Here is a 60,222-nt window from a genome sequence, read left to right as displayed (position 1 = left end):
ATAAAAAGAAACATGAATTCAATAAGATTTATTGAAAAAAAAGAAAAATCAGATGAAAACGATATATGGTGAACAATTTAGTTGAGAGAAACTATTAAATTTGATAGGTGACCAATCCAAAAGGTGTCAAGTCTATCCAAAGGTTAGACTACCAAATTTAAATTCATATGGTTGAAAAGCTTAATGGAAAAAAAATATTTAAAAAAATTTATGTGGTAAAGTGATTTAAATCCTTCCCCCTTATAGAATTGAATAACAAATTAAAAACATTTCAAATAGGATATAGTTTGTTTACCCAAAAAAAAAAAAAAGATATAGTTTCTATTCACCCATGATGAGGAGAGAATCTCCTCATCTATTGTAGAGGGTTGAAAATGCCCTTTTCCATGCTAATCAAAAGGTTTATATCTTCATGGCGAGGAGATTCTTTCTTCTCCACATGTGAAAGAAAACTTAATTCTTCCAAATTTCCATAGATTTTTCTAAGACAAAGTTTTCTTCCACCATCTGATAAACGTCCAATCGTCATCCTAGGGTTTAGAAACCCCTATAAGATTTTAGTATATTTCCCAATATACCTTCCCAATACTTTCATGCATTTGAACCCACCTTGGTGAATGGGTCACCGTCTTTGTTTTGTTTTTATGAACAATAACCAAATTAAAATTACTTGAAAGAGGAAAGAACATCCATAGTGTTCACATTTCTCGGAATCTTATCCTATCCAATTCCTAAAGCTCGGTAGTGCAACAGTACTAGGTGGAGATGCTGACACATGGCAGCTCGAAAATCCAATGGTCCAAATTCAAAATAGTCAATGAATTTGGACAATTGAATGTTGACATCTTCACCTAACACTGTCGCACTACCAAGCTTTAGGGAATTAGAGAGGATAATTTTTTCACGTTTCTCTCCCCCACTATCTATAATCATGCTTGCACACATGTATAACACTATATTTATGCGTGGCACACTTGTAAGTTGTAAGGGTTAGTCCTATGCACTACCATTATAGGCTAAGGGTTCAAATAACCCCTCCATCTGGGTTTTATATAAGTTAATTTGAATTGAAGGTAATGCCGAGTTGTTTTTATAAATGGTTTTGAATAGAATTGATTTGTGAAATAGGATTCATGTACTTAAAATCCCATGTAGTTTAAATAAGACACCTTTTGTGACTTGGAACATTATCAGAGGATGAACATTTAAGGTATGTTAGATGGTTAGAAAGAGAACAAAAAATTACATAAACTCATCATTAATGTCATCATTACTTCTATAAATTTATTATTAATATTATCATTACTTTTATCTTATTACCTTTTTCTTTTCTTTTCTTTTCTATCCATTTCTTGTTGGCCAAACCTACCCTAATGAATAGAACTGCATTGAGCCTTGAGGGTTGGGTTACGTTTCGACTAGAGTTGTCCCAATCAAGTTCAAGGTTTTGAGCTAGGCTAGGCTACTAGGGATAAATAAACACCAGGCTCATGGTTGTCAGGTATTGGTGTTGCCTAATTTATATCAGTATCAACCATGACCTAATACCGATACCTGACTGATACCAGAATAAAGGAAAGTACAATAGTAAAATTTAAAAAAAAAAAAAAAAAAAAAAAAAAAAAAACCTAAGGTTACCAGCCTGATAAAATTGATCCATATCGGTATCACTTGAGATTGATACGAGTACCGATATCATGAACTAAATCCCTGATTAGACCGCTTACATGAGTTACCACGACCCATCAGACTCGGGTTACCAAGGATAGAATTAGGATCCGACCCAGAGTCGGTGAACAAGGTCAACATGGTCTTCTATTTACCATTGCTTATGAGATTAGTTATTTCCTGGTCATAACCTAAAAAGAGAGCTATAGGATTATTAACTTTTTTAGATGTTTTAGACTCTTTTTCCTCCTTTTCCTCCTTTTGGTAAAGGTTCTTATAGACTCTCATTTCTACCAAAAAACATTAAAATAAAAAGACTCTCATTTCCTCATACCTGGTTTCTATCAGGTCTATCCAGGGGAATTTACCTATATATGTGGATCTAAAGATGTTAAGATACCCCTTGAACCACTCCCACCAAAACCAGAAACAAATTAACCCACAAGTCTCTCTCCCTCTTTCTCTCTTTCTCTATCTCTGTGGATCTGTGTTGGTGAATACGTGGCAATGGGTATTTGTGTATCCACTCAACCTGCAAAAGGGAGAGGAGAACTAATCAAGGGATCGGAAGCCATGGTAATCCATGTAGATGGCAAGCTTCAAGAGTTCAAGGAACCAACGAAAGTTGGAGATCTGATCTCTCAAAATCCCAATTACTTCCTCTGCAACGCCGAGTCCATCTACGTCGATTCTTGCATTCCTCCATTACCAGATGAAGAAGAGCTGCAATTAGGGCAAATCTACTTCCTCTTGCCACTCAAAAAACAAGACATACCTGCTTCGCTCACCGATTTGTGCATTCTCGCCATCAGAGCTGCAACCGCTCTTCGTAAACAAAATTTGCAAATGCGATCATCTCCATTTTCCGGTAGACGTGCCTTGAGTTTTCCGTCTCGGTCTCGTAAGGATCGAAAGAGTTCGGTAGATTCCGACATTAATCGACATCGCCGGTATGGGATTTCAGGTCGAACTTTATCCTTGTGATCCACAGGAAATGAAAAGTGTCTATCAATTGAATCTATTCTTTAATTTACTGGGTTCTATTCTGTTATGTGTATAGCTATGTTTGTGGAATCCCTCAGATCAAATCAATCTGGTCAAAAGAAAAAGAGAAAACTGTCTTTGAAAATGAAAATTTACCCTCTCTTTTTTTTTTTTTTTTCTCCATTTGGGTCGGGGGATGTTCTTATCTGATCAGGGGTTTCAGATTTTCATACGCTCAAAAGTAATGATGTAAATGGATAACAGAAATCCGAATCCGAATCTGTATCCATATCCGTTTAGGGACATCCGTATCAGTTTAGGAACATCCCTACTCAAAAGGGAAGGGGAGAGAAAGGAATCGTTATTGTCTACGTTTCCAGACTGGCGCGGTTCTTTAGTTCCTCTCACAAGAGGGGGATGGGATCCACCCGGAGCCAAACAGTCTGCCCAGGTGGGGTCCACCCTCTTCTTGTGAGAGGAACTAGGGAACCGCACCGGTTAGGGAATCGTACACAAAAAAAATTCGGAGAGGACCTTTATTGCATTAAGTTCTCTGCGTGGTACAGTTCTTACAATTCTTTAACAAGGGGGGGGCGAAATGACCATTCCACCCCCTGACCGAACACTCTACCTGGGTGGGGTCCACCCCCGCTTGTTAGAGGACTGTAACGATAAAAACTCGAGAAAAATAGAGCAATAATGTGGTATGGATAGGACATCAGCAAAGACTTGCATAGAAGACTCCACACACAAGCCATAGATAGACTTTGTTGCATAAAAGTGATCAGTTCAACCTAAAAGGTCCAATACCGTGCCGTTTAACACTGAGCATGAAGATGACAGCAAAAATAGACGAACACACTTATGATATAATTACAAATACTAATTGGTTAGTAAATTGAACAATGAGGGAAAATAAAGTCTCAAGCTCATCGTTGATTTTCCTTTTTTTATGTTTTGGAGTTGGGTGGTTGTGTTTGGATTATTTTAACCCTAATTAAAACTAGGGGTGTCAAAGCTTAACTGAACCGGTCAAATCGGTCGAGCCTGATTGGAAAACCCAAACCAAACAGGTTCCCTATTAGGCCAGCTTCGGTTTGAGGTATTATATAACCGGTTGAAAACTGGATCGCCCTAGACCAATCGAAAGCCATATGAACTGTCAATATAACAAATAACTGCCTGATAAGATAAAATTGAAATAAATCAAACCCAAATTGGACCGAAATTGAATCTTCCTTTATCGGGTCGACTTCAATTTCTCATATTCTTAACCCGAAATATGTTTAACCCAACTGAAACTTACTCCACTTAAAGTTTGTTCTAGTTAGAACAAGCGACTGTTTACAATTCAAAATGTGAGTGTTTAACTGTTTATATGCGTGGATCCATCCTTGATTTATATATCAGGCCATCAAACAGTTAAAATGTGAGAATTAGCCTTCTCCACCTGAAAAAGTAATTCAATAATAGAACCTTGACAAGGTCTATTTTTTGGACCATGGACCTTGACGAGGTCTATGGGTCCTTTTTGGGTGGGAGGGGAGGAGAGAAAATATGAGGGGGATGTGCCAGATACATAATCGTGCGAAATTACCATGTAGCCTCAGTAAACTTAAAAATCTCATTCAATCAAATGTTTCTGCACATGTTTTTATTGGTCTCTGATGGTAGCTACACGATCAAACAACGATCTCTTGCCACAAAAGATGAGAGGGTGGAGAAGACACTGTCACATGGGCTACAGCTATAAGGGGAGGATCCATCCTGGCAAAAACAACCTACTCTTCACATCAAATGCCGTCCTTGCAATGTAAAACACATCACGTTCGCTAGTATAGGGATCTACCCTACACCGCAGCTGCATAGAAGCCTGATCCAAGCAAGGGACTATTGGTTTGATAAAGTTTATGTTTCATCGGCGAAAAGGCCATTTGAATTTTGGGTCGACTGGAAAAAGCATAGGTTTGCTCCTTGTGGATACCGGGCACTCATTTACTATTTAGATGAAGTTGTAATCTTTACAGCATACACTGTGATTGGTTGAATTGTTATGGAATCGGTCGGGAGTCGGGACCCAACTGAGTAGACTCGCTGAGTTTCAACTCAAAACTTGATTAAAACTCTAACTTTGACCACTTTGGGATAATTGGTCTACCCATTGATAGTAGTACAAGGAAGAAAATCCTAAAATGATTTGCCAGAGGTGGTATTTGGAATTTGAGTCTGTGACTAATCTAAGAGATCAAGACTATGTTTGGAAGCTAAGAAAAGAAGAAAAAATTAAAAAAAAAAAAAAAAAAAAAGAAGAATTTGAAGAGAGAGATAGACATATAAATCAATCATTGATATCATCATGATTTTTATCTTTTTTATGTTTTTTTTTTCTTTGCTTTTCTTGGCTTCCAAACAGCCCAAGGTTCAAGGAAGCGGAATTGTCCTCCAACGGTTCTGATTCTGATTCAGCCGGAATCAGCCAAAAGTGATCCGACTCGATCGGAATCAACCATCCGATTCCTATTCATCAAACCATAAAGGGGACAGCTTTCCATCCAATAATGGAGGAGGGCTCCACCACATTGGTCAGAAAAGTTGGACAACAGGATGTCAAAATGCACCTATTTCCTCATTTCTATGAATCACTTTTCTATTGCCCAGAGAACTGGAGGAGCCCAACTGTCTTACCAGGCCCATATTTTGGGCTAGCGTGGGCTTGTAATTCCAAGTGAAGTTGGACAATTCCAAAGGGGTAAACCACACACACAGCCCATTTTGGTCCTACTTGGGCCAGTCCCTTGGAATCTTGGAGATACTGGATTGCTCTTGGGTTGGGTGGCAATTTGTCGAGCTGAATGGGCTTCAACACACCATTTTGGATACTTTGGGCAGGTCCAGACCCAGCCTAGCCTGAAATTCTGGTTGAAAATACGTTTCTTGGCTGGTCTTGCTTATAAGATGGGCCTGACAAGTGATAACTGGGCTTATCTGGGATTATATGAACTAGTTATTATTCCTAAAAAAGAACCCCAAGTTATGTAGTTATGTGGCCAAATATATGTGCAGTATTCAAGGATAATTAATAGAATAAATTGGATTGGATGGTTACGTAAAAAACAATTTGGGTCTTCTTTTCTTTTGGTCCATGTCCAGCCAACAGCCTTTATTTATTTATTTTTGGTGGAAAGCCAACAGCCTTTATAGCAAACGATGCGAAGTAATTTTACATTTAGTTAAGCTTGAGCTAAAGCCCATTTAAGAAATGGCCCGGAGAGAGAAGCTTTGCAGGCTCTAAAGACGAAAGTTGGACCTAATATTATTACCTGATTTCCCAATTGGGCAATCATGTGATTCATAAAAATAAGGGCAAGAGATCGCTGTGCATAATGCAGGGGGCCAATAAGAGCACATATAGGGGCATCAACATTGATGCGATTTTTTATTTCATGGGGGGCAGGGTGGTACTTTTGCATGCTCCAGTGTTTGGGCATAGGAGCCAAGGGACCAGGTATCAATCTTTTTCCCTAAAAATAATCACACAGGACCCTCATTCATGGATTTACAAGTCTAATAGAAACGGGTAGAGTCGAACCCTGATTTGGACTAAAATCGATTTTCAAAACCCATCTAGGAATTGGCCATGAAACGATCAATGAGCCTTTCTTCGTGTAATTAGATCTAGGACCAAGTTCCCTTCAGCCACGATTAATGGAATCCATTCACCAAGATGGGTTCAGATGCGTACAGAGAATTTCGGATAATATTTTGAGAAAAATATTAAAACCTATGAGGGGTTTGCTAATCTTAGAATGGTAGGAATCCATTCACTGGGTGATGGAGAGAAACTAAATCCTTAGATCTATGAGATTTTTGAAACAAAAATAACTCCAAAAAACCAAAGATCCGTGGAAGTATGTACTTTTTTTTATGTTGATTTCATTTTATAGGGTTTAGCTGATTTTGATCAACTCTTGAGCAATTCCAAGTTCAGTCCAGATTTGATTCAGAATCCATGAACCAATCCAATATTCGAATCTATGTTTTTCTTGTTTAAAATCCTAGACTATCTTATTTTATGGGAAGAAGAGATGTGAACCAGGAGGCTTAACCCAAAACCTTCTACACACGCCAGAGTCACATAGTATTGACGAACCCAAGTTTACACGTAACATTCAAGATGCGTTGACCAATTTTTATGCAATTAATGGTCAACTATAAGTCAGGATTCCAACAACGATGAGGGATTCTCATTAAATGGCCAAGGGAAGTTTAATACACTTCACGTGCGGTCACATTCTTTTGTTAAACCCCAAAAAAATGATGACAAAGTCAACAGAGACATGTGACCTGTCACCTTGGGCCCTTCTCTATCAGATCTTCTTCATCCAAGAATTAATGGACTCATCAAGCTGCACCGACTAATCGGAACCAAATCACATTTTTCAAGAACCCAACTGTAATTAAACCCAGATAATTAAGTTCCAAGGCCACTTCACTTCTATATATGACCACCATTCCATTCCATTCATCATCTGTTCCTCTCTGTATGAAGATTGAAGAATAACAAAACAATCAAATTCAATTCTAGATTCCAGAGCTTCCAAGTTTAATCATCCATAAATCACTGTAGTGGCTTTAAAGATGCAGTCATGCCCACTTTCCCTTCTTTTTTTGCTCACAGTAGCAGCATTAATGGAGGTTATACCCATCCATGTTGGTGCTGGTGCTGTGCCTCTACCTTACAAGGTGAATGTGAGTGAAGAGTTTCTGGAAGAGCAAAATCAAGCTAGAGCAGCGGTGGGAGTCCCACCACTGAAGTGGAGCCCAAGCCTTGCGACGGTGACGAGCAGGTTAGTGAGGTACCAAAGGAACAAGAAAAATTGTGGATTTGCGGTGTTGAGCAACAGGGGAAAGTACGGAGCGAACCAGCTTTGGGCGAGTGGGTTAGTTGTGACACCCCGTGCAGCGGTCCAGGCTTGGGTGAAGGAGAAAGACTATTATAACTACACCGACAACTCGTGCGCAGCACACCACAGGTGTGGTGTCTACAAGCAAGTGGTTTGGAGGAATTCCTTAGAGGTTGGATGTGCACAAGCTATGTGTGGAGGCCATGTCACCCTCACTATTTGTCTCTATTCCCCTCCTGGGAATGTAGTTGGACAAAGCCCATACTAGGATCTTCTTCTTCTTCTTCTTCGTTGTAACCCTTTTTCTTCACTTATGTGATTAACTCTCTAGTTTAAGCTCATTTAGTTTGGATTTGTTTCGTTTCATCTGATTGACTACTCAGGAAGTTTTTTTTACTCTTGCCTTAATAGAACTTACAATAACTTAGTTTATAGCTATATTCATCATCAGTTCATCATGAAGGATCAACCAAGTTACATTGATAATCAAAATCTTGACTATTCCATGTATTTGTCTTTCCCAAGCGTATTTGATTAGAGGGTGTATATCGATGGAGACTGTAATTCAGAAATCAACTAATCCTCCTTTATGGTAGGAGGGTTTCATTTCTTTCTATATGGTAGCTAGCCATTCATCATCATAGGCGTCTCCTCATCTTCATCTCTTGTAAGCTAGTGCAATATCTACTAAAGGAACGTACAAAGCTGTTTCATCTTTAATGTTATACCATAACGGATTTACAGCCTTGAGAAAAGTGACCAGTGGCACTATTCAGCCCCGCCATAATTTCCTAACAATATTGAAGTTTCAAGTTCCCCGACCCGTTGTAATTCAGGGAGCTTTCATTTTGGAATCAAACATTATCTGAGCTCTGTAGGACCTATTTGGGTTCTTGAAGCAGTCGAGCTTCTGCTACTTTATGCTGTTTTGCTGAGTATATTCCTCCTCTTCTCTCTCTCCAACCTTTGAGCATTCTGGATGCTTTCTGTAATTCTTAGCGATACAACTTTTTCTTTCTTGTATCTTCCCTCTCTGAAAGCATGATTTGGAAACTTTAAGCCTGTTATTGGATTTAATTTCACAATTTTTGGGGGTGGAAATAACTCATTTTATTAAAAATGAAGCTATAGTACAAAGCAGGAAGCATTAAAAAGATTCACTTGAACAATAAACACCAAACCAACTACGAAGATTGCAATTCGGCACTGCAATCTTTTTTTCCTGGAATTTTAGGTTTCCAAATGTACTCTGGAAACATGCAAGGAGTCAACTGACTCGAATCTGACAAGATTTATAATGAACATTATAGGGCCACATCGCTTTTAAGAAATTATTTTCTGTTAACTATATGAGCAAAATCGAAATCATCACAGATCGAGCAACTACCATTGGTTCTAGGATCAGATGGTTGACTACCTCCCTGGATTTGCCACATCTTTAATGCTTACATCCACCAGAAGTTCAAAAAAAAATTACAGGAAAAAACTGCAGAGATGCTCTGTACTTGAGTTCGAACAACAGACGGCTGAACAAAATATTTACAAGAGGGGATGAAACAAATGTGCCTTCTCATCCACAACCATAATTTACATTTGGTGTAATGACAACAGGCTCAAATGGAATTTCAATTCTCTCTTTCACAAGGCAACGAGGTTCCCCATCTTCCATAACTAGAACTTTCCCAGGTGGGCATTGAATCTCATCTCTCTTGTCCTCTGGTGCTGGCCTTGGGAACAGATCCAGAACCTTTAATTGAATGCTCCTTCTCGTAAGCCTTGGTTCAAAACCAGCTAACTTTAGAACGGATATTACGCTAACAATGGTAAGGACAGTTTTGGCTGCCACATCAAGAACACGTTTCAACCCTGTTGGAGAGCTTCTCGGAGGTTTTTGACTGTGACTTCCATCTAACTCACTCTTACCCTTCTTGGCTTCAGGGATGAGATCACCTGTGATGACCCTGTTGCTAGCAAATTTCCTTGCGGAAGTGAAGTGCGATAGATCACCATTGTTGAAGACCAAGGGTTCTAGAGATTGGCTTGGATAGGGAGGAAGAAGGAGATCATCATTCTGCTCAACTGCCTCACTAGCAAAGGCAGTGGCCTCATGAATCACTTCTAGCTCTTCGCCTTTATACTCCTTGAGCTTATTTAGTAAAACCTCACGAGTGTGATCAATCTCTGCCAGTGTTGCTTCCCTTTCATATCGCTGCTGTTGTTGCAAAGCCTGAACATTAAAAGGGAAATTATCAGGAACAGTCAACAACAATGGAAGAATCCTCGTGCTTTTTCAAGTCACTTCTTAACATCACTTGATCACTCGAAGAAAACACCAAGGCATACAGATGCAGAAATTTCTACGTACTAAGTGAGTGCATTAAAAAAAGACTGAATAGCATGAGAAGAAGCAATTGATATAATAATCCGAACCCTGTCACTAAGTTAAACATATTTGACAAAACAATGATCACAATGGCTAAGTGAAGCTGAGTGACAGATTTTGGTACTCCCTTCAAACTCAGAAGTGATAAGAATAGAACTAGAATATTTTTTCTTTCTCTTCCCTTTTTTTTTTTTTTTTTTGGGGGGGGGGGGGGGTGCGGTGAGGTAAAAGGTAGGTGTCTGTATTTAGCCCAAATATAAGGGCAATTGGCATTTCATCTACCAAGGTGCCTCAGGAAAATAAGAAATACACCACACAAATCTCTTTACAGCTAAAGCTGAACCTCAAGAGAGAGAGAGAGAGAGAGAGATCCAATTATTCCTATTCAACAATGGGCTCCCATTACTGGATAACTGGAACCCTTGCATCACAAAAATAGACAGGGCCAGATGCTGATTCTACCAATACATGTGTCAGTAACTGCTTTCACTCACTATACCACCTTCTCTAAAGAGACAAATATCATGACCCACTCATCCAAACAATCCGGTATAGCATTGGGGGGGGGGGGGGGATGGTTAAAATAAATCCAACATTCACGAAGAAAGTATCAAAAGACAAACCTAGTAATATTCATAGGTTACAAGGAATAACCCACTTCCCCAGGTTCGAAGTTTTGGTTTCGAGTCAGGTTTCAATCTGGCTGGAATCAAAATATTTCGAGTTTCTGTCAAAACCTAGCTGAAAGCTGGTAAGTTTTGCTTGCAAGTTTCGACTGCTGGTTTCGAGGCCCAAATAGACAAATTAGGTTCCGAAACTTCAAAGAAACCCTTTTTAGGCCCTCTAAACATCGTGGAACCCTTACATTATTTAAAAAAAATGGTATTTTGGCTTCAGACCCTAGATTGGTAGAGTACGCTACTGCATACTTTCTCTAATATAACCTATTCTACACAAAATTTAGAATTAGAACACACATTGAAGGCCAGCCACTAAGTATTTACCCTTGTTTTTTTTTGCCGCAAAAATTATTTTTTGGGAAAAATGATATACCTTCAACTTTGAATCTTGCAAAAATCTGTGTAACAAAAGATGTGTTCCAATACTGCCCAACACCTTGTTCCACAAAGATATGGGAGTGATTTGGCAAAAAATCACAAAACCTGAGGTTTTCTACGAAGTATCCGTCTTTAAAGTTGAGACTAGCGAAATAGGTCGAAATTTCGACTCATTTCGATTGAATCATGCATTTCATTTGTATCCCAGCACCGTCACATCACCTGTGAACATTGTGCTACATATACATATGTCAAATCATGATCCTAGTATTGTGTGAGTACATCCATCATGCCAGCCTGCCAAGGATCCAAAAATCTGCGAACTCATCTAGAATGCTGCCTGAACTGTTCTGACCACTGTAACTGCCTTGGACTGCCACTGTACACAGCTACTATCACTGTACTGCACCAAGATGCACTGTGTTCAAAGCAACAACACACATGCACTGTGTTGTTAACAATGACAACCAACACACAGTCACTGCCATCTGCACTGTGTGTTGAACATGAAGTTCAGGTGTCCTAGGTTTGTCTTTCCTATTACAATCTTCGTCTTCTCTTTCCCATCACCTTCTCTTTCAAAGTCTTCCTTAGAACTTAACCTTCTTTCAAAACCATCTAAATTGTCCTATACCACCTCTTTTTTCCTTTTACCCAATTAGCAGCTCTCTCCCCTATTTCTACTGAGGATTTAAGATCAGTGTTGTAGCACTGAACCATCCCAGGAGAAACTGATCCGGACTGTCTGGAGACGATCTGAACAGTCGACAACTCCATAAGGAAAGACCTAATAAACAAAGAGGCTCAGCCAATCCATTGTCAACAATAGATTGGGAAGACTCCCTGATACAGAAACAGATCAGATGATCAAACCGATCTGATATTCTATATAAACCCATGATTCTACAAATCTTTAAGAGTCCTAAAATCAGGTTTGATCTGCTCCATAAAACCACACAAGACCCTAGAGTTGGATCCCTATCAATTCAATATGACTTCCAATGAGGTTTCTCACATTTTCGAAAAAACTATTTTTTAGGTTTCTAAAACCATCTTCCTGAAGTCTTAAATACAAATTCAGAACCACATTGTTGATCTGTATACATTTCTAAGTACCAAAGGGAATTTACTTCATTCCGTCACATAGTAAAGATTATATTGCTTCCAGTTTAGTCGTAGGCCAACTAAAAGGGAATTGTTTCCCCTTTTTATTCTCATGAATACAGAGGGCAAACAATATCTATCGAACTTGTCAAACCAACATTCACCCAGGAAACAACAATTTTCAAGTCTCATCACAACCATAATATTCCTCCTGAAAGATATTTTGAAAAGGCGCATCTTTCTTACCACGGAATATGCATTTCTCTAAAACCTGCAAAACCAGGCCTGAAGCTCATATTGGGTTGCACGAAGATGGATTGCTTTAGTCTAATATCAACAATGCAGTGACAACATCTTCTACCTCGAAACTAATGATCATAATAATATATTTCAGGTCATGCCCAAATGAGGGAAGAAATAAAATTTCTTGCCAAGAAACTAATTAGTGAAGTAGAAACCTCTCTTCTTTACACTATCAACTGTCAGCATTTAACACTTCTAGAACAAGAATCCACACAAACACCTCCACCAATCAGCAGAACTGGCCTTCCCCATACCTTCCAAATTATGCAAAGATCCTTTCTATCTAAGTGACTGCATCGGACAGCAGGTTTGCACAATAGCTACAAATGCCAATTCTCAAACAAGGAAACTCTTGAGAGAATTTTGCGGTTTAAGATCAGGTTTAACAATAAGAAAAGCTTGACACGAGAGAAAAGGAACAGAGAAGGAAATTTTCCAAGAAAGAAGGGAAAAGGGCAGAGAAAAAATTGCAGCGTCACTGAGATACATGAATTCCTATAAAGTCTCATGTCATAGCACTAAATGTTGTAAAGAGAAAACATTAATTTGTTGAAATCTTTAAGTAGAAGGAATGGCTTTACATAACCTACATTATCCATCTTGCTGAATCCTTCAAAGCCCAGTTTGATTTTCTATTTCCAGATCCTCATCCTCATCCTCGTCACTGATGAAGATGGTATTGATTAGGAGAAGGACAACGATAGAAGGATCAATTAATGCTTTGTCCTCTTCCATCATATTAATTGTTGGAGGTGGGGGAAGAGGATTAATAATGACGTTCGCCGGACGATTATGGCGTGCTTCAAACTTTTTCTGATCTAACAGGTCTTGGATGGCATGCGTTAGCGCAAAACAACTATCCGTGGCATGACCTTTCTACGTATGATACACACAGAATAGATCAGGATTGTACCATTTTGGCAGAGGATCGGAGATAGGTCGGGGATCAAAACTTTGGTGATCAACCCTTCCTTGAGGAGTTTAGATAGTACAATACTTAAGGGCAAAGCAATCTTTTAACTATAGATATTCTTCCAACAACAAGACCTCGGAAATCAGTTTCGTTTTTAAGTCTGAACACCCACTGATATTCAATTATTCATTTTGTTTGCCTCCTAGTATATCAACTAGATCTAAGGCACTGTTTCACTTTCTCAATTGAGTAATTGGAAAAATCCAAATCATTTTCCTTTCCGAAATTGCTATCTACATGGAAGTTTGACCACAAATCACAGAGAAATGGATGCCACAGACCTGACCTCAGACCAGTTTTATTTAACTAGCCGATTAACAACAAAACGAAGATGAATAAAAAGAATAAGAAAGATTGTCTCAATTCAACCTTATGGAAGGGTAAGGAGAATTATGCAATACACTTAAGGAGATAGGTTATGTGAATTCATTGATTGTGTGTGCATCAGTTTGCACATCCAACTCTTTCTCATTTACAGACCACTAAACTGCTTGAAATGAGTAGAAACAAGCATAGAAACTCAACAATTAAAGGAAAAACCAAGTTCAACAACAATGTTATCAGGTTTGGATTCCTAATGGGGTTATCTCTGAAGTCAAAGAAGTTCCATAACTCATTCTCAATGTATTACCATCTGGAGAATGTCATGAAACTTTGTCCACATTCTTCAAGGTATATTCCTTTCAGTCTGCTAACTGCAAACCCGACATGCATCCTCATTAATCCAATTTTATCTAAAATAAAAACCAGATTCACAATGATCATGTTACAAGGTTATAGTGAATAAGCCAAATTAAGAAACTCCCAAAGCATTTAACAATTCCATTAATGGGTCCAGGTTGCATTAGATAAGGTAAAACGTATTTCCAGTTAATAACTTAAGTTGAACAATCTCCAGGCGAAGCAAGAGTAAATTGAGAAAGAACAGATAAAATAATGGTCAAATTGGCAGCAAACTCAATTGCTTAACCAAAGGAACCGGGGGTTGGAATTAGGATTTAGGGTTGTACCAAAAATCTAATTCAGATCGAGTAAAATCCTTAAAACTCACAGAAATACATCAGAAGACAAAATGTAAATCATGAACTAAACTTACCAAAAACAGTAGAATTTTAAAAATAATAAATAAAAAAGGGACAGAAAATTAAAAGACGCGAAGACGGAAGAGGTAAAATGACCTGCAAGGAAAAAAGCTGCTCCTCGAGAGATTCGAAAGCATAGCGAATGATGGAAAGGCTATCGGCTTCATCTTCAGTTTCTCCGTCTTTTTCCGGGGAACGAAAGTGATCATCTTCAGCTTCACCGGCAATGTTGCGGGTCCTCGCTTTATCAATACAATTGTTGATCTTCAACCGAAGCTCAGAAGCTCGAGAGAGAACCATGCCTATCTGTTCTCCCTCCATCTTTCCTCTCTCTCTTCGATTTCAGTTCTTCAGAGCACTCGGGATCTATTGAAACCGCCGAAATCCGTGGCCATGAAGAAGAGTGAAGAACTCGGGATCTTTTGGAACCGTTTAAATTCGTGGCAATGGAAGTGAGTCAGTCACTGGTTCTTCTCTCTCATCCTACGTGCCTACGTGTATATATGACGTTTGGCCGGAGGATTCCAGCGCCACACGCGCGTCAAGGTTACGTGACAATCAATCGTTCTCGTGACGGTGACGTACGTTTCTAATGTTGCAAACGTCAGCATTCAATGTTAACAATGGCCCACACTGCATCGTCGTTGATCTGTTGATTGACCAATTAGAACTCACCAATCGGAAATCAATGGTCATCAGATCAAGCGATCATGCCAGAGCAACCTGAGGCGATAATAGTTTACTAGCATAGAGTTGATACTTGATAGCACGTCGTTATCGTGAGGGGAGTGTTTGGATACAGCTTTAAGCCTAGCTCAAGATCAGTTTATGTCCATCCCTAAACTAGCCTGGCCTGACCTCTGATTGGGTAAATCTCAAACCTAGCACAGCTTGTTGGGCTCAATCCAACCAGGCCCGCCTGAATAGGGTAGCTAAAAACGGATTCATTAGAAAGGTATGCAAATGGGATGAACTTTGTAGTCGTGAGGAATGAGGATGGGAGTCCACAAAGCTTATCACACCTCAGTCCTAATCCAGCCTGACCCGAATTTTTAAAACCCAACCTGGCCCACAAGATGGAATCCCACCCAAGCCCAGAAAAGTCGGTGAGTTCAGGTTTTTGGTCCCCAAAGCAGCCAAAATGCAATGCAAGAGTGAGAGACGGTGTCAGGGACAATGAAGGCCTTCATTATATGGGAAAAATAATGATGACCTTAGATTTGTGAATGAACCCTAGGGTCGAGGAAAACTTTCCCTCTAATGGATTTGAAGTTCCATCATTTAGTTGAGGGAAAAGGGAAGTACCTCCATCGTTTAGCCCAATGTGGATTCTAGGCGCAGAGTTGTCAAACTAAACAAAATATGAGTTTATATCAAAATACTGCTACGGAGAGGGTGGTTTTTTCTTTTAGAGTGTGCACTACTGCACTTGAGAATTTGAATTCAAGGATTTTACGTGTTCTCACTCTCAATGCGTGAATTCGAGGATTGAGAGCGAGAGAGCCACCCAAATAAGAAGGATTATGTCACTAATAACTTGCTGTTGGGTTCCACATGAGAATAGGAGGTTTGTAGGTACTTGGGCACCCTATCTTTAATAGTTAACTTTTGAAAATGAGTTGTACCCAAGTCCTTAACAAGTTATATCAAAACCAAAGTTGTGACAGGTTGCAAGTTGGTTGACTGGTCATGCGAGAGGGTCTGTTAAAATAATTTGTGATGGTTCTCTAGGCAAGAAGGGGTTCACCCGGTCATGCGCTGCCCCTACGTCTGGGCACAGGGACAGCGCACCCATTCTTTCTCTCATATCTTATATTCTTTGACTGATAGAATCTCTTTATTATTGCGGGGGACTACTTTACTGCCTCTCTTCTCATAGTACCTAGGGTTTTTTTTTTTTTAATTTATAAAGTACCAACTAGTTAGTGTTAACCATATTACATACAAGAAGTCCATTAACCTTATTTCAGCAGCCAGTGTACAGCTAAGAACTTGAGATCAATTAATTTCACAGAATTACAAAACAACCATGCTTCTCATTACATAATACAGAACAACATGGATTACAATATACAAAATGAAGGCAGCCATTCTATCCTACAATATCTTGCTTCATTTTTCTCTTTCCTTTGTACAAAATGGATAAAGTTAAAGTGGGAAGGGGAATCAAAACCTGACTTTCCAGAAAACCAGCCCTCTTGAGCTTTATGATCTTTATATTTTCCTTGACATGGAGATCATTAGGCATTTTTTATGCATTTTATCATTTCACAAGTTCTTTCGATATCAGGTACCGGAATGCAAAGTTGTGAGGTATCCATTCAATGCTCTTGCGGGTTTTGCTATTGTGTCTTTTATGCATGGTCTTTCTCAGAGTTTCAGGCATACACTGTTGGATCATTTCCACTACACCAGTAGGACACAAACCTGTATCCTTCGCAAAAGACTCTACAATTTTTGGTAAAAGGATCTTCTGTTCCTTGCGTACCCCATAGGTGGCCCGAATATACTCCTCTTTTGCAGCTTCTAGTTCCTGGAACACTCTCTTGGGTGTGTATACACGTACCTGGAGAACACAAAAGATACAATGGTTAACTGAAAGTTCTGGGGAAGCACGATGGTTGCATAACTGTAGGATGACATTGGAATCTGCATATCTATCTTGCACTATGACAGAAGCTGGCTCAAAACAATATTTGTTACAACTTTCCAGTCACTGTATTATGAAAAACTGGATTTCACAGTTGGGACAAAAAACTGCTTCTGACTTAGCCAATAATACATCATACATTTGAAATATGTAGTACACGTTCCTGGATACCTCAGACCATCAAGAGCTGAGTAAAAATTTGTGGTTTTATGTTCAGTTTCAGGTCGGAGGAGTGTATTGATATTGGTATGGTACTGTTCAGGAGTTAATTGATCAAACCATCCAAGGGATAACATTTGTCTGAAATTATATTTACCTAATTTTATTTGGAAATCAGGGGCACAAATCATATGGCTAGGTCATAATAGGCTACAGAATTGAAAGACTGAGGATCTCAGTAAATCCTTGTTCGCGAAGATTTCCCAGCATACCATATGTCAGCCAGATTCATAAAAAAAGATGTTAGATAATGTAGACAAAATAGCATGACCAAATTATTCTGGTTTTCATCAAGTAAACTGCCTATTAAGAAAATGATGGTGTAGCATATACCATACACCAAAGCACCATTTCTAATTTGTTTTTCAGGAAGATTTGCCACTTTAAAAGGCAAAGTTGTTAGGTTGTTGGTTAAAATTTCAGTTTCAAGATGCAGTTCAAAAACAAAATAAAGTATGATGCAATAACAACAGGAGCAAGAATACTGCTCATGCTAAAAGAGTCGAACTTGAAGAACATAGAGAATATATAGGATAGTGGTGTACCGCAGGATCAGAGTGGCTTCCTGAACAAAGAGCAAAATGTAAAAGTGGCTCAGGTTGTTCAATTGCATATGCCTGCCGATCATCTCCAGCCTTGAATTTCGTCTTTGTAGGAAAAAACAAACGAAACCACTAAAAGGGGAAAACAATCAGCCTTTAGGTTGAAATTGAAACCATAATAGAGCACAGAAAAAACTGAAAATGAGGAAGAAAAAGGGTGCAAAACAGGTAAACTAAAAAGGGAGGAAATAATTAATGGAATATGTTGATACCAAGTTTCTTGGTAAATGATCAAAGCAAATTCAGAACATCCACAAGGAAAAATTCACCTGTCCAGGACGAGGCAAACGGCATCCAAGAATAGAACTCTGTATTGTGTCTACACTGATGGTGTGACCTCCCACATTGTATGCAGCCTGGATAATACACAAACATATGAAAACAGAAACCATGCAGCATTGTCTTTTCAAAAAGAAATCATTGCGGCCATGCTCACCTTAAGGTGTAAAGACACTCTTTTCATATTATTTTGTGGAATCCCATAAGCTAAAAATGCCTGCAGAAAAGAAAAAAAGTTTAATATTTATGTCCACAACAGAATTTTTTAACTCTATCAACACCATGCTAATAAATGATTTAAATTAACAAAGCAATCATCAGCCATTACATGCATCACCAATGCATTATGTACGTTGACCCAGAAAGCAAGCTTCTCCTCATTCCTCATCTTTCTAGGATCAACTTCTTCCAATCGACAAACAAGTGACCTGCAAGAAACAATTCATAAGTCAAACATGTACGAAGTGCAATAAACTAATAACTGCAAGTGATGTTTATGATGTCCTCTAAAACATTGTCCTTCAGAAATGAAGGAATCAGAAATCTGAAAACAGAGAGAAGCTTGTACAGAAAGGTTTGAAGGATTGTCCAAATTGCTCACCTAAAATTTTGCAACATGTCATCAATGTCATTCAGTTTCTGATTGTCCCTACAAATCCATGGTATCTCTACCATTATGCTGTAAGGTCCACTGAACTCTGTCAATCCTTCCACATGGAAAGGATTATCTAATGGTGCATCAAAAGTAGAATCTTTCCTGCAGTGAGGGCTCCATAAATCATACTGATCCCGTGGAGAAAAGGCACTCACTGATGACAAGGATGAGAAAGGAGAAGATGAAAGGCCATTATGCATCAGAGGGGGTTCTGCAAGCTTGCAATATATAGCTGACATGCACTTGATCATATCCTCGGAAAGCCTGTTAGGTGTCTCAGGAATATGATCAGCTATACGTGTACCAAGATGTTCTGCCAAACTGATTACATTTGAAGTGGTATCCTGCGCATGCTGTAGATAAACCATCACAAGTCACAATCAGAAGAGTCCTATAAATTGTTGAATGTTACAGGCCATCTGAAAATGTACCAGATATCAAACTACCTCCATTGACAAGGGTTGAGAATGGCATGCTCGTAAAGCTCTATCTAGAGTATCCATTGGTGGAGAGGTCCTTGTCATAAAAACCGAACGTTGAGATAAAGAAGAATGGCTGCGGTGAATGCCAGAATCTAACAGCTTTTCAGCACTCCCGATATCACTGAAATCCTTCTGCAGCTTGCCAATTGAGTCTAGGTGTAATGGTGGACGAGCTGAATGAACAGCTGAATTCTCTCTCTCTGAGGATATATCATGTCCAGAAACTTTCACAAACATATCTTTCTGTGCGAATGAAGGTGATTTTATTCTTTCCTCCATGGTAGATGGAGATAAGGTAGACATTTGCTGGTCAAAAGCTTTACGGTACAGTGAGAGAAGATATTGTTCCAAATACACAACTTCCAACTCTAGCACAGCAATTTCTCTGATGAGTTCCTTGGCAGGCTGAATTTAAAGAAGGTCATGTTGGTTGGTTGAAGCAAGATAAATTGAGTTAATAATTAATATATAGCAATAAAGAATGACAATGAAATTATTCATTAGAAAAATAGACTGATATTTAAACAAAATTCATGTCATCTAGGACTCCATGAGTAACTTTAAACAGCATGCTAGTAGTGAAAGATGGGAATGCTACTTTAACCATGATCCATCTTATCCTACAGTCACAAGAAATCCTTATCTGCCCATGAAATTGAGAGGACAGGAAAGAACTACCTTTGGCATTGAATTCTCATTTGAAATATCATATGAGGAAGACCTATAGCCCAATGCCTTTTCTAGTGCACTCCGAACCACAAATTGATCTTGTAATCGTTTCTCAAGCTGTAAAATCTGCGTAAGAGGCCAAATCCTGTTCAGAAATTATTTTTACATCTATTTTATTTCCTTTGGTATGGGATGGGGTGGGGGTTGGGAAGAGGAATCAACCACAAAACCTAGACCTCACAGACCACATGGATCATTCCATTGAGACTTGGACTTGTCATATTTTGGAATCACAAAAGATTTACTATAGGTGTTAGAAGGCACATCCTCTTAATTGTTAGAAATTTAAGGAGTGGAGATTGAGAATGAACAAGACATTTTTTTGTCACAATTACACCTAGGCAACCTAAACTTCAGAAAATCAAATGCCAAATATTTTCATAGCCTTGTAGATCTAATAAGTTCTATATATTCTGAAGATACAAGTTCAGCTCCATACCTCTTGCTTCAAAGAGCTTTGTGCTCCCAACCGAGATTGGTTCTCCTTGGGTTCAGTGTGGCCCTTCCCTTGTCCCATGTCCTTGTACCAAACAAAATCTAAAGTTAAGAACTTGGAAAACGGTTGCAAAAATTATACTCCAGAAAGAAGTTATCTTCTGGTCGACTATCTAGTTATTTAGTTGAATGAACAAACAAATAAATAACGAAAACAAGACCAGAAAGACATGGTGACAAAGGGCTTTGTATCCTATATCCAAGAAAGAGCCCTCGCACCAACATTCTAGAATTCCAAGTTCAAAGGGTTTAATGAGAGGGGAGGTGAGCATTGGAGTCTGAACTTACCAATTTTAGTCGACGAGGTGTTTCAGTGTTAGTACTCATAACATCTTCCTTGAGTCTCTTATCAGGATAACTGCCATTGCAACACATTAACAATTAATCTCAATATTCTACGAAAAAAGAGGGGGTTGGGGGGAAAGAGTCACAATAGAATCTACACGAAGAATTCCAGATTAAGAAGGTGTTTCTGATTGCTTCAAAAGCAATGGCCAACCCTAGAATCCCAGTACAAATACAAACCAGATGGATTCATGTTTGTTAGAACACCCAGAGGCAATTATGAAAACAGACACCCCCCCCCCCTTCTTTTTGTAGTTAAAAAAAAATAACGTTCTAACGTACCTAAATAAATGGCAGAGGAGGAATAAGAAGAAGAAGAACAGAAGCAAAGAGAGGGTTAACGACTAAATACCCAGATACACAAAAGTTCTTATAGGAGGAAATCCTAATTCCCTATCTTTACAGAGTCTCTGCTTTCATATTTGGGTAGACGAAATTCGAGAGAAATTTTGATCCACTAGACATATGGTCGAGGGCAAATAGACTGTACTCTTGTGCTTGAACTTGAAGTCTTGCAACCCTTTGAGGTTACACACACATTTAACAGTTGAAGCTCTTATAGTTTTAATCTCTCCAAAACCCACTTCAGAATCTTATCCGAAAATAAGAGAGAAAGTAAAAAACTTGCGATGGATTAAGCTACCTCTTCGAACGCTTGTGTCGTGAAGCCCTTTCCATACAGTTCGACAGATTCAAAGAAGAATCATGCCACTTAACTCCAAGCATTTCCTTACCATAACTCGCCTCAAGCGAATCAAACCCCATTGTCGAAATCGTCCACAATAACTGAAAATCCAACAAGTTTTTCATCAGAAAGAGTAAGTTTCCAGAAAGGAGATAAAACAGACAGGGAAAAACATTTATTAGCATCACAGATTCACAGAAAAAACTCTCTACTAACGGAAGCGAAAATGAAACCACATTCACACACACAGAGTACTTACCCAGAGTCCCAGACTGGGTATTGAAAAGATGAAGCAAAGAACCCAAAACCAGCAGTCAAATAAACAAATGCGTTCTGAGATAATCCCAATTAGACTAAAAATTGCACGGCAGCAATCCACTTCGAAGAAGAACTCCCTCACTACTCGAAGGAGATCATTCGGTGAGAACAGGATCTGAACAAAACATCACTAAAAAAAGGCTTACTTAAATTCATAAGTACTACTGGAAACTTTTGACTACTCTCTCTAACCTCTCCCAGGGAATCCCAACTTCGCAACTTTTTTTCGACACAAAAAAAAAAATGGGATGGAAACTTTTTTAATGGTAAACTTTTTGCATTAAAAGAAGAACATCAGTTTGTGACCTTTAATACCATTGGAGAAAGTCACAGAGTAGAGTCCAAGGTCAATGTCCAAAGTAGACAGTTTTCTCTACTAGATTCTAAAAGGTCAAGACAAATGAAAGGAAGGAATTAATGGCTGTGCGTGTAGGAAAAGATATAAATAACCCAAACACCCCACATTCTATTTCCTTAAATTCTCTTCTCTTATTAAAGTCTTTTTTCGTTGGAAAACAAGTGGGAGTTGGTGACCCTCCCTTTCCTGCACCCAGGTCTTCTCTTATTAGTTTTCCAAGTTATGGCCATTTACTCTTTAATAAGTTGTAACCATTAAAGATGAGAAAGGTAGAGAGAATCAGAGATTTGCTTTGACGTAGATGTGTTGGATACTACTACTATTGTTAAAGCAGAGGATTTGATACTAATGAGAACAAAGGTGGGGTATGTGAATGAAGTAAAGAGCATTAAGGAGAGGAGAAAAGGGTCCTCAAAAGGGCTGAAAGGTGAAGAAGGATAAAGGAGATAACATTGGATGCTTCAAAGGAGAGATGGGTTTTTTGTGGGTTTTCTTTTGGCTAATCTCTTTCAGGAATTAGGAGATGGCGATACCTGAATTGTCCTACAGTGTCTAAGTTAGTAACGTTTGTCACAGAATCAGGGAATAAAATATGTTTTTATGAGCTTGACCTTTAGCAAGAACGATACGAAAGGAAGAAAATTGTGGGTGCGGTAAGGTGGGTAGGGAGGGACCCCATCTTTTTTTTGTCGTTGATACTTGATAGGGATAGGCTTTGAAAAGCTGCTTTTTTTTGTTTTTGATTGACGAAGGAGATTTCGTTGCTTCAATCTTTAATGCCTTTCTTTCTTTCTTTCTTTCTTATTGGAGTTGCAGAAAAGCCTAAAAGATTAAGCACATGAATCTATCAGTCTAATCAGTATTTTAGTCCAAAGAGTAGGTAGCAATCGGATCGAGCTGGATATGTGCGGCAGTTTGTTGGTTGTGTTTTGGCCACCTAAGGGTCTTCCGCTTACCAGAAAAGGGGGAGAGAGAGAGAGAGAGAGAGTGGTCACCCCTCTGTGTTAATAATAATAATAATACCAATTAGGGTACAAAATAATAACAGTGTGGTACTGTAAATCTGTGATGTGAGAGCTTTATCTTAGCTAAAAAGTCTGGCAGTTAGGAGTGAAACACGGCCAGGTTGACCCAGTCCAACCTTGAGTTTTCTTAGTTCAGTTCAGGCTCAATCTTGTCGGGCTCAGCATAGTCTGACCCAGCTTGGGTTTGATTGATCTTGATCAGGCCAGTTTAGACCACCTTGGCTCTGATTGATCTTTATTTTAGCTAGACTGGGCTGACACTATTTTTTTACCATTTTGTGTCCGATGAAAATCTCACCCCTTAAGATGCCAATGCGCTCGCTCTCATTGGTTGCCGCACACGTGGCCCTTGCGCTCCCCCTTAATATATAGTTGTAAAAAAACCAATTGGGCTAAACCTAGCCTGGCCTGACCTCCTGCCTGAAATACAGCTTACCCTACGGGGCTGAAAAACCCAGCCTAGGCCCTGTTCGAGCTCAAAGCGGGCTCGAGTTCACAAGGCCAACTTACACCTCTACTAACAGTGTTTAAAAACTTGAAATGGCGATTTGGATCAATCTCGACCAATTCAAGTCAATCTAGAATCGATAGGAATTTGCTTAAAACACCTTAACTCTATCCAAAATCGATAGGAATTGACTTAAAAACACTTGAACCCTATTTTTCATATAGAATCAACCTAACCCAGATCGGCAGGAATTCAAGATCAGCTTCGACCAATTTCGATCTAAATTAGGTCAATCCAATCTGATTTTTAAGTCATTACACTGATAATCAGGAATGTACATGCCCCCTCACTGTCTCTCTTTTTCTCTCTTTTCATTTAGTGAGGCGGATCCCATGTATATGAATGGACATCTACTGAAACCCCTCTCCCCCTCTAAACGTGTATGATATCAATATAAAAAGGCAATGTGTGGATCCCTCTCCTTCTTAATCTTATATCCTTTCCAAAAATTATAGATTCTATAATTTTCATTGACTTGTGTAGGGGAAAACCTAAATTCAATTAATTTATACAAAACTATGAACTGAACCAAACAACCTTTAATTTGGTCTCTACTTAATGAAGAAGTATACTAAAGCCACCCACTTAATGAATTTGTTTAATTGAAAACTTCTTTGGTTTAAAATTCTTAAAAAATGATCCATGAAACTAACTCAACCTTGTAAAGACATGATAAAATAATATATCTTGAAGGATCATTATGTGCCACTAGAAGTTAGAAATTTTAATTTCTATATAATAAATAAACAAGTGAAACTTCTATTTTATCTTTTGTAATGTCTATTTTTTATTTTGTCGGTTAGGCAAGATAGGGGGTAGTTTTCAATGCTCATGTAAACTGGTAATTTTTTTTTTTTAAAAGAAAATTTCTGAGCCACTGGTAAACCAAATTTTGAAATAAAACCTGACAGACATGCTTGTGGCTTTGATGAAATTATCAACTTTTTGATGACATTCTTAATTGGTAACTCTAGCAAAAATTTTAAAAAAAATAATAATATGAAAATCCAATATATAAAAACACCAACTTCCATGTTGCATAGATTTTAGCCAAAACAGAACAAAAAAAAATTCTAGGTTGGTGTAGAGACCCATGTGTCTCCTTGATTTAAAATTGAAATCTTTGTCTTAGAACTATAGTTTCCTTTATAAAATTTTATGGGAAGGGTAATTGTGTCAGACAACACAAAGATCTAAACTGTTATGTGGGGTTCTTGTTAAAAAATTTAACTGGGTTTTTGAGAGCAATTAGATTACAGGGATACTCAAAAGATTCCATCACAAGGCAAAGAGCACCGAAAAAGGGGGAAATCTGTTTATTAGGAAAGAAGGATCAATTTAGCCAAGAATTCAAGGTTTCAGGATTTTAAATTGAATCTTCCACTTTAATTGAGTACTCAAAAAAGTGGAGAATCTATTTGTTTATTTATGTTTCTTTGGGTACTCATCTTAAATAATTTAAACCTTTTAGGCATCATTATGCCTTGTGAAGTATAACACTTCACTATTTGCTTAATGATAGTATATGAGTTACTTCATGTTATAAAGGATTTCACATACATCTCAATGTCCAAAGTAAATGAGGGTAACTGTTCAAACTCTGATTCAAGTTTTAATAATATTACTAGAAGGACAAAGTTTCCCTCTACCCATGGAGGACGGTTCACCCACTATCCTAAGGTTCACAAACCCCTATAGGATTTTAACATTTTCAAAACACCCTCACGATGCCCTCTCTCACCCATCCGACACCCACGGTGGGTAGAGGAAAACTCGATTCTTACCAAAATGTCATCCAACGTAGATGGATATAAAATATAAAATGACATCTTTTGCAATTTTAGGTACTTCCTCTACTCATTTTAAATTGAAATTGAATCAATGAGATGTTTATCTGTTCTTTTATCTCATGGACTAACCCATGTACTGTCATGTGACAAATAACGAAACGTTATACACTTATTATACTTCACTAGACATAGTGATCGAGAAGAAAATATTTCTATTTACAAAACCACGAGATACTTCACTAGACATGGTGATGGGAAGAAAACCCGTTAAAATATCAAAGTTTCTATTTACAATAACCACAGACCATGAAAATAGATTGTGTAAACACTAAACAGTAAACCCTCACCTCTGCCCGTCCAAATCTACTTGAACCACCCACCTATTGGCCAATGCACATCCAATTTTCAGGTAAAAACAAAGAAAAAATAAATTTTGAATCAGAGTTTCAAGGAGTTGATTGAACAAAGCCCATTGCCATTGGTCTTAGTTCTTAGTAACAGTTCAATGATATTTAAATTCATTAAGAAATGGGACTTCTTCGAAAGCAGAAAAATCAGGGTTTTTTTTTTTTAAACAATATCGGTATCTCTGCTCAGATCTGAAAGTTGATCCGTCATCGATCTCTCACGAGAAAATAGAGAGAGCTTCGAGATTCACAGAAGGATATCCAGAAGAAACGTCCATTAGCGATGGAAGAAAGAGTTGGAAATCGGAACATCGTTTAGTTTCGCGAGGAGAAGGCCAGAAGGGCTTCTTAGTCTGAGACAGTAAAAGCGAACTTTCCAAAGACATTTGGACAAGCGAGTCAATGCCAATGATATGCAGCAAAAAGAAGGCATCTCTCCTTCTCTTTCTCCTTCACTCTTCACGATATTGCATCGGTCCAATTCTCCAGTCCCTCTAATATGGGGTTGGACTCCACCCAGGGAACTGGAGTGGATAAAGATCCTTCCATGCACCCTTCACCTGAATTTTTTAACAAACCCAATGTCACACAGTCACATACAAGCAGTGTCTTAAAAATCGTAATCGGATCGGCCCCGATTCAAATAGAATGGACCCAAGAATCGTTATCGTCTATGGTTCCCTGACCGGTACGGTTCCCTAGTGCCTCTCACAAGAGGGGAATGGGACCCACCTAGGACACCTGACCGAACACTTTGCTTGGGTGAGATCCACCCTCCTCTTGTGAGAGGCACTAGGGAACCACACTGGTTAGGAAACCGCATAGGAAAAAAATTCATTCAAATACCGATTCCTTGATCATAGAACCCCTATCCTCCGGTGCTCTGAGAGTTCAGAGGATAGCAAATGCATTTTGGTCTAGAAGAGAACTTTCATTTTCAGGATGAATCGCCAAGGGCTTTTAAAAACCACTCTTACACTATACAGAAGAAGGTGGGCTTTGATGTAATGGTAAAGGTTGCTCCATTATGACTATTCTGAGTTCAAATTTGGAATCAGTCTCTCTACGAAAACAGAAGTAAGATTGCGATCATTATGACGACCCACTCCAGACTCTGGAGTGGCGGGCCTTTCATGAGACTTATCTGTCAAAAACAAGAGGGAAAAAAAAGTTGTTAATCCCACTTGTGAGTCTATGAGACCATCACCTTGGTAAGAGTGGGGTTTACAAATGTAAATGCTATGGGGGTTAGGCCTGGCTTCACAACAAAATTCTTGACCCATGACAGAAAGCACCTTTCCTTGCATCACAATAATTTCATAAAGTAGATACCATTATTAACTAAACTGACTTAATGAATGAACAGGTAACAGGTCGAATGAAACTTTAGATGAAGGTTTCCACGTGAACACAAGTGCTTAGCGCATTTGGCCCAAGCCTCCTGTTTCACACCTTTCCTCACCCTTAGAATAGACTTAGAGTACGATCTATAAAAATAATTAAAGATTGTCTCGGAAAAAAAAATTGGTTGCTACCCAGGTTGAAGTTATATTCCTGCTGCTTCAATCATATACGCCAACTTGAAATCCATTAAGCTCTCTCTCTCTCTCTCTACATCCATGTGTGCCCGTGTGTGATTAAACATAATAGCCCCAATAGGCATGAGCATGTCTAACCAGCACTTCTTTTCAAGACCATATGAAATAAAATTAGTTAAAACAAAGAAAGGCAAAAGACAAACATGGTAATGAGAAAAAAATCCTCTGTAATGCCATAATCTTGAGGTGCAGTGTGAGCTTGAGAGCTCGACATGTGCAAGATACGACATGTAACGGTGTTGAGCTCAAGAAGAAAGAAAAGAAAAAACATTATCTTGCTTCAAGCTTGCACCGTTGAATGATGCTTCTTCCACGTGTCGAGCTCTCAGGCCCGTACTGCAGAGGATTTTAATCCCATGGTAGCGTCCTCCTTAGTTGGGAAATCTTCACTTTTGGATTTTGAACTGCCCTTTTACTGGTAGTTACTAATTCCTAATGTTTAGTAAATAAATCATAATTCCTAAGAAAATTTTCTTGTCAAAATGATCTAAAAGGTATCTGTAGATCAGCAAATATATCTATCCCATCATCCCATGTCATATTGGATGGGGCAAATTTTTTTGAATAAGTAGGGTCTGAAGCCCTTAATTACATGTAAAAATTCAATTCAAATGGAGTTTACCAAGTAACAAAATAAAATATTATTCAAAAGGACATGTAGACCATTTAGAAGTTGCATAGGCATGCATGAGAGGGTCTAAAGATACCTTCTAGGCATACCAGTTTAGTGAACTTTTTTGCTAGTACAAGTTTACTTATTTCATGTTTATGTGCATGGCTTGAAAACAGCCTCTTTGCAAAAGCAGAGTAAGGCTGCGTACATTATGACCCTCCTCAGACTCCACAGTGGCAAGGGCCTTGTGCACTAGATACACCTTTTATTATTATTATATTTATGTACCTGGCATATGAAGGCAAATTATTTTTCCAACTATTAGGGTTTATATTACACTAGATATGCATTATCAATTTTATGGATTAGTTGAAATGTAAGAATAAAAAATGGTTCCTGCATGCCCCTGGCAGGAATCTTTCCTACATGTCTAATTTTAAGTATTTGCCACCTAGGCATGCTATTATGTTTGTTGGATAAAGATGTCAAAGGTTGGATTAATCACCTGTAAAATTTCAAAGCCTAATTCAAGCAAATATCCTCCTATGTATTAGCATGCATCACCATTTATGTTCATACACTGCTATCGTACTCTTAATCACTATTGTACACTCTTAAATTGCCTGTTTGGGAAGGTCGTCTTCTACAGCCACATTATGTACCTCTTAGCTACTTGGATGTAGCTCTTCGGTCTAATATATTTTGTTTTTTCTTCATAAAAAATAAAACATGCAAATAAATAAAGGTATAGTGCAAATTTCTGTTTTTCACAATGACAGAGAAAATGACTTCTGTCCAGGAGCGCCCGGCATCAATGAGGAAGGGCGCAATGGTCATTTTACATATCCCTTTGTCTAACAAGAGAAGCTCCCAGACAGAGAACACAATCCCATAAAAAAAATTAGAGACTGGTATTTCTGTGCCGCCGGCAGAGGGTACGTTCTGTCTCTCTCTCCTCACATGAAATGACCTCTTTGCACCCTATTTATGAAACGTTCTGTCGCCCCTCATTGGTCTGCTCCCTATGCCGCTTGCTCAAAGAAGCCTCTCCAAACAAAAAATTATTAATGAAAGTAGGTTAGCATAATCTAAATGTTACACCAAAACCTGAGGAAACGCACAACCCTCCACCATATCAGTTAAAAGAGAATTATGAACCGCCAGCTAATCAATTTCCTACTGAGTTTTGGCCCGTCCAACCTGGTCAAACCAGTTCAAGGCAATGTTTCACCCAATAAGCTTCAAAAGCAACCGGTACAGAGACGAACTTTGAGGCTTTCTAGCTGAATATATCCTAACCCAGTATTTGTAAAAAGCAAATCAATCCGTAAGAGGGGGAGGGGGAGGGGGAATGCCTGCATTAATACCTAATGCAAAACAGAAACATGATAAGCAATCTATGAGGCAATGAAACAGAAACAATGGGTAAATGTGAGCACCACACTTGCAGATGCAATTAAATGAAAATGCAAAAGATGAAGACAGTGGGAAAAATGAAGGCATTACACTAATCTTGTTCAATAATCACCTACAAATTAATCAGGAATGAAAACAATGCCTACCCTCACCAATCTGGGGACCAAGAAATCTCAAATCATAAGGGGTTTAGCCTTGCGCAAGTGGCCCATACTATTCACAAGATCTTTGCGTGTACAGACAGGGAACATATTTACAGTCTTGAGCACTTTTAATTGCCTCAGAACATAAGGAAAACTCAGCTGATCGCGTGACGTGAAACGAACCACCTCGTTGAACCAGAGGCACATCAACAAATTCGTCAATGCTGTGTGCTCCCTCAAAATGACAGAAGCTTCAGAAAGAGCTGCATAGATCAATATTTCAGGAGTAGAGTCCGATATAACCATATTTTAATCAAAAAAGATAAGAAATGGATAAATCAAAGTTTCTGCACGACTGCACACATTCCAGCAGACCTATTTCTAGAATATGGGGAATTTTTTTACCCCCAGCATGGACATTGATGGCAGCAACAACGAGTGTATTGAGATCAATGTCAAACAGTAATTTCAGTGTAGGTTTTTCATATGGACATGGAACATGATCCCACCTAGCAATGAATCTGGTCACAAGTTAGAAAAAAATCAATCCATCCTGTTATCTAGGATATTTCCGTCTGAGAATTCTACTTCTAAAAGCAAATTGTGTGTTTTTGCTTTATTTATACATTACTAAATTACTATTACTTATTTTCCTTGTTTTCTATTGACAATTATATTGTTTTCTCAAGAAATTGTATACTTGTTAGATACTATTCCGTAATTTTATCCATCTCCCTAATAGGTTTTAAAATGCATTTGTTCATTCTCTATGAATGACATAATTAACCCTGCAACAAAATATGTTTATTCAAAGTATTTATATTCATGTACAGGCAGGATAATATACCACTTCAAAATGAATAATCAACTTCATTTATTTATAACTTATTAGTACAATAGATAAAAGTACATAAAAGCCCATCATATTTTCTATTTTAAGAGGAATCTAGGAATTTTTTTGGTGGAGGACCAAGCCCATTTATAACCTACTAAAAACATAATAAATTTACACACAAGTCCATTTTAGCCAATGTTTTGCAAGCTGATTCATTCATCAAGCCAAAAAGATGTCCAGATGGCGGGTCACCAGTTCAACTATCCATCAACTAGTCAACCCAAGAAGTCATAAATGCAATGTTAACAATATGAAAGGAGGCTCAGCCGTCAAGGTTCCTTCTTGGCTTCTCAGTCTGTACTTGGTTTTAGTATGTAGTGTTTCACTTTTCCAATGCAATGATATAGCAAACAATGTGGTTTTGCCCAAAAAATTAGCGGGGGGAAATTCAAGAAAAATACAAAGAAAAGAACTGTGAAAGCTTCATAAATGCCATGTTAACTATATGAAAGGAGGCTGAGCCATTAAGGTTCCTGCTTGGCTTCTGTCTCTAATTGGTTTTAGTATGTAGGGTTTTACTGTTACAATGCAAGAAAACTTCAAGAAAAATACTGTGAAAGCTTCATAAATGCAATGTTAACAATATGAAAGGAGGCTGAGCCTTTAAGGTTCCTTTTTGGCTTCTGTCTCTACTTGGTTTTAGTATGTAGTGTTTCACTGTTACAATGCGCTTCTGTCTCTACTTGGTTTTAGTATGTTGTGTTTCACTGTTACAATGCAATGATATAGCAAACAATGTGGTTTCACCCAAAAAACTAGGGGGGGGGGGGGGAGAGGAAGGGGGCAAGAGCCTTGTGCACATAGCATCTACTGTTGTTGATTGTACAGATCTGTCTTCTAGCAAACAATGTGGTTTCACCCAAAAAACTAGGGGGGGGGGGTGGGGAACTTAAGAAAAGTACAAAGAAAAGAACTGTGAAAGTTGTCCAGGAACTCACCATCACCATACAAGATGGATTTGAGAAAAAGGGGGGGGGGGGGAGAGAGGGGGCAAGAGCCTTGTGCACATAGCATCTACTGTCATTGATTGTACAGATCTGTCTTCTAAGATCATCTCGATGTAGTGAAGAGTTCATGATTTCCAAAACCTAACTCACAGCTGATTGATAGTCCCTCTGAAGTATGGATATTTATGTTGTGATATGAAAAAGGTAACAAATCATATAAGTTTCAGGAAATATAAGACAGAGAAAGAGAACTGACTGGGAGATTTCTGTAACGGAGAAGAAGATGCACACCAGGTTGAAACTTGAAAGGGACGAAAGAACAAAAGAAAAGGGAAAAAAATCATTTCACTGGAGTTGGAGAAGTTGTCAGAGATTGGATGGAGAGGAGCTCACTGTCAGACTAGGTTGAGTTCCATTGCTGAGTGAGGGGCCTTGCTGCCACTGCTCTTGGTTGAGCAAGTGAAGATGCATCATAAAATAAGAAGCCTCTTTTACCACAGGCTAACGGGCAATCCCATTTACAATGGAGGTGGGTTGGTGAAAAACTCATCCAGGATGACGGATGAGCCACGGATTTACCATCCCTGTGCCTTGCTTTGCTTGAATATGCAGCTTATTTTACCTACTGAGTGTGTCATTTAATGCATTAGGTGTGTCCTCTCCTTTCTACCCTTTTATGATACGGTATCACTTGGCTGGTTGGACCGGCATGATAAGATTTGGAGACCCAAACCCAAACCCAAACAGAACCAGTCCAATGGTTTTTGGTCCAACAAAAGTTGGAATTAGTTTATTCACTTCAGTCTTTTATTTTGAGTTGAATACGTAGGAGTTAGAGTTAGAGTTTCATATTGCAAGTTGTCATTTCAGTTTCATAGTCTAACTAGGTGTTTTTTTATTTTTCTTTTAAATACTTGCATGTAACCCAATAATGGGCACAGCGAATTGAATAGAAGTTTTTGAGTTTACTCTTTCAGAGTGTGATTGTATGATCTCTTTCCCCTTCTTCTGCAACTATTCCCTTCTTCCCTACCGGCCCCTTTGCAAATAAAACTTTCCTGGCCTCAGTCAAACCGTACCATCTGAAAAAGGTCTCCAAATTGTGAATCCAGTCGAGGTACTGTTCTGGATTATTATCCCCACAAAAATCAAGGACATCAACTTTGCTGCTCTTTCAAAGAAATTTCTACTCATTTTGCCCCCTTTCACCTAAGAGCTCCAGAATTGCTAGAAAACCTCTCTTTTTTTTTTGAGGGGGGGGGGGGGGCAAAATTCTTCATTTTGCTGTTAAATCAAGACTTGGAGGTCAACTATGGAGCATCCACTTCCCCAAATTTCCCCCAAACTTTATATTTTGCACCTACAGGTCTGTTGTGATGGACATTGAGAGATTCTTCAGATGTCATTGGGTCCAAAGACAAACTACTACTTTGGATTTTTTTTTTTTTCAATCTAATGATTCAAAGCAAAATTCTACGTTTTGGCCATTTTTTAAGTTTCCACCAAAATGGATCAAATTTCGATGGGATTTCAACCATTTCGGTGATACATTTTGATTCGGGCCAAGTTGAAATGGTCACCGAAACCAAAATCCTGAACCATGTGTATAACCTATTAATGTAGTCCTAGATAGGTAGGAGACCTACTAGGAGCCACACAACAGGATCAAATAACAAAAGGGGCTGCTAGTTCGAATGGACAGCACTAGGATTTAGGTCAATTCCTAGGGTTTGGGTTGGATATTGGGAAAGGGGTTTATAGGGTATTAATGGGCAGGTCTAGGGGGTCAATATGGTATAAAAAGGTTAGGATTTGGATGAGTTTTGAAATTCTGCAATTTTGGGCAGAATTGAATTTTAGGGTTTTGGGTTTGGATTTTAATGGAGCAAGGAGATGAAGGGGTTAGAGTGGGAGTTTGGGGCTGAAACTTGGATCGAGTGTCAACAATGATGTAAGGGATGTATGTTGAAAGTTTGGTTTGAAACTGATGGACAGATTTGGAGTTATGGAGGTTTCCTAGTAGAAGTAGGAGAGAGGGGTAAAACTGTAATTTCAAACAATCGGCTGGGTGGATGGTGCTGAAATTTGAATCGAGTCTCTCTTAGGGTTTGAGAAAGACTTGTTCAAATTTTTAGCAGATTCTAATGGTTAGATTTGGCTGGGCAGAATTTCTTACGAAAATCACCTTGTATGTGACCTTCTAGAAGGAAGCAGAATAGTTGCAGAATTTCTTACTTGTTATAGGTCTTCAATGGCAGCAACTTTGAAGATGAACAATGGGGTCTCACGATCTTCACAATGCAAGGAGATAAGTAGCAGCCCTCCCGATCTTCACAATGCAAGGAGTCGATTGGAGATCCACCAATCCCTTCCACCTTGAGATCCACAAGGATATACACTCACAAGAGCAGCAGCAATGGGAGCAAGCATAAAGCTAATTTTTATTAATCAAATTCGTGTTCAATATATGGCCCCCTTAGAACCTTATATAAAAGACTCAAAATTAGACTTAGACACTAAAAAGGAATGGTCTAACCCAATCCTTAACCTATTAGCTAACTTAAATTGACTAGGAAACTGAAATAGACTCAAAATAGAGTCCTAATGACTTAAAAACAACTTAAACTACTTAAAATAAAGAAGATTCCCTAGTAGCCAATAGGATATAAGAACCTCTTAGCCAATAGGATCACTTCACTTAAATTAGACCAATTGAACCAATTGGATGCAACCAATTTAAACCGGTTCAATTAAAAACACACAATAAAAACTAAGTATTGGGCTAATCCCGTATGCAACCTATGTACCTCTATTTTAGGCCCAAAAAAAGTGGCCTATTACATTAGAAACCCATGGGATCAAAGGCCCAACATGTATGTAACCCAACCCTAGACTTATTTCTAATTAAACAAGCCCTATTTGGTGATGAATCTGCATCAACTCTCCCCAACTTGAAAAAATTCGTCCTCGAATTTTGTAGTGATGAGGGGGAATCAACATGTGATCAGCAGATTTGACCATCCCCAAACAGAATTCTGGTGAAGCAGGAACATTAGGAATATAGTCTTCAAGGCGTGGAGCTTTCTCTTCAGAGAACCATAGTGGTATAACAAACTCTATGTGCTTGACCTCTTCAAGAACAGTATCTTGGATGTCGATGATTTCTTGTGGAGTATTCTCAACCACCACTTCATCTTCCATGTCCTCAGCCTTGCCTACTTTGCTCTCTTCAGTGTAGACCTCTTCAGTAGTTTCTTCTACCATTGTGTTTTGGACCTCCACATCAATTTGATGGTTGGGCTTCTCAACCATGATCTCAACTACTGGTGCAGCTTGGTCTACTTGAGTTTCTTTAGCTATAGGTTCTTGAATCTCTTCAACACAAACTGCCTTAGTAGAATCTTCTGTTGGTGCATCCACCATTGGTGAAACGTCAAACATAGTCGATGCCATTTGCATTTGAGTTGACATGTTCGGCAGTCCCTATGGCTGTACAGTTGATGTTGTCACCTTTGGTTGTAACCCTTTTAGAGTAAAACAATGGTATAGACGGTGTCGATCAGGTAGGACACACGAGTTGTTTTCAGGTTCAATCCAACCTTGTCGGGTGTCCAACCAATCACCACCTACTGCAATAAAGCTCTTTGAATGTGGTGCCGGTCGACACCAAGCTCCATCATGGTATGAAGAACACCCAAATTCAACAAAGACTTTACCTGTAGGCATGATGCAAATCTCTCCTGATTGGGACAACATATCCACCACGGATTGTGAAATGCTGTTGTTACGTCGCCTCTCACCAACAACTAATATGGTTGTGCTCCCATTGGGTAGACGAACTTGGGTCTTGAAAACGAATGGAGGTGGGTCTTGCCTTTGTTCTACAATCTGTAACTGATCACTGATCTTTTGGAGCATGTCCATGATTGCAGCCATGGGATCAGGTGGGGGTAGTAGTGTTGGATCAACAATAGGGTTGCCATGTTTGTCCATGGCTCTGATACCATTTAATGTAGTCCTAGATAGGTAGGAGACCTACTAAGAGCCAAACAACAGGATCAAAGAACAAAAGGGGCTGCTGGTTCGAATGGACAGCACTAGGATTTAGGTCAATTCCTAGGGTTTGGGTTGGATATTGGGAAAGGGGTTTATAGGGTATTAATGGGCAGGTCTAGGGGGTCAATATGGTATAAAAAGGTTAGGATTTGGATGAGTTTTGAAATTCTGCAATTTTGGGCAGAATTGAATTTTAGGGTTTTGGGTTTGGATTTTAATGGAGCAAGGAGATGAAGGGGTTAGAGTGGGAGTTTGGGGCTGAAACTTGGATCGAGTGTCAACAATGATGTAAGGGATGTATGTTGAAAGTTTGGTTTGAAACTGATGGACAGATTTGGAGTTATGGAGGTTTCCTAGTAGAAGTAGGAGAGAGGGGTAAAACTGTAATTTCAAACAATCGGCTGGGTGGATGGTGCTGAAATTTGAATCGAGTCTCTCTTAGGGTTTGAGAAAGACTTGTTCAAATTTTTAGCAGATTCTAATGGTTAGATTTGGCTGGGCAGAATTCTCACGAAAATCACCTTGTATGTGACCTTCTAGAAGGAAGAAGAATAGTTGCAGAATTTCTTACTTGTTACAGGTCTTCAATGGCAGCAACTTTGAAGATGAACAATGGGGTCTCACGATCTTCACAATGCAAGGAGATAAGTAGCAGCCCTCCCGATCTTCACAATGCAAAGAGTCGATTGGAGATCCACCTTGAGATCCACAAGGATATACACTCACAAGAGCAGCAGCAATGGGAGCAAGCATAAAGCTAATTTTTATTAATCAAATTCGTGTTCAATATATGGCCCCCTTAGAACCTTATATAAAAGACTCAAAATTAGACTTAGACACTAAAAAGGAATGGCCTAACCCAATCCTTAACCTATTAGCTAACTTAAACTGACTAGGAAACTGAAATAGACTCAAAATAGAGTCCTAAGGACTTAAAAACAACTTAAACTACTTAAAATAAAAAAAATTCCCTAGTAGCCAATAGGATATAAGAACCTCTTAGCCAATAGGATCACTTCACTTAAATTAGACCAATTGAACCAATTGGATGCAACCAATTTAAACCGGTTCAATTAAAAACACACAATAAAAACTAAATATTGGGCTAATCCCGTATGCAACCTATGTACCCTTATTTTAGGCCCAGAAAAGTAGCCTATTACATTAGAAACTCATGGTATCAAAGGCCCAACATGTATGTAACCCAACCCTAGACTTATTTCTAATGAAACAAGCCCTATTTGGTGATGAATCTGCATCACCTATTAATACAATACATCAATTTCATTAACTCCATGGTAATTTTATATTCAAAACATTCGTACTTTATCTTAAACTATACAAGCTTATGGGTAATCTAGAATTTAATAATGAATTCCTAAGACTATTTGTAAATAAAATTACAAAAAAAATGTCCAAGCATTGATTTGTCAACAATCTTTGGCTTCACCTCCCCAAAAAAGAAAAAACACTATTGTTGGACATTTGTTTGCCACATGATGAACTCTAATAGGCTTAAAATTTGATAGAAAAATGGAAGATGGTGTGGTCTACTCGTGCACAAAATTTAACTGCCAAGCAAGTTGCCAAATCGAAATTATATATTTGCCCATTGTGCCAGGCCTGAAAGTGTGCCACCACCTTCCCTTTATTTTTAATTTTATAAAAGGTTGATTTTATGAATTGATATTTTATAAATTTTACTCTCCCATTCATGGTGGTTATTCTATACCAATACCCAATTACCTAATTGCCTAATGAACCTGACTTTAATTGTTAAAGCTCAAGTCCAAATTTGAGGGTTGCATATGTATTAATGTTTGCAATGCCTGTTTATAGCTGTTAGATTTTCTTCTATTCTGCAATCTGAGTAATAAAAAATCAAATTATCTCTAATCGTTTAAAGATTTTCCCTCACAATATAGATATAATCAACATGTAACATGTGTCAAAACCTAGTCAAATACTTATTGACAACTTTTGATGTAAACATGGTGAGGGGTAGATAGGATGAACCCCGGTTCAGATTAAACACCCCTTTAACAGGATCTCAAGAAAACCCGAGAACAGAATTTAGGTCAACTAGTAAAGTCAAAGTCAACCATTTCTGATGTAGATCAGATTCTGGTCAATGACCATAAACTATTAAAATAAACAATCCGCAAAATACTGCAATGTTCTAATGGTCAGATTTGAGTCAACAGTGAAAATCTGAAACCCGTAAACCAGAATACAAGTGATTTCTTGTATCAGCAGATAAGGGATCAGATCAGCCCAAAGGTCTGGTCGAAGGACCCTTCTAGAAGGCCCTTTAACACCCCAAGATATAAGAATAATCTGCTGGCCAGATTCCCTTATATCTCAAATATCAATTTCAACAAATATAACCCCAAAACAGGGCTGCCAAAGTCCTTTGCTGTGATTTAAACCCCAATGTTAACAGTATATGAACAGCAACAACAGTTGATGATCAACCCTTCCAAACTCAAGTTAAATCAACTTCAGCAATCAGTCAATCACCAATAGCAGTAGATGAAATAACGCTTACTTAAGAAGGGAAAACAGAGCATAGAGAAAGGGTATGACCTTTGATTTCCCACCAACAGGCCTAGATCAGAATCTTTTTGATCCTTGAGTTTCTCACTTTTCACTGAATCTCACAGCAACATACTATCTCAGCACCAAAAAGACAACAGTCATAGCTTCATTCATAAATTGCTGGATGCCAAAATAGGGTACAAGCTGTTTATTTAAAAAGAAAAACTCCCTAGCTAAGTAAGAGACTTATCTAACCCAACTTACATAGCGAATAGGAAACTTAAAACAAAAAGGACACTTAAAAGGAAACCCTCTACACTAGGTAAAGGTCTTTAACTTAAATAAAACAACTTAAACTAACCTAATAAAGTAAATCCCGTGTTTCTACCTCCTACCCCAAATTTAGGCCAATTATAGTGGCCCATTGGACCAAAAGCCCAACACATATATAACCCAACCCATGGCTTGTTTTCACTAAAATAAACCCAATTCGATGTTTATTCTACATCAAAACATCTCCCTGTTTACAGGGAATTTTATCAGGTAAGTAACAGACAGCTTTCTGGAATCTAACCAAAATTGAGTCCCAACATACTCAGCAAGTAAAAACTCTCTTTGACGACTGTCCTGGGTCTTCCTTTCATTGGAGGAAATTAGAAATGTAATTTTGTGGTGTAGGTGTCCATACGCAAGAGGACTTTCTGCTTGGGTGGTCTTGCTTTTCATGTATAGGGTATAGGGGTTCTAAGAAGAGAGTAAAAATTCTTGTCCTCTGTAGGGATGTCATTGTACTCCCTAGTGTTACATAGCAAAAAGCCCCGTTGTTATTTTTTCTTGTATATTTGTTCCAGAACTGCTGCGGTGAGGGATTACCATTTTCATGTTCCTCTCACACTACAAATCCCTGTTTTTCCCAAGATATCCCCCCCCCCAAAAAAAATGGAGGAAAAAACACCATTGCAGACAACAACCAGTCTATGGATGCCAATCATGCCATCACTTTCAGCAAGAAAAAACTGCAAGCATGATGGAACGCAGTTACTGAACAACAGCATTGTTGGTGGACAATAATGAGAAAAGAGGAAATAACATGATACATAGGAAAGGAGGAGAGGATGAATAATATGGATTGTCTACATGATCAACATAAAATTTTTGCTCAATTATATAGCATGAAAATATTTTCCATATTGCTAAATTAAGAGTTTTTCTCTTGAATCAAAGTATTGGAATAACAAGAGGCAGTAGTTAGAAGCATACCTTTCTTGCCATTGTACCTCTTGTCATCAGGGAAACCATCACGGCGATACTGGCTCAACTGCACCTCAACTTCTTCTGGGCTCGCTTTGTGTTTCTTAACCACAGCCTTTGCCTCATCATAAACACTACTACGAGCTCCATGCTCAGAAATTGCAAGCGTAGAATTTGTACGCCAAAGAAGTGCTTCCAGCACCCCTAACGGATCCCTCCGAAACTGGGATTTAGAGTCTACCCAAATTGAATACCTTGCTTGAGGGAATAGTCGATGGCTCAACATCTGCTAAGGAAAAGAGAAACCTCTCGTGGTCAGGTGGAATTTGAATTGGGAAGTAAATCACAACTCTGAAAAAGGTTAAAAAAAGTAGACTGGCTGATTAGAAAATCCTGGAAATTCTGCAAAGTTCACATTCAACTACATGCCAAAAGAGAATATTCGTAAGTATGACCTCTGTAGATATTAAAAATGAGCAGGCTTCTTTTCTCTACAGTGGAATTTCTCATAGTTTGATTTTGATAAGATACAAAAAAAGAAAATATCTTGTCTTTGGGAAGCCGATCAGATGTATACATGAAAATATATTTCACAAAAGAAAAGTGGTGTAGTATTAGATCAAATAACCATAACCCTAGGCAATAACAACTCAATATAGCTTCTAGTATTGTTAAGTACATATGGACAATAACATCTAGTATTCAACAAACCAGAAGATACATAAAAGAGTAAGCTTCGGTCAAACAGACCCAAAAGCTTAAATCTGCAACTGAAGACATGGAGACAAACAAAACCGATCATAAATTTATTAGATACTGAAAATTAAGTAGTTCTGACTTCAGAATCCCAGGCATAGCACTCACTGACAAATAAAAATCGGCAAAGTTGAAATTGGATCAAACAAAATCCATTTTTTTTGGTGAAGAAACCAAATCCATTTGGACAGAAGTTTTAAGGTTTGAAAATACCCTTATAGAGGCTTTGGCCCACCAAGGTAAGCTCTATCTAATAAGTCCAAGTAAGTGTACAATGTAGACGTATCAGACTATTGTAATTTCATTTTCTGGGAAACCAGCAGACTCCATAATCTCATCAAATTCAACCAAGCATCTAAAAATCATGAAACTTAAAGGATTTTATAAAAGACGTATACCAGAACTAATCCCTGTAGTGAAACAACAGACCAAAGTTCATCATAACTAGCTTCAACAACTAGACCAAAGCTCTAATAGAAACAAGTAAACTAGCAGTAAAATTCTATCATAACAATAGAGCAACAACAAAAAGTCAATGAGGGACCAAAGAAATTCTCTATTTCTCGAAACATTGGAAACTCATCCAAGAGGCTTTCTGATGCAGTTGCCTTAGCCTGGCTGGACCGACATGACCCACTTTGGAAGCCCAAACCAAGGACTGGTCCTAAACCGGTTTTCTGGTCTGGCAAGGGCTGGTAGTTCACTAAGGATGCAATATTCAGTTTGGTTTATTTTATTTCATGGGTAGATTACGTAGGAGCTTCTTAGTTAGTTTCCTTTCTTCAGTTATGGTCTATTTGGTAGTTTCCTTTTTGAGTTATTTCTATTTTAGTTAGGTTTCTACTCCTATGCAAGACTGTTTTCTATTTATTCATTGTAATCGTAGGAGAGCACAGATTTGAAGATTTGATTACCGAGGTTTATTTGTGAAGCTCTGTGCGAGTGTTTGTGAGCATGAGTTCCCCCTCCCCTTTCCCCTTCTTTCTTCTAATTCTTTTACTGTTCTCTCTGTGAAGTCCACCATAGCAGATCACCACCTTTGGTCTGCATTCCTTTCCACATCTCCAAGCCCTTTATAAAGGTTTGGACCACTTATGACTTGGGAACAAAGTCCAACGCTGAAAATGGAGAGTCCTTGTATCCGCCTAAACTTACTAAATACTAAAAACACTATACTAAACTAGCCAAAAATAGGAGAAACAAAGGCAACATTATCTTCCATATTTAGATCACTTCACTTTAAAAATTACAAAATCATATCCCCGAGCTACTTGTTCTAACAAAACTTTCTTAGGTAGCACAGCTATGATCCCAATGCTTCCAACCCTATGACAATATTGTTTCTTCATAATTCTTGATCTCTCCTGTCAGACTAGTTCAAAATGAGCAGAAAACAAACTTGACATGCTCAAAGTGCTATTCTCAAATCATTGAGGAGGAATAGGCCAAAAGCCAATTGTTATTACTTCTCCTAAGTGTAAACATGATCTTGTCTTTGCATGTAAGAACTTGAACCCAAGCTGCATGGGCAATTGGAGATGAAACATGGTTCTCCCCAAAGTGGGAATTCCCGCATCAAAGAAAAGAACTTGGATACAGATTTTCAAAGTACATGAAAAAATTCATTGCAACGCAGCTGATGAAAGTTGCACTCACTACTGAAACCTTTGGTCATCTTTGGATTTTCCCATTCAAAATATCCAAAAAAAACGGAATCTATTGGAGGTAACTACTTTAAGCAAGAAAGGATGTGCCTAATCTCCAACTGTGGAATAAATGGGACAAGATGAAGATGAGAATTTCAAGGTTTTAACTCTATTTACTATTTTACAGCTAATGCTCTTGATTTTGAGTCTTCTATTCCTTTTTTTTTTTTTTTTTTTTTTTTGAGGGGGGTGGGGTTGGGGGTGGGGGTGGGGGAGCATAGGGAGCCCAAACAAGGTTTTCGAACCTCGGGCATCACTTTCCCCCTCTTTTCTGTTGTTATTTTCTTTCTTATATTCCTGCAGCAACCAAATTTTAAAGAATTAATTATTGGATTCCCTGTTTTGGGCAGTGGTATAAGCAAAAGGAAAACTGTTGGATCTCCTTTATCCCTAGGCTATTTGGTCTGAGATTTTGAGGGGTGTTCATAATCAGAAGTATGACTTACCTTTGCTAAGGTTCAGTCTGAAAAAGGAAGGCGGCTGTGAGATCGAAGTCATCAACCAACGCTCACCAGAAACCTTCGCTTGCTGTGAATTGCAGGATTTATTTATTGGGCTACTGTGAAAAAAAAAAAACTTTTTACCAAACTCCATTCAATTTTTATCAACTGTACCCGCAGCCCATACTTCTTGCCATTTTTGTCTCTGTCTCTGCCTCTGCCACTGATGGATCCCGATCTATGAACGGAAGGGATCCTTTTGAGCAAAGTGAGATGTCATGGGCTGGCCCTACGAATGAAACCCACTTTGGGAGCTAGGTGGGATAGTCACGCCTGCTTTGTTGAATATCCTTTCCTGCCTTCCTTTATCAGACAACTATCCGAGTTCCATTTTTTCTACCAGACGGAGCTGCAAAAGAAGGGCGCCGTTGAACGAAAGCAGGTGCAGTGTTTTTCGGAAATCCTGGAACAAACGGAACCAGAAGCCGCTGTTCCTGGGAAAGGACCATCCAGGTCCAAATCTCCACCTGCATCGTCCTCATAATACAGTTTATTGGGGAATTAGGAGAAGCTAGCTAACTACATTCGTGTTTGTCTGCCCAAACTGTGGTATTCCCCCTCTTCTTGCTCCTATTACAAAATCTTGACTAGGTCCCTCAGTTCGTCGGCAGCACCTCGAGGTGCATTTAGTTGTCTGCATGATTGTCAGGATATTCCCCACTCCATGGCATGGCACCTTTCGCGCATCCATTCCGCCCACCCATCCAGGCATTCAGGCGAGCCGCCTGGTGGTGTGGTACGTAGTGGGTTTAGTACGCCCCGCCAAAACGGCTCCAAAACAAACAAAAAGGTGTGTGCCACACTTCTAAACGCAGTCAAGCTGGCATTTTTTGATGATCGCTTAGGACTCCCTTCTATTTGTGAATGTAACGCTTGCGGCTCAGTGGGCAGGCACAGCAGCTACATGGACCCCTTCCTTTCTGTTGTTGCCAGCGCTTTGCATTTTGTAGACGTGGTTCGGTTATTCACTTGGAGTTGCATGTTCTTCGGCAGCCATAAGAAAAGATACCACTAACTGGCACCTTACGAACTAGTCGAGCAGTAGTGATCAACTTCACACCCGCTGCGGCCTCTGACCATCCGTCCCATCTCATCTTGATTTTGTTATACTTGTAGCCAGCCGTGTTAGCTCCACATGAGAGTCTCAGTCTTTAACAGCTGCTTCAAAAATCATCCTTCTTTTTTTTTTTGGAGGGGGGGAAATTACTTAGATCCACTAGATAAGGACGGAAATTACAAAATAAGCAGGTTTCAAATTTGTTTTACATCCATTACTTTCTTTTTTAAAAAGATATACTTAATCCCCAAAGTTGGTTAGTACTCATGCCACGTTAGAATAAAATAAAAGAAAACTTCAAAAATTGCCCCAACCTAATTTAACTGTTTTAAAAACTGTGAAATCCGATGAAAGTGTACCTTAACTGTAGGAGTAGAAATCAAAGCGGTTATTATCCCCTAAAGAGGATGGCTCACCCACCATCCTAGGGTTCACCAACCCCTCCTAGGGTTTTTATATGTTCCAAAATACCCTCCCAATACCTATTCCCGCCCTCTCCCACCCTGCGGTGAATGGGATCTCATTCATAGTTGGTGGAAGGAAACTCGGTCATATAAAAAAACAAAAGAGAGAGAAACAATTTAAAAAAAAAAAAAAACAGGTAGAGCCTTCCCTCCTATTTTCCCCATCATGATTTAAAATTAAAACAGATTTTTGGGGCAATTTTGGTTGTTTACTTTTATTTTATTCTTACATGGCATGACTATTAACCAACTTTGAGGATTGAGTAAATCTTTTCAAAATGGAAAGTAGTGGATGTAAAACAAATTCGAAACCTACTTATCTTGTAATTTCCATTCTTATCTAGTAGATCTAAGAAATTGTCCCTATTTTTTTAGTATTAGCTGTCATTGATAGAGTGTTTCACTCGGATAGCGAACAGGATAGTAGGAGAGGAAAAAAATGCAAAATGCAAAATGAAAGATGGAAAATGGGAGATGAAAGATGAAAGATAGTAGGAGGAAAGAGGTACAGCCCAGCACGTCAGAAGAGTCTTAGCTAAATGGGGTCTGATACATGGATCTTTGCCCTCCAATAAGCTCTATCCGAAGTCATACTTGGAACAAGACCTAGACTATGCATCTCCTTCCTCACCACTTCTCTTATGGTCATTTTAGGCCTTCCCTCTCAATTAAAGAAAAAAGTAAGTCATTTCCTTAGCCACCTTCAAAGACATAATAATTAGCTTCGCTCCTCGACTCCTCCCTACCTTCTTGAGTGGATTGAAATCCCCCTCCTGGGTTGAGGAGTGAACAAACGTCTTGGAGGACCTCCTCTGGCCGGGACTCCTACTGCCTTCGAACTAGAATCCTGAACTTTAGAATCAATCTCTTTTTTTTTATTTTCCAGATTGTTTAATTGAATGATTTGTTGCTGGGTTTCATAGAGTTGGGGATTATCATCGTTGGCCTGAAATCTCGAGTCAATTGGTGTTGGATTGACGGAGATTTTTTCAACCTAAGTCGGAGGGTTATTGCTGGTTCTACCACTTCCATCATAAGGACTTCTTATTATTATTATATTAAAGACAACATTTATCCTATTTACACTAGAACCCTCACGTTACCAAGTTTATTCATTTCATTCCCCATCACAAAAAAAAAAACCTCCATTTTGAAGTTCTATTCTATTTTCACCCTCTCACTTGTTACTTTAAATATAAGGTACAGAATCTCTCTCTCTCTCTCAGAGTCGGTTTTTATTTTTGGGTTAATTGATGTAGTAGGCCTCTTTTATAGACCAATAATAGGGGACTTAATTCTTAATCAGGGGTTTACTTTATCAGTTAGTCTAGTGAGAATATTATCTCTTTATTTATTTGTTATTAGGTATAGGTCTCTAAGAGTCCAGCCTTACTTCAGTCTCTTTCCTTTTGTATTTCAATTTCCCAGTTAATTTAAGTTACCTTATCAGTTTAAAATTGGTTTAGGCCTTTCCTTTTTTGAGTTTGACTCTATTTTTTACTCTTCTATATTAGTTTGTAAGAGGCTACAGCCTTGTTCACAAATTTGATGAATGAATTTGGCTTGTTGCCTTTGGTTCTATGGTGATTCACTTTCCAACCCCTACTACAATGATTCAGCATGTTGCTTGGTGGTGATTCCAAGGTCAAATATAACCCTTTCTTGTCTTCTTATCTTCTTTCTAATCAAATACATATCAGAATCTTTGATTTCCTGACATTAAATTTCTCCTAAAATCTGGTTTCTTTTCCTTCACTGAGATTCTGGTTTTTCAAAAGGTTTCTGAATTTTTAAGCCCTAGGTTATTTAGAACCCCACCTCTTGATTGCTGTTTGCCAACAACTTCAAGTCATGCAAGAGAAATTGTGAAAGGTTGAAGCGAATCTTGAATAGACTTAGAAACAATTTAAGTTATTCAAGATCCAATTGCTACTCACATCTTATCATATATGGAAACTTCCCTCAACAAATTGATCTTACTCATTGAGCAATGAGTGGAAGAGCCATGAGATGAGTTGATCGAGGAATGTCCTGAAACAGAAGGTCCTCAAGAAGAGTCCATGATCAGAATCAAAGATGAACTGATCAAAGATCCGATTGCAGATAAAGAGCCTCCTAGGGAATATTATGTCGAAAAGGAGCAAATCGAGATCATCCCTATAGAGATTGAATGTGTGGCTTTTGTCCTTCCAAAACAGATCTTCAACGTCAAAATTCTGAGTCACTGATTTCGTCTGTGTTATTCGAGAGAAGCATTAGATCCTCGAACCAAGGCGGCTGATTGTGGATGTCGATCAAGTGGTGATGATAATCCCATTCTACAGAACTAGAGGACAATTTTTATTGAAACAGAAGAAATTAATGCAGGATCATGATCAAAGCAGTCCTTGCGGTTTTGGTTTGGGTCAGTTTTTTGTCCAAACCTGACCTGTAGTTCAAAATCTAGTTCACCCAACTTTATCCAAATTGTGGGGCCCAGTTGGGAAGCTTCTTCAACACCTTGCGGCTCCAGAATTTCCATATTTTCCGAAATCTTATCTCCAGCAATTGTGGGCTAGTTTTTAGGAGTTTAATTACTACATTTTAATTCTGTTCTGTTGTTTAGACAGGCTGGGAAAATAATATTTACATCCAGATCTGATTTAGACTTAAGTTTTCTAATCTATTTCAGTTTCCTAATTAATGAGGGAACTCAAGCTTAACCCACGCAAGAGGAGGTATCCTTATCTATTTCGGTTAGTTTCTTTATTGATTGAGTCAATTTAAGAATGCCACCCCATCCAATCAATGGGTAGGTTTAGGAGTCCTTTTTAATTCCTTTTTATTTCTGTTTTCAGAATTATAAAGCAATGTAAAAGCCTAATAGCCTCCCCCCACAATTTGATTGAATGAAATTACTAGAATTCATTTAGTTATTGAGTTGAGATTGTTGTTCCACTCCTCTTTCCTCTTCCCCCACCCCCCCAATGAATTGGGTTATCTCCCTTCTCTCCCATCCCTGCAATCTCTCTTCTCTCTCTTATGCCTATCACTTGCAAATCCATCAATCAATCTGCACCAATCCCAAGCATTGGCATGACCAAACTTTGAGAACATAACCTTAATCCAAAGATTTTCTTGATTCAAAGCACCAAAGCTATTTCCAGGCAGATATTAGTTCATCAGCTAATGGGACCTAACGCCATGGCCTTCACAAGTTTGAGACTGACAAACATTTCCTCATGCGTCCTGCCAGCATGTGAAACATAAAACTTTGTCGAATCATTCCAGATAGAATCAGGTTGCATCTTCTTTTCTTCTCCAACTTCTGAGCCACACTCATAGTCAAGGCCGAAAAAGCATGAAATCAGAGGCAAGTCTCTCTTTGACAGTGTCTTTCCTCCAAGATGCAAGCCCCTTCTCGAACCTCTCAAGATTCACACCCAACCCACATCTCACCCGAAGAAGCAATATTTCTCTTTGGACTAAGCATCTATGTTTTCTACCATAGTTGTCATGGCGTCTAGGTGATCCTAGGTATTGGAGGGGGGAAAAAACCAAGGCAACACCAACAAGGTGCCAAGGCGCCGCCTAGGCAACGCCTTGACAACTATGTTCTCTGTTTCTATAATTTAAGATAGCCTCTACGATCCTTCTTTCTTCCTAATTTCTTCCTAATGTAGGACTAGAACCAGAATAGACCTAGAGCCTAGTCCCAGGCAGGATCAAATAGAAATTAAAAAGCCTCCAATAAAAGAAAGAGAACCATGGGATCTCAAATTGGTTGGAAGAGAATGATGAGAACTCAGATAGATAACCAAAGACAACAATGAGAAGTCAAATGAGGGAACAATAACCTGCTGAAGTAACAAATGGGTTGAACACACTTCTTGAAAATAGAATGAATCCCCAATTAGAAGACATGATCAGAATAGAGAGAAAACAGATTGAACAACTTTTAAGGTTTTGGAAACCCCAATTTTCTCTCAAATCGATGATGGGATTGGCCCCTGTTCTGAATTCCAGCAACTGGTGTAGATCTTCAATAGCAGCAATAGTAGATGATTAATGGAAAAGAATAACCAGCAGTAATGCACCAACTTGTCGTCGATTCAATTCACATATTAAAGGATGAAAGGGGAGATCAATTAGAATGATGGAAGGGGAAATAAGGAAGTGGGTCTCTCACCCTAGGCCTCTCACCCTAGAGCTCACAGCCAATCCTCTCACAGGATAATCACTTGCCATAGAGAAGTAACTCTAATTTTATTAACTCAAAATCTCCCCTGCTCCTAAGAACTGATTACATATATATAGCCTAATCGCCTAAACGAAAATAGAAACTAGAATCTAACTAGGAGTCCCAACAATACTAGGATTCCCAATTAGAATTACAACTCAAACATAAATAGGAAACTAAATAAAAAAATAACACCTAACATCAACTCCTCTAAACCAGCTGTCCAGGGGCCCATATCACTGTTCATGTGAACAGTACCACGCGAACAGTACTCGGATACTGTTCCCGTGACCAGTAACTCGTAGACAGTAATTTCACGAACAGTTTGTTTTTTTTCGGTTAACCTTTCCTTCATGCTTTGATCTACATCACTCCCTCAGTTTCTTCTTTCTTTGACATTTATTCTCCCTCAAATCCATAAGGTTCATTCTTTGGCTTAGGAATGAATAAAATGCTTACCCTCCTACAAAATATACGTATTCTCCTATCACTTGGTAATAAATGCTTCCCTAACAGCTTGTCAAAAATAAACAAAGCCTTAGAAATTGGAAAATTAGGAAGTTCTACCTATCAAAAAATAAAAAGGAAGTTTTATCTCAGTTTTGGTTGTGTCCTCTGGAGGATTGATCGTAGACATTTATTGGAAATGATGAAAGCATCCCTATAAGTTTTGTTTGAAGTTTCTAAAGGAAAGTCTTTTAGAGTTTCGGAGTCGGTTAAAAAGGTGGCTTAATCGGAAAGTTTTTGTGTGGTACTCTTTGTTTGACTTCTGAAGGTTCTTAGCAGAGAAATCTGTAAATCTTTGTTTTATCCTTGCATAGTTCTGTTTCACATTTTTTCCTGTGGAATACAGAATGTGTATCCTTCTCTTTTCTTATTTATAAAAACATTCTTTAACAATCAAAAATCAAAATCATCTGTTTGCCTTAGTGCACGGATGGTTCATTCAGGCTTTTCCGCCAATTATAAAGCCATGGAACCTACATATTTGAAGCTGTCCATGGAAAATATGCATGGCTTTCGTATTTCCTTTTTAGATGTTCTTAATTCCAAATTTCACACAAATTTCATATTTAAGTGAGCAGACAAAAAATAATTTTAAAAACTGCATAAAATTATAAAAATCCAGCAGCAGTTGTGAAACAATATGTAACCTTTGCTACCTTGGGGATTTTACCATTCAACCGTTGATCTGAAAAAGGAAGATCATTAACAACCACGATGCGCCATTTACCAATCATATGGTTCTCATCAATTTTCCTTCCCCCTGCTTCCTGGGTTTTGACAGTAATATCATCCCAAAATGCAACATAGCAGACCTGCACCACAACCAGAACTGGGTATTTAATTACATTTAAGAGCAACAATATAACCAGAAATAGGAAGAGTTGTGCAAGTGGTAAAAGATAACCTTTCTAAGAGATTCTTCGGTCATATTTATAGGTTGATAAAGATCATCTCCACCACCGAATGTGCAAGTAGAGATAACAACTTTGCAAGTTTGCATGTAATTTTTGTCCTCAACAGAAACCTTAAATCCTCCATTTTCACTGTAGAAACCACAATGCACCACAGCAGTTTCATTCACCTGAAACGTTCGTTTATGCACAATAACAATATAATAAATTTGACACCAATTTCAGCATCGGAGAAGCAGTTAAAAGCATATTAAAATAGAACTTCAGGGAACATAAAAGATCAGAGTTTAAATCATACTGAGAGTTGTTCTGTAGTAAAAACTTGGAAAGTTAACTCTGACACTTTCATATTCAATGAGAATAAAAACTATTCTAGGCCTTCTTGAAAATATCAAGGTGAAGATAACAACCTTAAAACTTTGCTCTCTTTCATGAAGAGTTTGGTACCCTGTGAATAAATTGAATCGTGTAGCTTCTGTATGTTTCTGTAATACTGTAGCATTGCCTCCTACATAAGATGAATCAATATCTGACTTGTATACCAATCTTTTGACAGGAAGGGTTGGTTCTTCGCCTGAAGGTATATCCAGATGCTGGAGTTGTTCTGAAGGTAGAAGCTTCAAGCAACCTGCTCAAATCCAGTAAAAAGAAAATCATTAAATGAATTACTTATAACTTTCATAATCTGTCCTATAGAATGGAGGAAGCAGAACACTGCAGTACCAACAAATCAACATCTTACTATATATCTTGAAAAGCAAAGTTCAACTAGCCACCTCCCTAACCTTTTGAGTTCGAAACGCCATGACAAGAGCAGACATTTGGAGTGATGTAAACACACTTAAGGAAATTACCAAAAGAAAAAAAACAGTGGTTTTGTGCAAAAAACTAACCATTGACTAAGTACAAACCCATCCTCTTATTACTGCACCCTCCTCATTTAGAAGAGCTCGTCTTATACCAACAAAGCATTGACTTCAACTTTGCAGTTATGAGATTAACTGATGCCCTCACATGGAAGAGCTCATCATGTGAAAGCTACATGGACACATTCTCCTCCTCAATTGCCTAAGGAAATATTACATTGATTTGGATGGTAGTGATTCATGTTCTACATAGGAATACGCCAGAGGCATTTTCTGTTAGCTTTTGTTAAGATTGGTTGATTAGATATGTGGTGGAGCCCTTCTCTATTTGTAAGATTAGGATAGTTGAAGCTTTTGGTTGGGTGGTTTCTTTGGATAATGTTTTTGCATGGACAACCTATAGAAAGTATGTTAGAATTAACCGATTAGTATTGAATGTGCAAATGTAAGGATGAGAACTTCAATACCCTTCCATCAAGCATAAGGTTAAAAAGCTATATGGAGGTGTTCAATTGTCCTCTTTGAGGAGTAAAGGTAAACCTAAAACACCAAAGAGGTTTAATTTTATGGCCTCGAATTCAATTTGACGTCCATGGTGATATATTAGGAAGATATGGTTCCTACCGCCATCACTTAGGTATTATGAAAGAGAAACGTCAAGGGTGTTTGATGACATTCCAACCTTTGGCTGGAAGAGGAACATATATTGGATCTCATTATATTTTGGACGAGTGTCATAATGAAAAAATATTTTGGAGGGAATTCAATGTATTTTTGAGGTGCTGAAACTAATGTATAACTTAAAACACTTCTGTAGTAAATGATGTCTCTAATGTGTGGCACAATGCATTGTTTTTGATAGTTCTTCTGTATCTGCGGTTTAATGGAATTGATTCCCCATTCTTTTAAAAAAGAAATTCAAATATTATTGCTTTTACTTTGGGAATACTCATCCCATTTCATCTTGGATTTTACAGAGTCATTACTCTCAATGAAATCTTAATATATCTTGCACGTTATCCCGCCTATTTGCTAGGAATCCTATTCCACAAATCCACTCTATATAGGCCCCATATCTTCAATTAAATTATAAGCACTCATGTTTTTTCTCTCTAATCAACCAAAGCCATTTTGGTCTTGCCCTTGTTTTTTCCGAAGCCTTCAATATGCATGATATCACTCCTCACTAGCAGTCATTGACCTTCCTTGCAAATGTCTGAACGTGGGTTGTTAATTTTCCTTCATCTTGTCACAGGTCAAAAACAAAAGAAGAGAATTCCCCCAAAACCTAGGGGCATTATAGATAAGACTCAACCAAAACTCAAAGGTACAACCCATATTCTTCAAGACCCATCATCATTTACTCTAAAGGATGGTGCTTTGGCTGCTTTGAACACAGTACTTCATGGGTACATGCAGGACAATTATTAAGCTACCTTATGATATGCTTTATGAGCCTGAGCTGCTGTTTACATACTTAACTATGCCCTTAACTAAAACACAACTGTTTGAATGATAGTCATTGTCAGTAATAACATTCAGTGGGTCACTTCATGTGAGATTCATGTGTATATGATTATCCAGCTGCATATTGAATCAAAATAATCTTCAATAAGCACGAAGGCAGCGTCAGATAACCTCCAAAAAAACCACCGTTCAGAATTTAGAGCTTATAGAGCGAGGAATATCATCATGGTTCTCAGGAACTTCAAGCCACCCAGATAAGATCCTAAGCGGAATACTAGCGCAACTAAATCAAAAGAAGAAGAAACAAGTACGAACAGTAATAGATTGAGAGGGAGCGGGAACTCGGACAAAGTACAAACGAATAAATTTGAAGGACCAACATATAAAAAATGCCAAAGTAGAGAAAATGCTTTCTTCGGTGGAATTCGTTTAAATTTCCTAGTAACGATAAACAGAGTTGAAGCGACTCACGTTGTCTGACCCCGTTAATCACTCTTGTGGTCGGATTGAGATGATTCAAGTTTCCCTCCGATATCTTTTCTCCAACAAATCCCGATTTCGACCCCTCATTGGGCTTTCCTGAGATTCTCGACACCTCGAGTATGAGCAATCCAATTGCAGGCAGGAATAGCAAAAGCATCCACCATTTCAACAACTTCTTAAACATCCAGCGTAAAAAATCATCCTGCCCTCGAAACCTTAATTTCTTGCGTTTCCTTCGAGGTCGAACTCGCATCTTACCAGCGAGCTCGTCTGATTCATCATCGGAGATAGAGATGGAGACGCTGTTGAACATCAAAGGAGATATAAACAATGGCCGGATCAAGTGGCACCAGCTGCAGCAACCGTAAGATAAAAGCAACGCTGAAGGGAACAAAGATCAGGCTTCTTCGACAACATTCAAAACTGAAATAGACTGACAGGGTTTTACAAGAGCAGTTTTGCGGAGATAACAGAGCTTAGAAAAGTAAATCTGGGCTTTCATGTCAAACAAGCAACAGGAATACAGTCAGAGTTTTGTTTTGAGCAGAGACTCGACGACAGGAAGCGAATTTCTTTCCCTGAATCCTGAATGAGAAGATGACATCACATTTAACGTAATGTCATTTGGTTCGGTTTCGGTTTTTTCGGTCCGGTTTTATATGATTCAAGATACAACAGGTTGAAATCATACATTATTTCATCCAGCTCACATTTTGCATCATACATAATAGCCATTCAGATGGTTGTGCTATAAAACCGTCCTTTGATTTTTAAAATAAAATATTTATCCAAAAAAACAAAAAAATTTAAAGGAAGACGCCAATCAAACAACACTCTTGATGCACATCTTTAAATCATTTATCCTATTTTAATTATATGTGAAACATCATCCTTTACATCATCTTTTTTATTTATGGTTAAACCCAAATACCTAAAATAATAACGTTGCAGAATGTCTCTCTCATCAATTTTCACCACTTCATTATTCGTCCTAGTATAACCAAAATTACACCATTTACTCTATTTTCATTCTACCTATCATGAATTATTTTTATTCCAAGATTGATCTCCATAACTCCAATTTTGTGTTAATTCTTATTTTTGTCTCATCCATTAACACAATATTATCAACAAAAAACATACACCAAGGATCTTCATCTTGAATGTCTCGGGTTGAATCATCAATAATAAACGTAAACAAATAAGGATTTAAAGTTGATCCTTAATGTAACATACACTAAGGATCTTCATCTTGAATGTCTTGTTGAACCATCAATGATAAACATAAACAAATAAGGGATTAAGTTGATCATTGATGTAATTCAATTGTAATTGGGAATTCACTACATTGACTCCCCCAGAGTTCTTACACTAGTCACTGCACAATCATACATTTCTTTAATTATATCCACAAATTTACTTGAAACACTTATCTTCTTTAATAACTTGTTAGATTAATTCTTTGGGATTATGTCATAAGTTTTTTCTAGGTCAATAAAGACCGTATGAAGATCTTTCTTGCAATATATAAATCTTTCCATGAGTCTCCTAAATAAATAAGTAGCTTCTATCGTGGATCTTCTTGACATAAAACCAAATCGGTTATCTGTAATAGTAGTTTACTATCTCAGGTGGGTTTCAATAACCCTCTCTCATAATTTCATAATATCTCATTAGTTTTTTGCCTTTATAGTCATTACAGCTCTGAATATCACCTTTATTTATGTAAACAAGAACCACGATGCTTCTCCTCCATTCATTTGACATTTTCCTTATGCTCATAATCTAGGGTTGCAATAGGGTCGAGTTGGACTGGGCTTTATAGAACCCTAGCCCAATCCTATGTCCCCTTAACTGGGCCCAGGCCCGACACGACACTGACTCAGGGCCAGAAAAATCCAACCCTGACCCGCCCTCAGGGTCGGGCCGGGCTGACCCTGATTGGCCTTGATCATGGGGAGGGGGAAAGAAATGCATGGGCTGGAATGGGCCGAGGATAACATTATCAATTTTACATAAAATAACACTATAATAAAAGGTATTATATCACTTATTATCTTCATATATAATATATTATATAAAAAATGTGGGTGACGTTTAAAGTTTATAATGTATATATTATATCAATATATATTTCATAGTATAACTTAAATCAGGGTCGGGCTGGGCCGCCAAGCTTAGCCCGAAGCCTCAACCCTAACCCGACCCGATCCGACCCTGACTCAGGGCCAGAAATTTTCAGCCCTGACCCGCCCCTCAGGGCCAAATATCTCAGCCCAGGTCCTGTTCTGGCTCAGGGCGGGTTTAGGCCGACAGGTCCAAACTTGCACCCCTATCATAATCTTATTAAACAGTTTGATTAGCCAATATAAACTATAGATTCCTAAGTTCTTCCAAAATTCTATTGGGACCTCATATGGGCCTCGTGCCTTGCCTACTTTCATCCTCCTTAAAGCTTCTTTTATTTCAAACGTCCTAATTTTTCATAAATATCTACAACATGTGGTGTTTTGACAGATAATGCAGTCTTCCAAAACGCTACTACTCGAAGTATCTTCATTTAGTAGGCTACAAAAATAACCTTCTTATCTCTTCTTAATGTCCTTATTTTTATTAGTATTTCACCATCTTCACTTTTAATACATCTAACTTGGTCAAGATTTCTACTATTTCTTTCCCTCACATTTGTTATCTTATAAATAACTTTTTCTCCTTCCTTTATGCTCATATTGCGATAAAGATCTTCATACCTTCTCTCTTTCTTTTCTCATTATCTTCTTAGTTTTATTTTTGGCAAATTTATACCTTTGTAGATCTTCTACACCCTTAGTGCTTCGTCATGATTTAAAATTGACTTTCTTAGTTTTAATGTCTCTTTTAACCTTATCATCCCACCACCAAGTCTCTCTAGAAGAGTGACGTTTTCCTTTCAATTCGCCTAGAACATTTTTAGCAACCTTCTTAATACAAGTAGTCATTTCACTCCACATCATATTAGTGTCTTCCTCAAAATCCCACTTTCCTTTGTTGGCCACTTCATCAATAATGATTTCAAAGTATTTCCTTTTAAGCTCCACCACCTTAACCTAGGGCAAATAAGCTCTCCCTTCTTACAATTTTGTGTCGTGAGGCACACATCCATAACCACTAATTGGTATGAAACTTAGAACAAATCTAATTGACGGATTTGAATTGTTAAGAACCAGGCTTGATTTTGGTCGATTTGACCAATCCAAGTCATTGTTTCTAAAATTGGAATCAGTCTCAATCGTGACCTATCTCAATTCTAGATGTTTTGAAGCAGTTGATTCTAGGGGTTTTGGGACTAATTTTGGTCAATTTTGATCCAATCTTGATCGGAATCAATAGGACTGATTCTGCCCCCAATTTTGAATTTAAAATCCTTGATCCAATTCCAATTTCTTGAACTGTGGATACGAATCAATGGTTGAGTACGATACATAAAGGAATTTTTTCTTGTAACTTTACTTTTGCCCTTTTAATATAGCATATATTTTTTTCAATAATAGTACATTTATTTTGTCATTTCATAAATATACTCGAAACTATGCAAAGACAAATAATTTTTGATAAGTCACTTTCAAATTATTTAAAAGACTTTTTCACTCGGAACTTAAAGAACTTTTAGTAACAATAAAAAAAAGGTTACAAGTTCTAAATACTCCTATAGAGTTGTCATTTAAACAGTCTCATACCTAAAACCCTTATTGAAGTGTGTAGTTGGATGATTTACGGTGGTAGCTAGATGAGTCCAATCTTTTTTTTGGAGGGGGGTGTAAGTAAGTCCAGTCCTCCTCGACCATAGGCAAGCAACCAGAGGCCCAAATAGTATTTATGTTCTCTGTGCGTGCCGCAGCGTAGGTTGCGCCCAGGCACATGGGGGTGGGCGCAATGACCACCCTGCCCCCCTGCACAGGCTGCCCATATGCTTGGGCCCAACCTGCGCTGCGGCACAGAGAACATTCTCCCTTAAGTTAATGTATTTTTTATGGGAGAGGATACTCTAAGCAAGTAGCATAGAGAAACACACCAATGAGGTGTGTCAAAATGGTATCATGCATGGGAGGGCAGCAAAGTTATTTCATGTTTTGAGGAGAGAGATAGACACATGGATGCTAGTGTACCCTACGCCAATGGCTCAAAGAACCTTTTTCCATTTCTTGTAATTTGCCAAATTATCCACATGACGCTTTCCTCGCTTTAAATTTGGCAAAGATTTTGGATTACAAGCACTTCCAAGTAGTTTCAGATGAATCCGGATCACTTATACACACAATTAGGAGCTAACATCTGTCCTTTTTACTTCCACAAATGTCGTTATTCACCTCTTTAATGGCACTAGGTGGGACAGATGCCAGCCCCTAGCACTGCACATACATGCAATGAAGTCAGACTCATTTCAAATCACCTGAACAATAGGGGAAATAATCCTCTCCAATTCCTAAAAGTGTGTAGTGCGACAGTGCTAGGTGGAGATGTCAACACCAAGCAGCTCGGGCATCCAACGGTCCGAGCTCATTGACATCCACCGTTGGATGTCCGAGCTACCAGGTGTCGACATCTCCACCTAGCACTACTGCATTGCACACTTTTAGTAATTGGAGAGGATTAAAAACCGAACAATAGAGTTCACAATCGGCAAGGATGTGGTATATATTAATGGTCAATTTACAGGTTTCTACAAAATATAACGATTTTGTTTTTTGGTCATTGACTACCCAGTCATCAACTAGAGCCTACAAACCGGGGGTCCATAGGTAGGGGGAGTGGTTGGGATAAGGTGGGAAGGACGAAGAGTCGAACACCAGACCTCCTGTGTCTTACGACCAAACAATAGCTGGCGGCGCCCAATAAGCTTCCAAATATAAGGATTATTAGTCACAGTTTTAACCATATTAGCTTCATCTACGATCATCAATGTTTTTGTTGCATATGATATGCCTAGATTATTACTAAAACCACTTCTTCTTGTTATATTTCTAGTGTCATGTAAAGGGTAGCAAAAAAAGTGAAGGATGGAGAGGGAAATTGCTATGCCTAGTTGGGAGAGGGGCCGGAGGGGTGCTGCTTAAAATTGTGGCTAGTGTTATTGCAAGCCATGCCATGAGGTACTCTCTATTGCCCAAAAGTCTTTGTAATGAGTTAAACAAGAGACACAGAGTGTTCTGGTTGGGGCAATCAGATTATGAGAAAGAATTAGCTTGGGTGAGTTGAGACCAGCTCACTAGGTGTATAAGCATGATGGTGCACTCTCATGTAGGGATTTCCACTCTTCAATAAAGACCTTACAAAGTAGGCATTGAGCCTTAGATCAGATCCATATTCTTTACAGGGCAAGGATTATGAAAGCAAAATACTTTCCATTCTCTTCTATCTTGGATGTTAAAAAATCTACATTTCTTGAGATTGGGTTAGTTAGGAGAGATGCAATTATTAAAGGTAAGGTCGATGTTCTTTGTGGGGGAGCGTGGCCCTTGTGTGTACACGTTGGCATCATATGAGGCCGGATTTCCGTCTTTCATGGGGTAAGACGGTCATGTCTCCCACCCTCTGTGTTTGAGCATAGGTGGTACACTCTCCCACAAAGAACTTTTCTCCTTAAAGGTATCTTAAAATTTGGAGAAAAAAAATTTCCAAACGGCAGTGTTTACCATCCTCTCACATGAGATTATTTTATTCTCCTCCCTTTCGTACGTTGACCATGTGGGCCAATGTGAATGATATTGTTCTCTACGCCATCATTGATGTGGTATGAGAGATCCCCCCCCCTCGCATCCTCCTGGTGTCATGGAGAACCCTTTTCCTTATAGGAAATGATGCACCTACCCTGTTTTTGGGAAGACCCTTGGCTTCCCTTCACACCTGATAGAAAACTCCAATTTATTCCAATTTTACTTATACTAGTAAGAATGTACATGTGACCATACGTGGATTCTAAGTAGAGATATTAGAGAGTGAAACTAATGAAATCAGAATTTACTCAATAATATATGCACTTGTATATCTTTGTTACGTTGTAAACAGTGATAGAGAGATAGAGAGATAGATATAGTTAGATATAGTTTTAGATATATTTTTTCTCCCATTTTTTTTTTTTCAATTTTTCAATTATGAATTTTAATTAAAAACAAACATAAAAATGGCTATTTTTAAATTTAAATAATAATAAATATTATTAATTACAAATAATTATTAATACTAAGGGTACCCAAGATTAAGAAATTATAAAAAGGAATGACCTACAGATTAAGAATAGAGAATTGAAATTTTAGATAAGAATGAAGGATAAAAATGGCATTGAAAGATTTGCTTTATTAAATAATAAATATTATTAATATTAATATTAATTAAAAATAGTAATTAATACTAAGGGTACCTAAGATTATGAGATTATAAGAAAGAATGACATAAAGATTAAGATGTGAAGAATGGAATTTTAGATAAGAATGAAGGGTAGAATAGGTAACTGAAAGATTTGCTACTAATTAAAAACAATAATTAATATTAAGGGTACCTAAGATTATGAAATTATAAAAATGAATGACCTATAGATTAAGAATAGAAAATTGAAATTTTAGATAAGAATGAAGGATACAAGTGGTAATTGAAAGATTTGTTTTATTAAATAATAAATATTATTAATATTAATATTAATTAAAAATAGTAATTAATACTAAGGGTACCTAAGATTATGAAATTATAAGAAAGAAAGACATAAAGATTAAGATTTGAAGTATGAAATTTTAGATAAGAATGAAGGGTAGAATAGGTAACTGAAAGATTTATCACAACGTGCTTTTATATGATAGTATGATATGATATTTATTTGGGAGAATGTTTTCTACGTGGGACGCAGGCCATGCCCACGCACAATAGGGGCCGGAATGACCACTATACTCCCCATGTATGGCGGAAATTCACCCCTTTTATGCCACCGCGTGCGCTTTGATTGGCTGGGCGCGTGGCATGGCCCCCTGCGTCCCTCCCAGAAAACAGCGCCCCTATTTATTTTTGTTCAATCTCCTAAAACACATGTAATGTATCATTGTTTTGAGGAGAAGATAAAAGAATTTTCCTCAATAAAGAAAGAAAGGCTACACACAGAATATCTCTACATCCCTCTGAATCCCAATCAACCAAAACGTTGGTGATGGACATGCCCGTTTTGACTGCCCAAGGAAGTTGGATAATGCTGCTCATCTGGCCCTATTGTCGAAAAGGAAATGCTCCAAGGGTAGGGTAGGTTAATCTATAATGAAAACACACCACAATAAGGGAAAAATATCACCTCAATTGGTAGTGAATATCAAACTTCGTTTTCTTCTCTTACCAAAAAAAAAAAAACCAAACTTCGTTTTCTTTTGTTTGTTAACATGACCTATATCCAAACAAATCTCTCTTTGCTGTTTGAACATGAAATAGGTGTGGTCTGCTAAGGTTAAGGGGGTCAAAGTTCAGCCTAAATCGATTGAATGGATCGAAACTGATGGATTTATCGGTTTTGTTTTGGATTGGGGTTTTATGGAACCGGTAGCAACCAAAATCAAATCGGACCGACCGAAAAGAAAAATGCAGATTGAACCTAATAAAAACCAAGATCAGACCGATAGTAATCCGTTAAGAAATTTTAAAAAAAAAAGAGATTCCCATTGATTTCCTTATGTATACATGTACAACTGAAATTGATCGAACCGAAAATGATAGTAGCATGACTACAAACTAATAATAAACAACCGGACCAAAACCAAAATGAGACCGAACTTTCCTTAATGGTATGGTTTCGAATTGACCTAATAACAAAC

At 38.2% G+C, this 60,222-nt stretch overlaps 4 protein-coding genes across 6 annotated transcripts; 1 reads left to right on the top strand and 3 right to left on the bottom strand.

Annotated features, from left to right (window-relative positions):
- The first annotated feature begins 7,279 nt into the window (after positions 1 to 7,279).
- LOC122660759 (STS14 protein) lies at positions 7,280 to 7,913 on the top strand. The gene has a single exon (XM_043855997.1). The coding sequence runs from the start codon at positions 7,291 to 7,293 to the stop codon at positions 7,822 to 7,824; it is 534 nt and encodes a 177-aa protein (XP_043711932.1). The 5' UTR covers positions 7,280 to 7,290; the 3' UTR covers positions 7,825 to 7,913.
- A 1,192-nt stretch (positions 7,914 to 9,105) lies between these two features.
- On the bottom strand, positions 9,106 to 14,901 carry LOC122660758 (plastid division protein PDV2-like). The gene is made up of 2 exons (XM_043855996.1): positions 14,556 to 14,901; positions 9,106 to 9,783 (listed from the first exon to the last, which is right to left on the bottom strand). The coding sequence occupies exons 1-2, from the start codon at positions 14,778 to 14,780 to the stop codon at positions 9,127 to 9,129; spliced, it is 882 nt and encodes a 293-aa protein (XP_043711931.1). The 5' UTR covers positions 14,781 to 14,901; the 3' UTR covers positions 9,106 to 9,126.
- A 1,569-nt stretch (positions 14,902 to 16,470) lies between these two features.
- On the bottom strand, positions 16,471 to 21,741 carry LOC122662623. 3 transcript variants are annotated; one of them, XM_043858307.1, is made up of 11 exons: positions 21,559 to 21,740; positions 20,859 to 20,928; positions 20,515 to 20,595; positions 20,025 to 20,141; positions 19,318 to 19,751; positions 18,811 to 19,227; positions 18,538 to 18,637; positions 18,367 to 18,426; positions 18,200 to 18,286; positions 17,874 to 18,002; positions 16,471 to 17,025 (listed from the first exon to the last, which is right to left on the bottom strand). In XM_043858307.1, the coding sequence occupies exons 1-11, from the start codon at positions 21,723 to 21,725 to the stop codon at positions 16,723 to 16,725; spliced, it is 1,965 nt and encodes a 654-aa protein (XP_043714242.1). In that variant the 5' UTR covers positions 21,726 to 21,740; the 3' UTR covers positions 16,471 to 16,722. The 3 variants fall into 3 exon arrangements, with proteins under 3 accessions (XP_043714242.1, XP_043714243.1, XP_043714245.1); XM_043858308.1 differs by having other exon boundaries at positions 18,811 to 19,217; positions 19,311 to 19,751; positions 21,559 to 21,738; XM_043858310.1 differs by lacking the exon at positions 20,025 to 20,141 and having other exon boundaries at positions 21,559 to 21,741.
- Positions 21,742 to 29,615: 7,874 nt separating this feature from the next.
- Positions 29,616 to 52,890, bottom strand: LOC122662188 (probable hexosyltransferase MUCI70). The gene is made up of 6 exons (XM_043857762.1): positions 52,388 to 52,890; positions 49,994 to 50,211; positions 49,577 to 49,753; positions 49,329 to 49,484; positions 39,473 to 39,749; positions 29,616 to 30,039 (listed from the first exon to the last, which is right to left on the bottom strand). The coding sequence occupies exons 1-6, from the start codon at positions 52,710 to 52,712 to the stop codon at positions 29,807 to 29,809; spliced, it is 1,386 nt and encodes a 461-aa protein (XP_043713697.1). The 5' UTR covers positions 52,713 to 52,890; the 3' UTR covers positions 29,616 to 29,806.
- Positions 52,891 to 60,222: the final 7,332 nt, after the last annotated feature.

Source organism: Telopea speciosissima, chromosome 5 (genome assembly GCF_018873765.1).
Source record: "Telopea speciosissima isolate NSW1024214 ecotype Mountain lineage chromosome 5, Tspe_v1, whole genome shotgun sequence".
In the NCBI taxonomy this organism is placed as follows: domain Eukaryota; kingdom Viridiplantae; phylum Streptophyta; class Magnoliopsida; order Proteales; family Proteaceae; genus Telopea; species Telopea speciosissima.
The sequence above is the reverse complement of the archived record's forward strand: the minus strand, read 5'-3'. Positions and strand labels throughout refer to the sequence as shown.

Coding starts and splice junctions, on each gene's coding strand:
- LOC122660758 (XM_043855996.1), bottom strand. CDS start 14,780: ATGGAGGGAGAACAGATAGGCATGGTTCTCTCTCGAGCTTCTGAGCTT. Junction 9,784..14,555: donor AGCAGCTTTTTTCCTTGCAG/GTCATTTTACCT, acceptor TTTAATGTTCAG/GCTTTGCAACAACAGCAGCG.
- LOC122660759 (XM_043855997.1), top strand. CDS start 7,291: ATGCAGTCATGCCCACTTTCCCTTCTTTTTTTGCTCACAGTAGCAGCA.
- LOC122662188 (XM_043857762.1), bottom strand. CDS start 52,712: ATGTTCAACAGCGTCTCCATCTCTATCTCCGATGATGAATCAGACGAG. Junction 50,212..52,387: donor GATTAACGGGGTCAGACAAC/GTGAGTCGCTTC, acceptor GGATTTGAGCAG/GTTGCTTGAAGCTTCTACCT. Junction 30,040..39,472: donor GAGGTACAATGGCAAGAAAG/GTATGCTTCTAA, acceptor TGATCTATGCAG/CTCTTTCTGAAGCTTCTGTC.
- LOC122662623 (XM_043858307.1), bottom strand. CDS start 21,725: ATGAAAAACTTGTTGGATTTTCAGTTATTGTGGACGATTTCGACAATG. Junction 20,929..21,558: donor CGACACAAGCGTTCGAAGAG/GTAGCTTAATCC, acceptor TTGCAATGGCAG/TTATCCTGATAAGAGACTCA. Junction 18,638..18,810: donor GACATGTTGCAAAATTTTAG/GTGAGCAATTTG, acceptor TGTTTCTTGCAG/GTCACTTGTTTGTCGATTGG.